The 72,089-nt window shown below is 42.6% G+C and overlaps 1 protein-coding gene across 3 annotated transcripts; it reads left to right on the top strand.

Moving 5' to 3' along the window:
* The first annotated feature begins 42,537 nt into the window (after positions 1-42,537).
* On the top strand, positions 42,538-60,686 carry LOC308669580 (uncharacterized protein). Of its 3 annotated transcripts, none has more exons than XM_081330348.1 (6): positions 42,538-42,591; positions 42,719-42,860; positions 48,724-48,800; positions 49,436-49,484; positions 54,815-55,043; positions 60,047-60,686. In XM_081330348.1, the coding sequence occupies exons 3-6, from the start codon at positions 48,767-48,769 to the stop codon at positions 60,374-60,376; spliced, it is 642 nt and encodes a 213-aa protein (XP_081186474.1). In that variant the 5' UTR covers positions 42,538-42,591; positions 42,719-42,860; positions 48,724-48,766; the 3' UTR covers positions 60,377-60,686. The 3 variants fall into 3 exon arrangements, with proteins under 3 accessions (XP_081186474.1, XP_081186476.1, XP_081186475.1); XM_081330350.1 differs by lacking the exon at positions 60,047-60,686 and adding an exon at positions 59,157-59,446; XM_081330349.1 differs by lacking the exon at positions 60,047-60,686 and adding an exon at positions 58,511-59,446.
* Positions 60,687-72,089: the final 11,403 nt, after the last annotated feature.

Below are 72,089 nucleotides of genomic sequence, written 5' to 3'. Positions count from 1 at the left end.
GAAGCTGGAGATAAGGGTCCCAGGCTCTGTTGTCTGGAGATAAGGCAGATATTTTCAGTTCACATTCCTCTCGCCAAGAGGGAAGGCATCTTGCACAGAGTTGGACAAAGCAGATAATTGCCCTGCAAGCACCCTCCCCCATTAATATGGCAGGCCCCAAAAATACATAGGCAAAAGCAAGAAAGGGAAAGGGAAAAATTAAAGGCAAATATAATTGAGGGGCTCTGACCGTGTCCTTCAATCATATGATCTTCTATCCTTCTCCTTTGATGCGATGGCATTGATTGGATTCCTTGCTGAAAACTGATACTATGTTCCCATAATGAATTGAAGTCTCTTGAAAAAGAATGCTTCCCTTCAGAAGCATTTTTTACAACTGACTGTTAATCTTTATCCTTTAGATAAAAGCTGGATAAATTGCAGAACTGTTTTCTCAGATTGTAAGTAACAGTTCAGTTGGAACCTGTACTGTTTTTTCTGAAATATTTTGAACTATGTCTGTGCAGTGTTTGCTCTTAAAGCATACACAGAATGTCAGCACAGCAGGGGGCTGGACAGCTCCAGGCTATAACCGCTTTTGGCGGGAAAACCTGAATAGAGCAAGTCGTTGACAGCCCCAGGGCATGGTCAGCTCTGGCGGGAAGCCAGGGTTTAAATCCATTGGCCACCTGCACTGGCGGGAAGCCCAGGTTTGAATCTATTGGTCGTGATTCACCTGGGCAGGTATAAAGAGACGCCAGCTTCATTCCTGATCCAATAAAGAAGTACTACCCAGCTCAGGTGTCCGTCTCTCTGTGCGACCACGCGACATTGCAGTCTGCACTAACAGTTGATTATTTGAGTATGAAGTTAATTGTAAAAAAATCTTACATAAGAGTGGAGAATTTGAATTTGCATGGGCGGAATTATTGTTCAATAGTTCTACCTAATGAAGTATTGTAAAAATTTGTAGTAAATTCATTTTATGCCAGTGATGCATGTTTTATTTATTTATTTATTTATTTATTTATTTATTTATTTATTTATTTTAATTCCATTTATATCCCGCCCTTCTCCGAAGACTCAGGGCGGCTTACAAGCTTAGCAGTAGCCTTCATTCTATGTATATGCCTGCTTATTAGGGCTTTCACACACACCCCAAGCGGCATTATTACAAAGTCAGCTTAATTGCCCCCAACAATCTGGGTCCTCATTTTACCTACCTCGGAAGGATGGAAGGCTGAGTCAACCTTGAGCCTGGTGGGATTCGAACCTGCACTAATTGCAGGCAGCTGGTGTTACTTAAGGAGGCATTAGCCCACTGCTCCACCAAGGCTCTTTTATTCTGCTTTGTCTAATTTTTCAGTGAATTGTTTAAATAAATATCCATAAAATTGCAATTCTTCTTTGTAGCATCAACAATAATTTAGGGTATCTTTTATCAATTGTGTAAGAATAACTGTATTGGTAAACTATTAGAAACATACATGCGTATACAAAATTTCATTATAGGTTGAGTTTGTGACTTATCTTATGTAACCTCACAATTAATGGTAACTTTATTTCCAATGTCCAATGGAACTTTATTAGTTCCATTGGACATAGTGGATGTCACTTCTCAATAACTAGAGATTGAGTTGCAGATGCTCATAATTTTGAAGCTTGTTCTGAAGTGATTCAATCATATTTCTAAATTATTTAAGGTTTTGGAGTTTTTTTTAAAAAAATAAGATTGTTGATTTGGGTCAAATACTAGTTGCCATTAAATCAAGAAAATTTGATTGCATTTTATATTGATGGCCAAGCTTGTCTGGAAACAATAGAGTTTCCTAATCAGGTTTACTCAATTTGATTTGACTGGAAATATGCACCAAATTGATTTTGAAATATTATTTGAAATTCCAAACACTCTTAGTTGGGAAGCTATAAGCAGTATAGAATTACATTTTGAAAATTGGTTTGGTTGTTTTGTTTAAGCTGAAAAAAATACATATTATTTTATGGTACAATAAAATATGTAACTATGTAAAATAACATAGATCACATTCCACTTTAGCAAGCCAGTTGTCATGGTTCCGATAGATGAAACCAATTAAAAGAACTTCAAGGCAAGGATTTCTTCCTTAAAGAACATTTTATTCAGGAAACAAAGTATTGGCACTTACATAGTTGAACCCAAGACTAAAGATCCCTCCCCCTGATATAAAGTAACAAGTTGCAATTCCCACCCCAGATTAATCACCAATTAATCTAAAATCCTCCCCACTTTACTACCCACCAAAACTTTATCTAGAATTGACCTTGAAGCTCACCTAGCTGCAATTGTTCAGGCTAACTTAAAAAGCTCAAGCATTCCTCCCTCCCCCCTTCTACATCTGAGAACCACAAGCAACAGAAAAAGCACAAGTAAAGTAAAAGTAAAATGGCTGCAATTTCATAATTGTCACAGCGTTGACACCAAATTTGACTATGATGTTTACTTTCAAAGCTCCAAAAAGCTTAAGGCACAGAACATACATTATAGTGTCCATAGATTAAAACAATAGGAAGTCTCTTTATTTCTTCTATGGAAAATATAAATTTCTCAGAAATAAAATAAAATGTCTTTTAATATGATGGATTTCATTGAAAGTATGAAAAAAGGCTAGGATAGGTATCTTTCATTTGGACACTGAAAACATTCCCAATTCCGAAGTCTTCACTGGAGATTTATCTCCAGCAGAAAGGTTTCTGAACAATTCTAAACCATTGCTACTGTTTTAATAAATAACACATATAATAATAATAATAATAATAATAATAATAATAATAATAATAATAATAATAATAATAATAATAATAATAATAATAATAATAATAATAATAATTTTATTTGTATACCGCCCTTCTCCCGAAGGACTCAGGGCGGTGAACAGGGCAAACATATAAAAATGCAAAAGTACAAAAATTTAAAAAGGATTAAACAAGATGCCCAAATTTACAACAGTAGATTAAAATACATTAAAACGACAATAAAAACCCAAACCCATCACCCATCAGGCCAGGCCGGCTTGTTCGAACAAGTAAGTCTTCAGATCGCGTCGGAAGGAGCGAAGGTCGGGCGCCATCCGGAGCTCAACCGGCAAACGATTCCATAAATCTGGGGCGCCCACAGAGAAGGACCTCCCCCTGGGGGCCACCAGACGACATTCTCTGACCGGTGGCACCCTGAGGAGGCCCTCTCTGTGGGAGCGCACAGGGCAGAGGGAAGTTGACGCCGGCAGCAGGTGATCCCTAAGGTACTCCGGACCCATGCCATGTAGGGCTTTAAAGACCATTACCAGCACCTTGAATCTCACCCGGAAGACAACTGGGAGCCAATGCAGCTCACGGAGCAGAGGTGTAACATGGGAGTATCGGGAGACTCCCAACACAACTCTCGTGGCTGCATTCTGTACCAGTTGGAGCCTCCGAGTGGTCCTCAAGGGCAGTCCCATGTAGAGAGCATTGCAGTAGTCTAAACGAGAGGTCACGAGCACATGAGTGACCGTACGCAGGGCATCCCGGTCTAGATAGGGCCGCAACTGGCGCACCAGGTGAACCTGGGCGAAGGCCCCCCTAGTCACAGTTATTATGTGGTCTTCCAAAGAAAGCTGTGAATCTAGAAGGAATCCCAAGTTGCGAGCCCTATCGACGGGGGGTAATAACTCACCCCCCATAGAAAGAGATGGAATGTTCTGAATATCCCAAGATGCCGGTACGCACAGCCACTCAGTCTTGTCAGGGTTGAGTTGAAGCCTGTTCCTCCCCATCCAGACCCAAACCGTTTCCAGGCAACAGGACATCACGTCGAGGGCATCACTGGGGTGGTTTGGGGTCGAAATAAAAAGCTAACATATATGACTAACATTCAAATGTTTCTTGGATCCAGTCTTGAAATAAAAACTGCCAGAATTTCAAAGCAAAGTAATGCCTACTTAAATGCTACAGTGAAAAGGAATAAAGGGCTAGACAATCTAGTGTCTGGCACAAGCTTTACCTATATATCATCCTTGTAATTTATTTTATGATGACCTGAGCAGTGCCAGTACAATATTTCAGTGGCCCTCTCTAGGCGTTCTTTGATTACAAGTTGTCAGTCAGAACTAATTCAATTACAAGACAGTCCTGGGGTTACATCCACTTCATCTATGGCAAATATCTGCAATTGAACCACACATAAACCTATTAGAGCTGCTACTGTTGGGGGCAAAAAAAGGATTTTGCTGCCAAATATCCATGTCAATGGCTTAAGAAAACCAGTGCAAGCTGAGAACTACTTACCAGGCAATTAAACTGCCTAGCAACTGCAGAAAGCTTTTCTGACTGTTTCCCAATATCCACCAATTATTAGAGGAGTATTTGGTCATAATACAAAACCATTTTCTTAATACCAAGAGCTGTGCTTTTACACAGCTCTCTCTCACACACACGCATAAACAAACAAACACACGCAAAACACAAGCAAACGTGTTGGATTGTTGCCTTTTCCACTGATACCATTTCATATTTTAATACTGAATAAATTAAATTCAGCATCACTATAAAAAGAATTAAGTAACTTTATTTTTCTTGCCCATTTACTGAACACTAAAGGGTGAGATCTGAAGTTTAATTTCAGGAAGAAAAATTTGCTATTGCTAGTTATTTAGCATGCAACTAAACACCATCCACTTGTGCAATCCATAAGCCTCTTTTCTGTAGCTCTGAAATCCTACCTCATAATTGCTAAATGACAGCAACATTTCCTGTTATTTGGGGGAGAGTTGAGAAGTGAAGCATAAAATTTAAATAGATATACCGTATATACTTGAGTATAAGCCGACTCGAGTATAAGCCGAGACCCCCAATTTCACCCCCAAAAACTGGAAAAAGTTATTGACTCGAGTATAAGCCGATCCGCCGTTCTGCAAGCCTCTGCCGCCAGCAGAGGCTCGATCCGCCATTTTGCAAGCCTGAATACACAGGAATACCCTGTGTGGCCGCGGCTCGTCGGCAGGTCTCCGTTCCTCCTGCCGACCTTTGGGGAGGTTTGGGCGCCTCCCCAAACCTCCCCAAACCTCGGCAGGTCTCCGTTCCTCCTGCCGACCTTTGGGGAGGTTTGGGCGCCTCCCCAAACCTCCCCAAACCTCGGCAGGTCTCCGTTCCTCCTGCCGACCTTTGGGGAGGTTTGGGCGCCTCCCCAAACCTCGGCAGGTCTCCGTTCCTCCTGCCGACCTTTGGGGAGGTTTGGGCGCCTCCCCAAACCTCGGCAGGTCTCCGTTCCTCCTGCCGACCTTTGGGGAGGTTTGGGCGCCTCCCCAAACCTCCCCAAACCTCGGCAGGTCTCCGTTCCTCCTGCCGACCTTTGGGGAGGTTTGGGCGCCTCCCCAAACCTCCCCAAACCTCGGCAGGTCTCCGTTCCTCCGCGCAGACCTGCCGACCTTTGGGGAGGTTTGGGCGCCTCCCCAAACCTCGGCAGGTCTCCGTTCCTCCTGCCGACCTTTGGGGAGGTTTGGGCGCCTCCCCAAACCTCCCCAAACCTCGGCAGGTCTCCGTTCCTCCTGCCGACCTTTGGGGAGGTTTGGGCGCCTCCCCAAACCTCCCCAAACCTCTGCAGGTCTCCGTTCCTCCGCGCAGACCTGCCGACCTTTGGGGAGGTTTGGGCGCCTCCCCAAACCTCGGCAGGTCTCCGTTCCTCCGCGCAGACCTGCCGACCTTTGGGGAGGTTTGGGCGCCTCCCCAAACCTCCCCAAACCTCGGCAGGTCTCCGTTCCTGTTTGGGGAGGTTTGGGCGCCTCCCCAAACCTCCCCAAACCTCGGCAGGTCTCCGTTCCTCCGCGCAGACCTGCCAACGTTTGGGGAGGTTTGGGGAGGCGCCCAAACCTCCCCAAAGGTCGGCAGGAAGAACGGAGACCTGCCAAGGTTTGGGGAGGTTTGGGGAGGCGCCCAAACCTCCCCAAAGGTCGGCAGGAGGAACGGAGACCTGCCGAGGTTTGGGGACGTTTGGGGAGGCGCCCAAACCTCCCCAAAGGTCGGCAGGTCTGCGCGGAGGAACGGAGACCTGCCGAGGTTTGGGGAGGTTTGGGGAGGTGCCCAAACCTCCCCAAACAGGAACGGAGACCTGCCGAGGTTTGGGGACGTTTGGGGAGGCGCCCAAACCTCCCCAAAGGTCGGCAGGTCTGCGCGGAGGAACGGAGACCTGCCGAGGTTTGGGGAGGTTTGGGGAGGCGCCCAAACCTCCCCAAACAGGAACGGAGACCTGCCGAGGTTTGGGGACGTTTGGGGAGGCGCCCAAACCTCCCCAAAGGTCGGCAGGTCTGCGCGGAGGAACGGAGACCTGCCGAGGTTTGGGGAGGTTTGGGGAGGCGCCCAAACCTCCCCAAACAGGAACGGAGACCTGCCGAGGTTTGGGGACGTTTGGGGAGGCGCCCAAACCTCCCCAAAGGTCGGCAGGTCTGCGCGGAGGAACGGAGACCTGCCGAGGTTTGGGGAGGTTTGGGGAGGCGCCCAAACCTCCCCAAACAGGAACGGAGACCTGCCGAGGTTTGGGGACGTTTGGGGAGGCGCCCAAACCTCCCCAAAGGTCGGCAGGTCTGCGCGGAGGAACGGAGACCTGCCGAGGTTTGGGGAGGTTTGGGGAGGCGCCCAAACCTCCCCAAACAGGAACGGAGACCTGCCGAGGTTTGGGGAGGTTTGGGGAGGCGCCCAAACCTCCCCAAAGGTCGGCAGGTCTGCGCGGAGGAACGGAGACCTGCCGAGGTTTGGGGAGGTTTGGGGAGGCGCCCAAACCTCTCCAAACAGGAACGGAGACCTGCCGAGGTTTGGGGACGTTTGGGGAGGCGCCCAAACCTCCCCAAAGGTCGGCAGGTCTGCGCGGAGGAACGGAGACCTGCCGAGGTTTGGGGAGGCACCCAAACCTCCCCAAACAGGAACGGAGACCTGCCGAGGTTTGGGGAGGTTTGGGGAGGCGCCCAAACCTCCCCAAACGTCGGCAGGTCTGCACGGAGGAACGGAGACCTGCCGAGGTTTGGGGAGGTTTGGGGAGGCGCCCAAACCTCCCCAAACAGGAACGGAGACCTGCCGAGGTTTGGGGACGTTTGGGGAGGCGCCCAAACCTCCCCAAACGTCGGCAGGTCTGCGCGGAGGAACGGAGACCTGCCGAGGTTTGGGGAGGTTTGGGGAGGCGCCCAAACCTCCCCAAACAGGAACGGAGACCTGCCGAGGTTTGGGGACGTTTGGGGAGGCGCCCAAACCTCCCCAAAGGTCGGCAGGTCTGCGCGGAGGAACGGAGACCTGCCGAGGTTTGGGGAGGCGCCCAAACCTCCCCAAACAGGAACGGAGACCTGCCGAGGTTTGGGGAGGTTTGGGGAGGCGCCCAAACCTCCCCAAACGTCGGCAGGTCTGCGCGGAGGAACGGAGACCTGCCGAGGTTTGGGGAGGTTTGGGGAGGCGCCCAAACCTCCCCAAACAGGAACGGAGACCTGCCGAGGTTTGGGGACGTTTGGGGAGGCGCCCAAACCTCCCCAAAGGTCGGCAGGTCTGCGCGGAGGAACGGAGACCTGCCGAGGTTTGGGGAGGTTTGGGGAGGCGCCCAAACCTCCCCAAACAGGAACGGAGACCTGCCGAGGTTTGGGGAGGTTTGGGGAGGCGCCCAAACCTCCCCAAAGGTCGGCAGGAGGAACGGAGACCTGCCGAGGTTTGGGGAGGTTTGGGGAGGCGCCCAAACCTCCCCAAAGGTCGGCAGGAGGAACGGAGACCTGCCGAGGTTTGGGGAGGTTTGGGGAGGCGCCCAAACCTCCCCAAACGTCGGCAGGTCTGCGCGGAGGAACGGAGACCTGCCGAGGTTTGGGGAGGCGCCCAAACCTCCCCAAACGTCGGCAAGTCTCCGTTCCTCCGCGCCCTGCCTGCCTGCTTCTTTCCGCTGCGGAAAGAAGCAGGCAGGCAAGGCGCGGAGTTTGGGGAGGTGCGCGCGCACCTCCCCAAACCTCCCCAAACTTCGGCAGGTCTCGGACGGCGGTGGCTTGGGAGAGGTGCGGGCGATCCCGGAAGCACCAAAGCCTCGGCCGCGCACAAGTCCTCGGTAAGTTTTTTTGTTGACTGGAGTATAAGCCGAAGTGGAATTTTTCAGCCCAAAAAGTGGGCTGAAAAATTCGGCTTATACTCAAGTATATACGGTATTTCAATTAAAAAATAAAGAATCATATTCAAAGCATCCACTTAAAACTCATTTTCTTGTGAGTGATATGGTTCTTCTCACTTTGCTTCTCAGAGCAATGTTGAATGTGCTCTTTTTTATTACAAAATTGTCAGCTCTTGCCTTAACACAGAGATTTGCTCTGTAGAAGTTACCTTTAGCCAATATGCATATATCAGCCTATGATTTTTTCAGTCATATATGTGTGTGTGTGTATATATATATATGTATGTATGTATGAATGTATGTATGTATGTATGTATGTATGTATGTCTTGGCATATTCGGGTCTTTTCCTGTGTAAGATTGAGAGTGTCTTGGCAATGTTTCAACAAGATCCCACTCGTCATCTTCAGGCTGGTGTCTTCGGCTTTGCGCGCACAAGCACGAAGCCAAAGACACCAGCCTGAAGATGATGAGTGGGACCTCATCGAAACGTCGCCAAGACACTCTCAATTTTACACAGGAAAAGACCCGAATACGCCAAGACCTACATACCTGTACCCGTGAAAATCTACGAAAACAAATATATATATAAGTGTTTGTTAAGTCTTTGTTAGCAATCCAAAAAAATTACACACATATATATGTATGTATGTATAATTTTGCAGCATATTTCACTCAACAGAAAAGATTACTGAATAAAGCATATTAAGAGATCAAAATGGCATATCTTTGTTACAGCTGTAAATCCTAGATTCAAAGATATCATTTCAATTGCTTTCTCAAGAGGTAAGTGTAAGATTCTAATGGCTTAGATTGTCAACTACATGTCAGAGAGTATTAATGAAGAAAGGAAGATGAAAAGAAGCAACTTCACTCAGGTGAATCAACAAATAAGTACAGAAACAGAGAGGAAAACTGCAGGAAATATTGTAAGGATTAAGAACCACAAACCTACTAAATTTTAAGCAACTCTTCTCTACCACAAAATAAAAAGAGAGATGAAGTTAAAAATGAAGTACAAAGGGAAAACCTTGTTTAGTTTCACCTAGACTCAGTAGAAAAATTTGCTTATTAATATTTTTCATAAAACAACCAAATTACTACCAGAGTACTACCAATTTTAGTTTTAGTTTAGCAAATGACACATTGAGTGTGCAAAATTACTTCCAGAACACGTTTAAATTATGCACAATACTTGTTTTTATTAAAAATGGGTTGGTGTTTTTTAATTTCTTTATTAAAAGTGTAGCTTCTTATTTTAAAAATCTTGAAGGGGTTTTGCAGAAATATATGATAAAAATAAAATAAATACAATAACAAATAATATGTCTTCAGAATAATTGGGTGTGTAGTTTAATAACTAAAGAAGATTAAGATAAAAATACACATTTTTAAAAATATCCAAAAATGTGTTGATTTTGGAAGTTGGTATATTGCAACAAAATTTGGTATGTCCCTTTTTGTTTGTTGCATTTCTTTTTTGCACAACCAATAAGACTGAGGTAATGAATAAGTTTGCATTATACTAATGTCATGGAAATATATAGGCCTTTAGTACAGGAGTGCTCAGACCAACCTGTAAACTGTATATAACAGTTTTATAGCAGTGAAAAGAGAACAGATTCTATGAATACTGGCCCACAAAGCTTTTGCCAAAATCATTTTGTTAATCTTTAACTTTCATAAGAGAGCTAATTTTGCTAAACAGTAATGATAGGGTATCTAAATGGAATAAAATGTATATATTTTACAAGTGATAAAGGAATATAATATTTGCTTGCTTCTGTTGTATTAAGTCTTTCAGGACTAACACTGGTTAAAATGTGTGCAATTAATGTGCATTTCTCAAACACTCTTTGCCTCAAAATTCTTCAAACACAGTTGTCCTACTTTTACTTTAGTAATTCAGCCAATTTAGTCAATGAAGCTATGAGTATATTTTCCTGATTGGTAGCATCATGGACCTTTGGTACAGCATCTTTCTGAAAGAATTATTTGAAAAACAAATAATCCGGCTGGCTGCTTAGTATAGAATGACTGACAAATAGAGAATTGGGCTAACAGGATCATGAGAATGCACACTCTTGAAAGATGGATTTAAAAGTAAATGATTTGTGGACTCTAGAGCGAGCAAGATCCTTTCATATTTTAATACTTGTGATTTGACATACTTGTGATTTGGAGCTATGAATATAAATGGAGTTGTCAATTCCCTTTTTCTATAGAACATGTTTTGGACATCAAGGATAAGAGAACTTAACTCAACTTGTTATCTGTAATATAGTAATTAGATCTCTTTCTTTTGAACATGTCTCATAGTGAGAAATAGACAAGGCTCTTTGTCTCACTTTTAAGTAAGATTTTTTGTCACTGTCTTATTTTAATTTTATAATGCCATGTATCAGGAATGATACATATCTCAATATGTATCTGTTGATATTTATGATGAGGAAGGATATTATTGCTATTTAAATAATATAGTTTTAATTTATTAATTTTAAAGAAAGCTTTTTATGTTGTAGAAGTATACAAAACTAGTAATCTTCATTTATTTGTTTATTATAATTTAGTGTTTACTGTGGAATAGTGTTTAATTCGAAACAACTTCAAGTAATGTACAGGGGGAAAAAGATCTTCCTTCTCATAATATACACAAAACTATTCAGGACATTTTATTATTAAACATTTGGTTATTTGTCCAATTTACATAACTGCCCATTAGAAAGATAAACCCTGTTCTGTTTCAACAGATTCCTGGCCTGAGTGCTTTTTCATTCAAACCATTTTTGTTCAGTTGATGGGGAGATTGTAGTAAAAAACGAATTTGACTTTGCATAATTGTAATTTTGTCCTTACACTGATTTAAACAGGCCAGATGGGAAGTAAACCACTTATCTTTGCTTAGTGACAACCTGCTTTCCATAGCTTCTGTTCTGAACTGTTACAATTTCAACAATTTCAATAATTTTGTAACTTTAAGAAACATGAAATTTCACTTGTTTTGTCCCTCCCTCCCTTCTTTTCCCTGCCTCAGAAAATGGAACATAGACTGTTTTAAATAATTTGTAATTTGTTTCTAGCTAAAGAGCAAACAACAAATGCTGCACCTAGGTGCATTTGGATGACAACACTTCATAATCAGGGCTTTTTCTCTTATGAAGGTTGCCAGTTGTCTTCCGGGTGAGATTCAAGGTACTGGTAACAGTGTTTAAAGCCCTTCATGGCATGGGGCCGGAGTACCTTAGGGAACATCTGCTGCCGGCATCAAGCTCCCTGCGCCCTGTGCGTTCCCACAGAGAGGGCCTCCTCAGGGTGCCACCGATCAGAGAATGTCGATTGGTGGCCCCCAGGGGGAGATCCTTCTCTGTGGGCGCTCCGGAGCTGTGGAACCAGCTACCGGTAGAGCTCCGGATGGCGCCCGATCTTCGCTCCTTTCGTCGCGATCTCAAGACGTTTCTGTTTGTTCAAGCCGGCCTAGCCTGATGGGGATTGGTGGTTTTTTTTTTTTTTTTGTGCTTTAATTTTGAACTTGGTGTTTTAGAATTTTATTCCAACTGTTTTAATATGGGCAATTATTTAATCTTGTTTTAACGTTTGTATTTAGTATTTTATTCTGCCCTGTGAACTGCCCTGAGTCCTCAGGGAGAAGGGCGGTATATAAATATTATTAAATTAAATTAAATTAAATAAAGCTCTAAAGAAGATCTTTGTATCTTTTTTATTACTTATATTATTTTTTCTTTCACTCACCAACTTTTAGCCTTCTCTTTGATTTCTTTCTTTACTTTTTCTTACATTATATTAGTTTTTCCCTTCCTTTTAAAAATGTTTTCTAAAAATATTTATTTAAAATTTTATTTTTGTTCCTATTGGTTCCTTCTAAAATTAGAACCAAATAGAAATAGTTGATAGTACTTGAATGTGTCTTTGGCCAACTGAGCAGAAGTATTTGCAACACCATACCTAAGAAAAGCCATCTTATTACAGACATACCTTAAAACATTTTGGTTTGTATTTCTCAAAACGGCCTTAGGAGAAAGTTCATTTATTTAAAAACAAATTACTTCCATAGATGAAGTAATATGAAGAATCATCTATGCTTAAATTTCATTGATTTCCCTTGAACTAAACATCTGTGAATGTGAAGAGAATTGAAGCTAACAGCTTTAATATTTTAATATGACAAGAATGTGTATATGCTGGCAAAAATGTTATGTTGTGAGATGCTTCAGAAATTGAACAGATTATATGAGTTGTTGATTTTCATGTACAATGTCTGTAAGTACACAAAAATCTGGAGTCTGGCAGAACTTTTACTGACAATATTTATTTAAATTAGCTTTGGGGAGCTGCAATTCATTTCATCAGATACATCTGATGAGTACATGAAATGTATTTTAATAAAATGTGTTATTTTAATAAATATAAATAAAAATGTTATAGACTTCTTCATTAGCTAAAAAATCAGTTCTCAATGTGGAGAAGCCTGGAGAACATAATTGGCTACAGCAGATCTCACTCTCTTACTGAAGAAAATCATCAACTGGCAGATGACCTGAATGTATTCTACAGCAGGTTTGAGAGATCATCATCACTTACCATTACCTATCCCACCTCAGATACACCAACATTAGGTAATTCTCCTACACCTATCTCAATTCCTCCAGTCCTCCACCTTTGAAAGTCTGTGCTGAACAACTGGCCCCATCTTCACTCAGATTTTTAATAAGTCACTGGAGATATGCTATGCCCCTTCTTGCTTTAAATGCTCTACCATTATCCCAGTTCCTAAGAAAGCTTCCATCCTTAGTTATGAAGAACTTTGAGAGGTTTATTTATTTATTTAATGCTGGCCTACCTGAAAGTCATCACAGATCCACTGACAGACCTTTGCATTTTGCCTACTGAGTAAGTAGGTCAGCAGACTGTCAATATGTCATTACACTACATTTTGCAACATCATCCAATGAATGGGTCTTTTTGTGGACTTCAGCTCAGCATTCAATATTATCATTCCAGAAGTTCTCTTCTTTAAATTGATCCAGTTTACTGTACCTGTTCATACTTATAGGTGGATAATCAGTTTTTTAACAGATAGGAAGCAACAGGCTATGTGCTCTATCTCTGTTGCTGTTTTCTATATACAGTATATACACCTCTGACTGCACCTCAAGGTTTGTAGATGATAAAACTGAAGTTTGCAGATGATACAACTGTCATTAGCCTCATTTGAGATGGTGATGACTCTGCATACAGGCAGGAAGTTGAACAATTGGCCCTATGGTGTAGCCTTAACAATCTTGAGTTGAATATGCTTAAAACTGTAGGGATGACAGTGGGGTTTAGAAGGACCCCTTCTATTTTACTACTGCTTACTATATTCAGTATAAACTGTAGAGTCCTTCAAATTTTGGGCCTCTATAATCTTGAAATGGACACTTAACATTAGAACCAGTGGTAGGATTCAGCTGGTTTGGACTGGTTCGGCAGAACCGATACCTACTTTTTTCTTGAGTTCAGCGAACTGATTGTTAAAATGGCATTTGGAAAAAATAGAGTCCATGTGCGCACCTGCCTTGCACTCACCCTGTGTCCACCATGCTTTCCATGGAATGCTGCAGCTGATCCAAGGCAGCCAGCCAGGCACTGAAGTGCCTGCGAAAACAGCAGAGACTGTGTGCATGCCTGCCTTGCTTGCATCAGCCATGCTTTCCATGGCACACTGCAGCTGAGCTGAGATGTGGAGAGCACAGCTGATAGGTGAGTGCGCAGCAGGCATGCACACAGACTACACTGTTTTGGGTGGCACTTTAGTGTCTGGATGGCTGCCTCAGATCAGCTGCAGCATGCCATGGAGAGCATGGCAGACACAGGGTGAGCGCGAGGCAGGTGTGCACATGGACTCTGTTTTTTTTCAGTGGTGCTTTGGTGCCTGGCCAGCTCAGCCAATTTCCCCTTTTCTACTCCTCGTTCCTCCTCCTCCTTTGACAGCGGTGGGGTTTGTGGGATGATCAATCCCCATTTGTGGCATGGCCATCAACCAATTTCCATGCCACCTCTCGGGAGGGCAACATCAGCTTCCATTTCATAAAACTCATTATACTTTTGATGAAATACAACATTTTAATTCCCTTGTGTTTGTTACTTCAGTAAACAAACATATAACATAAAGAGAAAAAGTGCCAAACAACCAGGGTGTAAAAGTAGAACTCTTGAAAATGGCATTGTTTCAAAAGGAATTTTATTGAGAGTTAATGACAGCAGGATCTGAGGATATCCCATGTGAAACATTACATTAAAAGTGCCCTTTCAAAATACCTCCTCACTGTCCAACTGGTTGGCTTGATTTAACCAATCCATAGGTCTTAAATTGTTGTGGGAAAAACAGTGATAAGGTGCCATTCTCAAGGCTGTCAGTTCCTCCAAGGCAGTTCCTCAGAGCAAAAACATCCAATGTTTGCAGCATTGACATGGAGGAGCTGTTGCACAGGCAAGGCTTTGGGGAGGCTCCCACCCAGTGCTTAGTCTTTTCTTGTTTGCTGCCATGGTCTCCACAGTAGGAGTTTTCCCTCCAGGTTGACCACTTTGCAGATACTGCCTAATGTAAGGACCTGCATCAATTACATCTCCCAAGAAAGCAAAACTCTTGAAACTGGCATTGTTTGAAAAGGAAATTTTATTGAGAGTTAATACAGCAGGAGTGTAAGGCAGGATCTAAGGGTTTCCCACTCAAAATGCTTAAGGTACAGGGGGATCTGGACAGATGTGAACACTGGGTGCTATCTAATGAAATTCAGTGGTGGAAAAAGTAAGGTTCTACATTTAGGCAGGAAAAATCAAATGCACAGGTATAGTATAGGTGGTTTCAGCTTTTCCCCTCAGGACGGGGCTATAGGGCATTGCATGCCAAACCAACTAGACATAGGGACAGTTTTTTCCTTCAGGCCATCACTCTGCTGAACATCTAATTGTCACAGTCCTGTTTAATGTCCATGTGTACAGCCAAATAGTATTGGCTGTTGCATAATTATTTATCCTTCTTATTATCTTTCTTACTCACACCTCTTATTGGTATTATTATTATTATTATTATTATTATTATTATTATTATTATTATTATTATTATTATTATTATTGTTGTTGTTGTTGTTGTTGTTCTATTATTGCTGTTTTATTATTATTATTATTATTATTATTATTATTATTATTATTATTATTGATTTAATCTTCAATTCAATTCAATTCACAGTCTGGGATAAGATAAGAAATTAACAGTTCTGTAATGTATTGACCTTTTGTATATGTTGTAAGTGTTTGCTCTTGTTGCACTGCTTGCTAATTGCTTTCATTCAGTTGCTAAGTGCTAGTTTACATGTATGTTGTAACGGTTGCTAGCTGGCCCAGACTGCTTGTCTCCAGCTGGCTAAGTAGGCCTTTGGGCGGGAAACCTATGCTTCAAACCTATTGGTCGCTGCCTATCAGCCAACCGTATAAATAGCTGCATAGCAGCTCCCTTGTTGCTTCTGTTCTATTTGACCTTCAGTAAAGTATGTTGCTGTTTTGAACCTTCTGTCTCGCTCAATGCCTGCAAGAACCAGCTACACAACACTGGTGATGAAGGTGGGATGTGCTGCTTCATTGTAAGAGCCTGAAGTCACTAGGGGGTGAGACCAGCACAGAGCCTGGTAGGGAACAGCATTCCCCCCCACCCCTCGGTCTGCCTAGCAAGCCATGCTGGACATCACCCCGCCCTGAGGATCAGCCCCAGGGCCTACGAAGAAGCCAGCAGCATGAGGCAATGCGAGACATGAGCCACAAAGACGTCTCACCATGGCGAAGGTCGGAAAGATCGAAGAATTTGACGTGACGCACCTGGAGAGATGGTCATCCTACATTTCCCACATAGAGAACTACTTGCATGCAAATCAAGTCAGCGAAGATGGGCTGAGTGACCCTCCTCTGCATGTGTGGCCCAGCCACCTTCAATATTGCAGAGAACTTAGTCACCCCGGCACCATTGGAAACTATCACCTATGCAGACCTAAAGAAGAGCTGCACGACCATTTCAAACCAAAGCTTTCAGTGATAGCATAGAGGCACACCTTCAAACAACGTGAACAACCTGGCGAGTTGGTGACAGAATTCATCACAGTGCTTTGCCAAGCATCACAACTCTGCAATTTCTCCAACCTAGAGGAGCGACTAAGAGACCGCTAAGTCTGTGGAGTCAGGAACAGGGAGCTCCAACAAAAACTCTTTGCGAAGTAGACTTTCTCACTTCAAGAAGCCTTAAAGGAAGTTATGGTGGACAAAGCCACCAGAGGGGCCGTGAAGGCATTGCGGCCCTCCAAAAGTGTGCCATCTACAGAAACCGTCCACCACAAGGACACCGAACGAGTGGAAGACACCGACTCTGACCACAAAGTCAACAAAATTCAGTGGCACCACGAAAGAGGAATGAGGCTGGCTGACAAGGCAGTTCTGTTCCCAAGGAGTTTGGGCTGCGGAGGCCACCATCAACGTGCGGATTGCCATTTCAGGACAGCCACGTGCCGGGCATTTGGAAAACCAGGCCACATCGCCGCCATCTGTTGAGGTTGCCAGAGGGACTGCCAGCCAGATGAGACATTCAGGAGAGGTCCTGGGGTCCCGGGGCAACACTGAGTAGGGTTCTGCTCCATCTGCTGGAGCACTTTTCGCACGGGTTCCCATCAACCTCTTAAACAGAAGTTGTGACTGCAGGTCAAACTTCAAGGCGTGCCATGTAAAATGGAACTGGACACAGGCTCCGCTGTGTCCATCATCTCCATTTATTTATTTATTTATTTAGATTTATATACCTTGGAACCTTTTGGCATGTTTGCAGCTGTAGTAACAGACTGGTCAAGCTATGACCAGCTAATATCCTACTTACTGACTTCCCGAATTCCAGAGTGGCAGTCAAGGGCGAGGCCACACTTGTGGTGAAGTACAAGGGGTTTTCAGGCCTGGTAGATGTTATTGTGGTAGATGGCCAATGAACGAGCCTCATAGGGCTTGATTGGTTCGATGCATTGGGCATTCAGGTCACCGGCATTCACCAGACTCAAACTACAGATTTGTCTTCTGTCTGCAAGGAATTCACAGATATTTTTGGCCCCAGTGTGGGAGAGTACAAGGGAACTCTGATATCTTTTAAACTTAATCACCAGGTCGCGCCAATTCAGGTTAAGCCCCGCCATGTGCCATTTGCGTTAAAGCATAAAATCGATGCAGAGCTGGATAAACATGTTAGTCAGGGGTTTTTAGAGCCTGTAGACAGTGGGGAGTGGGAAACCTTCATTGTAACACCACTCAAGGCTAACGGAAAGGTTCAAATATGTGCTGACTACAAGTGTACAATTAACCAGGCACTACAGCAGCACGCGTACCCCGTCTCAGTCATCAGCCATATTCTGGTGTCATTGCAAGGAGGTCGCCTGTTTGCTAAAGTAGATTTAGCACAGGCCTACCAACAGCTGCCAGTGGACGAGGCCATGGCAGCCACACAAACAATTGTTACGCACAGGGGGGCCTTCAAGGTAAAGTGCCTTCAATTCAGGGTAAGTGTAGTCCCAGGGATTTTTCAGGGGATCATGGAGTGCACGCTCAAGGGTATTTCAGGGGTCTGCCCCTACTTCAATGATGTACCCATTGCTGGGGAGCCCACAGAAGTTCTGGCTGAGCGGCTTAGAGCCGTCCTTCAGCGGTTCCACGCCATGGGACTTAGATTAAGGAGAGACAAATGCAAGATTGGGGTTCAGTCTACAGAATTCCTGGGGTTTTGAATCGATGCCTAGGGCATCCACCCTACATAGTCGAAGCTGAAAGCAATTTAGCTGGCACCAAGCCCTAGGTCCAAGGGAGAGCTTCAAGCCTTCTTGGGCCTCCTAAACTTTTATCATTCATTCCTCCATAACAAGGCCACAGTGGCACAGCTGCTACACTGGCTCTTAGACAAAAATACTCAGTGGCAGTGGACCAAGCTCCACAAAAGGAGTTTCCAGGCAGTCAAGGCGTTGTTGTCCTCAAACTCGGTGCTCATGCACTTTAATGAAAAGCTGCCAGTTTGCATCGCGTGTGATGCATCCCCATACAAGGTTGGAGCTGTGCTGAGTCACTTGTTGGTGGATGGGAGACAGTCACCAACAAGGGGGGCAGTCCAACAACCTCTGTTCAGGCCAGTGCTGACGCGGATCGCGGGGGGGAGGAGCGGGGGTCGGTTGCTTCTGGGGCTCCAGGGCCAGTCGTGGGATTACCTATTCCCACGACGTTAGGGAATGGCAGCAGGTGTAGGAACAGAGGGCCGTATCGATCTCTGGGAAGGTCTCTCCGCTGCTTACAAGCGGTGAGGCACTCCGACCCTCTGGCTCCGCCCCGAGGTCCTGGGAGTGAGGATGTGCAGCCTCCTGAGCTCCGGCTGGTGTACTTGAATGCCAGATCTGTCGTTAATAAAGCTCCTCTCGTCCGTGACTTGGTCGAGGGTGAGCAGGCGGACCTGGCTTGCATTACGGAAACTTGGTTGGGCCCAGAGGGCGGTATTCCTCTGGTTGATCTTTGCCCACCAGGTTTCCGGGTGCTACACCGGCCTCGGGCTCAGGGTAGGGGTAGGGGAGTGGCTGTTGTTATGAGGGAGACCTTGTGTCCATGGGAGGCTACCGTTCCCCAGATAGTCGGGTGTGAGTCTCTCTTCTTGAGATGCGGCCCTGGTGCGCAGTTGGGCTTGCTGCTGGTGTACCTTTCACCTAGTCATGCAGCAGCAGCCCTGCCTGAGCTTCTCGATGTCCTCTCTGGGCTGGTGATTGAGTTCCCGAAACTTATAGTTTTGGGGGACTTCAATCTACCATCTCTGGGAGGATCATCTGAGTTGGCTCGGGAGTTCATGGCTTCCATGACGGCCATGGACCTGACGCAAGTAATTTCGGGACCGAATCATGAGGGAGGCCACACCCTTGACCTAGTTTTCTTATCTGGACGGTGGTTAGATGATCTTGGTGGGGGCTCCCCAATTGTTATGCCCCTGTCATGGACCGATCATCATCTCCTGCGGCTGGTCTTCCGTTTTGCCACCCCCCGCCGTGGGTGTGTGGAACCTATCAAATGGTACCGCCCCAGACGCTTAATGGATCCCCAGAGGTTCCAGGCGGCGCTGGGGTCCCCACCTGCCTCCCTTGCTCACAGCTCGGCAGACGCCTTAGTGGAAGCCTGGGAAAGGGCGGCCACTGAGGCTCTTGACCGAGTTGTACCCCTGCGGCCCCTGACCCGGTGCAGATCCCGTCGAGCCCCATGGTTCTCCGTGGAGCTCCGGGAGATGAAGCGTCGGAGACGGGGCCTAGAGAGCGGTTGGAGATCCAGCCGATCCGAATCCGATCGATTGCGACTAAGAACCTACACTAGGTCTTATCTCGCTGCGATAAGGGAGGCGAGGTCTAACCACTTCGCCACCCTTATCGCGTCCGCAGATAATCGCCCGGCCGCCCTGTTTAGGGTGACTCGCTCCCTCCTGAATCAGGAGGTGAGGGAGGATCCCTTGCAGGGTCGTGCCGAGGAGTTTAACCAGCATCTGTCGGACAAAATCGCTCGGATTCGGACCGGTCTGGACTCTGACTGGGCAGAGTCTGTCGAGCAGGACACGGGTGGTCTTGTCGATATCACCTGGGAGGAGTTTGATTCTGTGACTCCGGAGGAAGTGGACAGGATCATGGGGAGGCTGAGCACCACCACATGTTTATTGGACCCGTGCCCTTCCTGGCTGGTCTATGCAGCCCAGGAGAGGACACGCAGCTGGTTCCAGGCAGTTATATCGGCTTCTTTGAGTGAGGGTAGCTTCCCCGCCGTCTTGAAAGAGGCGGTGGTGAGGCCTCTCCTCAAGAAGCCTGCCTTGGACCCAGCTGTATTGAACAACTTTCGTCCTGTCTCCAACCTTCGCTTTCTTGCGAAGGTTGTTGAGAGTGTGGTGGCACATCAGCTCCCTCTGGTCCTGGATGAAGCGGATTATCTAGACCCGTACTAATCGGGTTTCAGGCCCGGGTACAGCACGGAGACAGCATTGGTCGCGCTGGTGAATGATCTCTGGAGGGCCCGGGACAGGGGGCATTCCTCTGTTCTGGTCCTATTAGACCTCTCAGCGGCTTTCAATACCATCGACCATGGTATCTTGCTGCGGCGTCTTGGGGGATTGGGAGTGGGAGGCACGGTTTTACAGTGGTTCTCCTCCTATCTCCAGGGACGCTCGCAGTCGGTGTTGGCAGGAGGGCAGAGGTCGACCGCGAGGTCTCTCATTTGTGGAGTTCCTCAGGGGTCGGTCCTCTCGCCTCTCCTGTTCAACATCTATATGAAACCGCTGGGTGAGATCATTCGTGGTTTTGGAGTTGGGTATCATCAGTATGCTGATGATACCCAGCTTTTCTTTTCGACCCCAAACCACCCCAGTGATGCCCTCACCGTGATGTCCCGTTGCCTGGAGGCGGTTCGGGTCTGGATGGGGAGGAACAGACTTCAACTCAACCCCGACAAGACCGAGTGGCTTTGCATACCTTCATCCCGGGTTTATTCGGACATTCCACCTCTTACTATGGGGGGCGAATTATTACCCCCCGTAGATAGGGCTCGCAACTTGGGAGTCCTCCTAGATTCACGGCTCACCCTGGAAGACCACATAGGAGCTGTGACTAGGGGGGCTTTTGCCCAGGTTCGCCTTGTGCGCCAGTTGCGGCCCTATCTAAGCCGGGATGATCTATGCACAGTCTCTCACGCGCTCGTGACCTCTCGACTAGACTACTGCAACGCGCTCTACATGTGGCTGCCCTTGAGGACCACCCGGAGGCTCCAACTGGCACAGAATGCAGCCGCGAGAGTTGTGTTGGGAGTTTCCCGATACTCCCATGTCACACCTCTGCTCCGTGAGCTGCATTGGTTGCCAGTTGTCTTCCGGGTGAGATTCAAGGTACTAGTCATGGTGTTTAAAGCCCTACATGGCAGGGGTCCGGAGTACCTCAGGGAACACCTGCTGCCGGCGTCAACTTCCCTCCGCCCTGTGCGTTCCCACAGAGAGGGCCTCCTCAGGGTGCCACCGGTCAGAGAATGTAGATTGGTGGCCCCCAGGGGGAGGTCTTTCTCTGTGGGCGCCCCGGAGCTATGGAACCAGTTACCGGTTGAGCTCCGGACGGCGCCCGATCTTCGCTCCTTTCGCCGCGATCTGAAAACATACCTGTTCGAACAAGCCGGCCTGGCCTGAGGGGGGATTGGTGGGGTTTTTACTATCATTTTATTGGGGTTTTATTAATGTATTTATTGTTTTTTATGGGCATGTATTTAATTACTTTTTAATTTTTGTAGCTTTGTGTTTTATTCTTGCCCTGTACACCGCCCTGAGTCCTTCGGGAGAAGGGCGGTATAGAAATATTAATAAATTAAATTAAATTAAATTAAATCACATATTACTCAAGGACCTTGACCTCAGCAGAGTGCAATTATGCACAAATTGACAAAGAGGCCTTGGCCATTGTGGCCAGGGTTAAGAAGTTCTATGACTATTTAAATCGGAGGCAGTTCACAGTCTTTACTGACCACAAGCCCTTGCTAGGCTTGTTCACAACAGACAAGCAGACACCTCAAATTCTGTCACCATGAATGTTGAGATGGTCTATCTTCCTTTAGGCCTACGACTACAGGCTGGTTCACAAACCCGGCAAAGAGATGGGCCATGCAGATGGCTTTAGCAGATTGCCATTGCCACATGTGGAGCCCGATCTGGCTCCAGCTGCATGCATTTTAGCAATTCAAGACATGTGGGAGATGTCACTGCAGAAATGGTAGCCGACAAAATCCTAAGTTGCATGTTGGCTTGGATTCACACAGGGTGGCTGGAAAATAGTGGGGGGGGGCAAGTTCCAGAGTTTTTTCAGTCAAAAAAATGAGCTTTCAGCTCACAAGGGGTGCATCCTTTGGGGCAGCAGGATCATAGTCCCCAGTTCACTCAGGTCCAGAGTTCTTCAGTCTCTGCACGAAAGCCATCTGGGCATCGTCCGGATGAAGGCACTGGCAAGGAGCTACCTCTGGTGGCCAGGGGTAGATAAAGCTATCAAGGCTCAAGTACAGGGGTGTTACACATGTCAACAGTCCAGACCAGAGATGCCGCAGGCCCCTGTCCACCAATGGGAGGAAACGCACACACCGTGGTCAAGGATCCACGTAGATTTTGCTGGGCCCTTTCAGGGACCATTGTTTTTAATAGTGGTCGATAACCACTCTAATTGGTTGGAGGTGGTTCCAATTCCCAATATGACTACTGCAAGGACCATCCAGGTGTTGCGGTCACTGTTGCAATGCATGGGTTCCGGACATCTTAGTCTCCAGCAACAGAGCCCAGTTCACCGCGTCAGAATTCCAGGCCTTCCTCAGGGCCAATCTCATTAGGCACGCCACATCAGCTCCCTTTCACCTGTCGTCAAATGGGCAAGCAGAACGGATGGTTCACAGAACCAAAGAGTCCCTCAAATGCATTACTGCAGGGACTGGCACCACAGGCTGGTCAACTTCTTGTTATGCCAGCATATAAAACCTTGTACGGCTACTGGCAAGAGCCCCGCAGAGCTGGACTGGGGCCAGAGACTAACAAAACTGGACAGACTGCACCCAGATAGAGTAGCCTCCGACACGGCACACTCAAAGGCACCTAGGCATTTACAGGTGGGGGACCAGGTTTGGACTCAGAACTATGGGCAAGGGCAGTTGTGAGTACCAGCAAAAGTTGTTAAAGTGTCAGGACCACTCTCCTATGAGGTGGTCCTGGAAGATGGGTGAGTCATTCACCAGCATATCGATCAGAGCAGTTTGGATGCTCTGAGACATTTTGCGTGACAGAGAACGAGGACGGGGCCGTAAAAGCACTTCCCCTGACTGGACCGCAGGGGCTGGGCAGTCACCCAAAACCCAGCAGCAGCCATGCTGATTTAGCGGCACCGTTAGACTTTGGACTAGGCTGACCAGGACTCGAGTTGTTTTGACTCCACTGAACCACACAGCCCGGGTCTACCAAGCATGGCAGATGAACTGGTAGACCAGGAGATTCCCGCAATCCCTCAACACTCTGAATGAGCCTGAAGACCCCCCAAATATCTTCAAGATTTTGTAACCAAATAATTGTGTGTTCCATCTAGGGGGAAGGGGTGTAATGTACTGACCTTTTGTATATGTTGTAAGTGTTTGCTCTTGTTGCACTGCTTGCTAATTGCTTTTTTTATGTAGTCATTTAAGACAAATTTATTTATTTATTTATTTATTTATTTATTTATTTATTTATTTATTTATTTATTTATTTATTTAGATTTATATACCACCCTTTCCTGAAGGACTCAGGGCAGTTTACAGGGTATTTAAAAGAAAATCAATACAAAAGTTAAAACAAATTTAAAAAGATTAAATGAAACCCTGAGAAAAAATAAAAACCCAGTTAAAATTAAAAATTAAAAAATTCTCAGCCTGGGCCAGAGAGCTCGAAGAGCCATGTCTTCAGTTTTTCCTCTTCCACAGTTTGTTTCACCTGTAAGAGTCCTCTGCCACCCTAGGATCTAGGCTAGTACAATTGATCAATATCACTTTTTGGGTGCAGAGCATGGTGCATTGTCTTTAGTTTTCTTGTCTTTCTATCCAAGTTATCAAGTTCTAGCTCAGTCCCATCAAGTATTCCAGCTGAGTATCATATTACAGGCACTGCCCAGGTGTTAATTGCCTTTATGATATTTCCTTCACTTAGATATTACTACTACTATCACTACTACTGCTACTAATAATACGTCTGTTGCTTTGCATGCACACTGAGAGCTTCTGCACTTGAGACAAATTCCTTGTCTGTCTAATTACACCTACCAAATAAACAATTCAATTCAATTCAATTTTTGACTGCCATAACCTAAGATAGCTACACTCCGACAATATCTATAATCTGTGCAACTCTGCGTGTATGTGATAGGTTGGGGTTAAATGATAAGGCTGTTCATAATTCATAATCATCAAGGAGATTCAGCTTGATCCTGACATAAGCACAACAATTTTATTTATTTCTTTATTCATTGAAATTCACCATGGCCCTGATGGAAAAAAACCCTGATGTTTTAAGGCAGACATGTCAAACTTGTGACGTCACGTAACATTGCACAATGTATCAGGATGGTTTTGCCATTGCCGGCAATGGGGTGGGTGCGGCTTCTGGATGACGTGTCCGGCCTGCAGGATGGCAGTTCAAATCAACTTAATGTGATCCTTTAAAGAAACATTGCGGATTCTGATACTTTAGATCAGGGGTGTCAAACTGATGGCACGCAGACCCTAGGCAAAAAAGGTCACAATATATCACAATATATCACAATATGTCACATGACGTGATTGAGTTTGACACTTGTGCTTTAGACCATTGTTTTTCAAATTGGCAAGTTTAAGATACATGGACTTCAACTCTTCAGTGCTGGCTAGGGAATTCAATCATGTCATGTGACATATTGTGGGAGTTGAAGTCCACACATTTTAAAGTTGCCTAATTGAGAAACACTATTTTAAACTCTCAGATCTAAATCCTGGCTATGCAGTCAGAATTGAACTCTTAAGAGAAAAAGATTAAATTAGAATGCCTAAAGGAAAGGAATAAATTAGAAAGGCAAATTTAAAGTTAAAATTTAAACATGGAAAATGCAAATTTCAACTTAGCATCAATTTTTTTCATCTAAACTTGAGTCTGATGAAATCCCAAATTATGTCTGTTTGCATTTACAGTGCAAATGCAAACATGCATTTACATTAATCAAAGGCAATGATTACAGAATGAATTCCTGCCAAGCATTGCACTCATTACAGTATATATTATGTACAATATTTGTTTTTCTAAAAGTATGACAGTACAGATAGAAAACTAAGCCACAAAATATCCATGAAAGCACGGGTGGTGGTGGTGTTCGACCTATTTCTATTTTGGGATGCAGAGATCCTGAAAATGGCTACAGATTAATAATAATAATAATAATAATAATAATAATAATAATAATAATAATAATAATAATAATAATAATAATAATAATAATAATAATAATAATAATAATAAGAATAATAAGAATAATAATAAGAATAATAAGAATAATAAGAATAATAATAATAAGAAGAAGAAGAAGAAGGAGAAGAAGAAGAAGAAGAAGAAGAAGAAGAAGAAGAAGAAGAAGAAGAAGAAGAAGAAGAAGAAGAAGAAGAAGAAGAAGAAGTAGTAGTTGGAAGGGACCTTGGAGGTCATCTAGTCCAACCCCCTGCTCAGGCAGGAAACCCTATACCATTTCAGACAAATGGCTGGCCAGTCTCTTCTTAAAAACTTCCAGTGTTGGAGCATTCACCACTTCTGGAGGCAGGTTGTTCCACTGGTTAGTTGTTCTAACTGTCAGGAAGTTTCTCCTTAGTTCTAGGTTGCTTCTCTCCTTGACTAGTTTCCATCCGTTGCTTCTTGTCCTGCCTTCAAGCGCTTTGGAGAATAGCTTGACTCCCTCTTCTTAGTGGCAGCCCCTGAGATATTGGAACACTGCTATCATGTCACCCCTCACCCTTCTCTTCATTAAACTACACATACCCAATTCCAGCAACCGTTCCCTATATGTTTTAGCCTCCAGTACCCCAATCATCTTTGCTGCTCTTCTCTGTACTCTTTCTAGAGTCTAAAAATCTTTTTTACATCGTGGTGACCAAAACTGGATGCAGTATTCCAGGTGTGGCCTTACCAAGGCATTGTAAAGTGGTATTAGTACTTCACGCGATCTTGATTCTATCCCTCTGTTAATGCAGCCTAGTACTGTGTTGGCTTTTTGGCAGCTGCAGCACACTGCTGGCTCATATTTAAGTGATTGTCCACTAGGACTCCGAGATCTCTCTCACAGTTGCTACTATTGAGCAAGGTACCACCTATACTATACCTGTGCATTTGATTTTTCCTGCCTAAATGTAGAACCTTACTTTTTTCACCATTGAATTTCATTTTGTTAGATAGTGCCCAGTGTTCGGTCTGTCTAGAATCTCCTGTATCTTAAGCCTATCTTCTGGAGTATTGGCTATTCCTGCCAGCTTGGTGTTGTCTGCAAATTTGATGAGTTCCCCATCTATCCCCTCATCCAAATCATTGATGAAGATGTTGAAGAGCACTGGGCCCAGAACAGAGCCCTGGGGCACCCCACTACACACTTCCTTCCATGTAGATGCAGTTCCATTGAGGACCACAGGCTGAGTACGGCCTGTCAGCCAGCTACGAATCCATTTGGTGGTGATGCTATCTAACCCACATTTTTCTATCTTATCAAGTAGTAGGTTGTGATCTACTTTATCAAATGCCTTACTGAAGTCCAAGTAAATTATATCTACAGCATTCCTCTGGTCCACTAGTTTTGTCACTTGGTCAAAGAATGCAATAAGATTTGTCTGGCATGATCTGTTTTTGACAACCCCATGTTGGCTTTTAGTGATAACTTTGTTCGCATCAAGGTGTTTGCTGATTTGTTGTTTGATTATCTTTTCCAGAATCTTCCCAGGTATTGAGGTCAGTCTGATAGGTCTGTGGTTTCCTGGATCTATTTTTTCCCCTTTTTTGAATATTTGAAGTACACCAGCTCTCTCACTGGCAACCAGTGATCAGGGAGGGTCTTGCTGGCAGCTGTGAAAAACATCCAATATGAGTTCAGACATTGCCCAGATCAAATTAAAGCAGCAGAGGAACCATATGGCCTGTACAAGTTAGAAGACATTTTTGAAATGGGGCAGGAAAGCATGGTTATAGCCATCCTCTAACCTAGGGTTGTCAAACTGCTGGCCTGTGGGCCAGATGCATCATAACAAAACCGTGCCCACTCCATTGCCGGCAATGGCAAAAAAAGTCACAATATGTCGTGACATGTCACGAGTTTGACACCCCTGCTCTAACCCCAGTAGTAAAGGATTACAGTGATATCAGCCTCTTAAGTCCTTTCAATGTCACAGCTGAAATGTTGCCATTTGTGGCTAGCATGCTGTAAGAAAATAGTTTTCTGAAGAAAAAATAAATTAGTTTTAATTCTGGTGCAGAAAGTCCTGATAAAGATAGATTTCATCATGAAGGTAAAATATACTGTAGTTTTTTTCTTTATATTTCTCCTATGTTGTGTTAGGATTAAAATATAAACATGCAATTTTTTAACATTTACCCGGGAGCTTAATTATACAAAATTACCTTTAAATTAGAAATATTAACAAATGTGGGAGTAGCATACTTAGAGCGTTTGCATTAAAGCTAGCAAAAACAAAAAGACTTTTTCTTTATTTCTTGTTATAGTTTCAAGCCATTTAGGGGAGATAACAAATAAAATATGTCTTAAAAAAGAAAGTATGGCCAGGTTGTACTTAAAGGCCACCATACTAAATGGGCTAATACTATTAAGAGTTATTTTCTTATATTGACTGACTTGCTTCAGATCCAGTGCAGATAAGCTCATATTTAATTACAGACCTGAGTAACTGCAGTTGCCATTCTCTGGTCCTTTGCAATCAGTCCACATAAAGGGAGCTTCTTCAGGCAATTGTTCATTATGGAATGGATTTATATGTTTCCCTTCTTAAGCAAATTTGTATTGGTATTGTATTGCAGCAGTCTCCAACCTTTTGAGCGTCAGGGACCAGTTCTGCAGACTGGAGGGTACATGATTTCACATGCTGCCTGCATCCCACACACACATGAATGGGATTCGCTTGTTTGTGTGGCTCAGTTACTAGTACTTCATGGACCACTGCTGGTCTGCAGCCTGAGAATTGGGGACCTCTGTTTCTTTGCATTGCATTGATTTATTGATAATCTCAATAAATTTACATTCCATCTAATCTGCAAACTTGACTCTGGATGGCTGACAAAGTATAAAATCTGCCCACCCAATGATAAAGAAGAAAAACTAAAGGCAAGGACAACTGCATACAAGGACAATCAAGGAAATCAGCAATAACCCCATCTTCAAATAAATGCCCAACCCCCATGCCTGGGAAAAGTGGGGTTGCATATTACATTAAGCTGTGTATGTTTGTGTATGTGTATTGAAATTATCATAATATAAAATACAAATGAAAATAAGGATGATAGAAAAATGGGAGAGGGTAAAGAAGGGAAAAGAGAAGTGTGAAGAAAGGAAAGCATTAATTTCCTTTTTTTAATTTTTCAGTGCAGTAGAATAAATATAAATTTAAGCCATAATTTTTATCTGTAGTTTGCTGAATAAACCACAATGACTGGGTATACTTTTTACTCAGTCATAAACAGTGGTTTGATTCCTATGAGTTGTATATAATCTGAGACCTATGGGCTTTATGTAGTCCTGAAGCCCTGTATGTAGACCCCAATGACCTCCATTGATGACCACCAAATGGTAACTTTTTAAAGTGATACAAAGAAGTCATCATTAAACACAGGGGCATAACCCTATTAACTATATTTGATTAATTTAATTTTGGCCTAAATTAAATCAAATGTATTATTTGTCCTGATCACAGCTCTTGGTATAGCATTCAAAAGTCTAGTATTGCTTTCAGATCATAACACATTCTGCATTACTGCTTTAAACCCCCAAACCCCAAATCTAATTTTAGGTTAATCCAATGTGGTAACTCATCCAATGTAGACTATTGAATCAGGGATAACAGATGAATGAATACGAGTGCTTGCTGGCAGCACTGCACTGATGATTCTATCACAGAGAAATAGGAATACAAAAGTAGAGATAGAGGTTCATTGTTAGCTAGTCACGTGTGAAATTCTGTGCCAGATCAAAAATTGGCAATAAAAATAATTGTGGCTATTTATGCAGTCACAGCCTTTTCTGATGACAAGGCCATCAATAAAGTGCTTATGTTGGTCCTGGTTTAATGGGGGCAATAGCCCTGGCATTTGTTGAAATATTAACACTATACAAAAAGCAAAAGACAGAGACTTATGACAACAGACTTAAATTTATGAATGAGCATTTCACTCTTGCCCAGTGATTTATCTGTATTAGAGTAGTCAAATATATTCTATATACTATATTATTTCACTACTCATTCAAAACCAGCTACAACTGTAAATATCTCCCTATCTTAAAAAAATAAAACAAAAAGCCAAACATAGATAAACCCAGGATATTCCACCTTAAATAAAGACAACACAACTGCCTACTGGTTGAATTGGAGAAATTTTTTGTTATATGAAAAATATTAGTAATTCTCTAGATTTTTCAGCATTTCAAGGATCAACTGCAGCCCTATTCTGATGTTAGAAATTCTGCTCATGGAATGGAGGTGAATATGAATTTTATCATCTTTATCATCACTAACTTACAAAACATAAAATCTGTAGCAAAACTAATAGAATTTAGCTGAATGGAGTTACTAGGCTTTGTGCCATCACACTCCTTGTTCAATAGGATTCCATGGACATAATTTTTGAACTGAAATAGATACATTTAGCAGTTTTCATGCAAAATATGAGAATAGCAGTAGTGTTGGCAGATGTTAAAGAGAAAAAAGGCACCCCTACCATAATATAAAAAATGACATCTGTTCTAACATCAAAGATCTTGGAAGAAGAAAGAGTAAGAAGATGAAGGGAATGGAGAGTAGATGATTAGATAGATTTGCAATAGTGGTGAATATCTATAACTCGGATGTAGGATGAGGGTGAAGATTCATTCTCTGAGCTTGTGAGTTGATTTCTGAACGTTTCATTACCAGGCTAGGTAACATCTCCAGTGGAGTTTAGGGGATGTCAGTGTTCTTCTGTTTAGGTGTGGGTATGTCGAGTGAAGGTCTTGTGATTGGTCTTGTGGTGGGTCAGGTGTGAGTCATCAGTGAGTCTTGTGATGGGGATGTTACATCAGGTCAGGGTCATTGGGTCATTGGGAGGTGAACTGCTGGTGGGGGGGCTTACATGGGTAAGTTGAGGGTCAGTGCTGTTTCTGGTTGGCTGTGTGGTTGATTTAGATTCTGAGGGCTTCATGGCTGTGGATCGATGTGTCTCTTGATGGAATTGCTTATGGAGTATCAGGCTTCGGCAAACTCATAATATGGTGGGTGGTAACATGGCTGATGGTTTTTGTGTTGCTCCAATTGAACTTGTGCTGTTTGGTGTCAATGTGGGATTTGAGATTGTGATATTTGACTGCCAGCCAGTGTTTGTGGATCCTGGTTTTGAATTGATGTGATGTTTGTCCCATGTAGAATTGGTTGCAATGGTTACAGTTGATTTTGTAGATTACATTGTTTCTTTCATCTTTCTGTATCTTGTCTTTGGTTCTGGATAATTCCTGGCAGAGTGTGGCTGTGGGTTTGTGGGCTAGTGCTATTCCTAAGGATTGGAGAATTCTGGCTGTCATTTCTGACACTCCTTTTGTGTATGGTAGGATTAGTTTTTGCATGGCTGTATGGTGTGATGTGGCTCAGGTGCTGCATGTTGGAATACCAAGTTTTTTGGATAGCTGTTATGGAGAAAGATGTCAAGCAGCCATTTCTCTTCTGCTTTTCTTAGTGTTTTGATGCTGCAGTGTGTCCTGGCCCTTCTGAAGAGGGTGTGGACACAGCTTCATTTGTATGTGGAGGGGTGGTTGCTTGTGAAGCTGAAGGTTTGATCTCTGTGTGTGCATTTGTGGTAGATGCGGGTTTCCAGTTCTCCAGTTGTCTAGTCTCCTTATGTCGATATCAAGTAATGGAAATGTGTTGTCTGTTTCCTCTTTGTGTGTGAATTTGATCCCAGGGAATATGTTATTGGGTAGGTAGTGTGTTTCTTCAGTTTGGGAGCATTTGATGATGACAAAGGAGTCATCGACGTAGTGTGTCCAGAATTTTGGTTGGATGGTGGATAGAGTTATGGATTCGAGTTGTTCATGACTGCTTCTGCTATTAGGCCTGATATGGGTCATCCCATCAGGGTACCTTGTACTTGCTTGTAGATTTGTGATGAGGCATAGATCCAGGAGTTTCATGATGGTTCTGCAGACATGGAGTGTTCTGTAGTGGCATCTTCTTTGTGGGTATGGTGGTTAGCGAGTAGGTGGTGTATGGTTTGTTTAGCCAGGTCAATGTCAGTCAAGGTGAAGAGAGCGGTGACATCGAAGGAGACCATAATTTCTTCCTTGTTGATCTTGGTGTGTTTGATGCATTGGAGAAATTGTTCTGGGCAGTTTATTGAATGGGTTGAGTCATTGACCAGATGTTTGAGTTTCCTCTGCAGGGTTTTTGCTAGTTTGTAAATCAGTGTTCCAGGTAGAGACACAATTAGGCATAAGAGGATCCCATTTTTGTGTATTTTGGGGAGTCCGTAGAACCTGGGTGTGGAGGAGTCTTGTGGTTGCATATGCTTTCTCTCTACTGGTGTTAGTTCCTTTTCTTTTTTCCATTTTTCTTATTTTGTTTTTCTTATTTTATTCTCTAGCATTTTTGTTGGATCATTGTGGATTATTTGGTAGGTGTTGGTGTCATTGAGATGGTTTTTGGCTTTGCTGATGTAGTCAGTTTTGTCCATTACTACTGTCAGTCTGCCTTTGTCTGCCAGTAGGATGACAATGTTTTTGTCTTGTTTCAGTTTCTTTAATGTTCCTTTTGGCTGAGTGTTTTGTTTTGTCTGTTGCATTGCACATTGGGGATGATTTTTTGTTTTCTTGTGTTTCTTGGTCCAGGTGGTGCATTTTTAGAATGGATTCAAGATTAGCAAGAAATTCAATGGTGTCAGCATATTTGTAGTTGAAATTAGATTATATATCTAATTTCACACCTCCACCCACAGAACACACCCCCTCTGGCAGTTTAAAAAAGAGGAACAAACAGCCACTACCACATGCTTCTCCCAGAAGAAGGAAGCTGAAGCCTCCAGCCTGATGATGACGGATGGGATTCCGTCGAAACGTTGCACCTACACCTTTAGTTCTACGCGGGAAGAAACCCGAATGACCGAAGATCCATATATATATATATATATATATATATATATATATATATATATATATATATATATATATATATAGAGAGAGAGAGAGAGAGAGAGAGAGAGAGAGAGAGAGAGAGAGAGAGAGAGAGAGAGAGAGAGAGATATGATAGATAGATAGATAGATAGATAGATAGATAGATAGATAGATAGATAGATAGATAGATAAGAAAGCATGGGTCACAGGAAATAAGATACCAAACAGCTGTGTTAATTAAGCTGTATTTCATTATGAAAATATAGCTTGAAATAAATTTTTATTTTATTTTATTTTATTTTATTTCTTTTATTAAACAATACATCCTTTTAATATTGTGCAGAAATTCAATTTTCATGGTTCAGATAAATTCCCTGTTACCTTATAAATAAAAGATGATGTGGGGAAAATGATAGTAATAAAAAACAGAAAAAATATTGTGTTCTTTTAAATTATTCTTTAAATTTCATCCTACAGATGAAAACAAAAAGTGTACAAACTTTCTAAAAGAGATAGGAAAATTGAACACTGCCTTATGAAGACAATTTATTCTTTTAATAAAAGAAACTGTAGGAATCTGATGTCTATTAAGAAGACAATTGGTAGGTGAAATTTGAATCTGTGACCTGGATGCCTCTTTTCTTAATCTATTTATAATCATAAAAACAGCACTGCATATTGCAGAGGCACTTTGTTTTGCTATTTCAATAACTTTTTCTCAACAAATGAAAGCTCCCCTCCCCTGTGGTGCTAATACAATCAACACTTAAATATACAAATGGTTTCAGTTTGGACTATTGGTTAAGACACTGGAATAGGAACAGAAATCTGAGCTCCGTTCTACCCTTAGATTGAAAGCCAGCTGGGTCAATTTGGGGCTAGACAAGAGTCATAGGAATAAAGCAATGGCAAATTGCTTTATTCTCAGCCATAGGAATAAAGCAATGGCAAATCATTTCTGGAAATGCTGATACTCATTTCAAGTAGTTGCAGGCGTCAAGTCTGATTCAAAGACAAATAAAGTTCATGATAATCGCATCACATTTTGAGAGGAGAATTTTGGTTCAGCATTAACCTTTGGCCTTGCATATACTGTAACATTCCATTAAAAATATGAATTCCTCTTTCCTTTTATGTTACTCTCTGGCACAAATCTTCTAAAATGATAATGTTGTTTCTAGGGGGTCTTTGATCCTTATTTTTTTATATTTTTGAAGCAAGACTAGCATTAGATTTGTTTCCACTGAGAAAATATAGTGCTGATGATCATCCACATTTTGTGCAAATCATTTTCTTTTAACTAGCTACGAGTTTTCAGGGATAATATAAACACTTATTTTTTTAATTGCTTTTATTTGTTGATTTTTATTCTGGCGGATTAATGTTTTAATGTTTTAAATTATAGCATATAAATTATATATATATAAATTTGTTTGTTCCTCTTTTTTAAACTGCCAGAGGGGGTGTGTTCTGTGGGTGGAGGTGTGCTCTGATTGGGTGGGGGATTAGGTGTGTTCTGATTGGGTGGGAGTGTGTTTTGAATGGTGGGTGTGTTCTGATTGGGTGGGGGTGTGTTTTGAGTGGATGGGTTGGTCTCAGCTGCCAGCCTTAGACCTGAGCTGGTGAGTTGTGCTGCTTTTGTTCGGCTTCATGTTTGTGGTGGTGCCATGTTTTTATAGTGGGTGTCAGTTTGCTTATTGTGTGGTTTGGAGGGGTTTAAAGTGGCTGATGTTGCATCTGTAGTTAGGTTTCTGTTTTGTGGTTGTGCGTCGTTATCATTGTGGGTTCGGATTTGCTTTTTGAATGGTTGTGTGGTGGTGATGTCATGTGATGTTATCATGAGTTTGGGTCTGGTATCATTCTTGGTGGTTGGGACTCGTCTGTCAATCAAGGCGGGTTTCCAAATGGCTGGTAGGCGAGAGGTATCATCTCGTTTGTTCATGCTGTGGGGGCGTTTTTCTATCTCAATGGCTTCTCTGATTATTCTGTTGTTAAAATGTTCAATTTTGGCGATAGTTTTGTTTTTTTTAAATCAATTTCATGTCCCGTGGCTTCAAAGTGTTGGACCAGGGATGAAGTTTGTTCTCCCTTTCCGAGTGAGTTTTTGTGCTCTTCAATGCGTGCACTTATTCTTCTGTTGGTCTGTCCGATGTATGTGGTGGGGCAGGTGGTGCATGGGATTTCGTATACTCCTTGGTTTTCTAACCCAATTATGTCTTTGGGGTTTCTTAGGATGGTGGATATTTTTCTGTCTGTGTAGAATGCTGTTTTGATGTTGTGTTTTTGGAGGATCTTGCTGATTCTGTCTGTGGTCCCTTTTAAGTATGGGAGGAGGGCTTTGCCATTTTCTTGTTCTCTGTCTTGGGTTTTTGTGGGTGTCTCTCTTCGGATTAAGTTGGTAATCGTGTTTCTTTGGAATCCATTGGCTGTTAGTACATTAGTGAGAGTGTGTAGTTCGGTTTTTAGGTGTTGTTTGTCAGCTAGGTGTTTTGTTCTGGAGATGAGTGTCTTGGCTACGGAGTTGATCTGTGCTGGGTGGTGGTGTGAGAGTGCATTCAGATAGCGGTTTGTGTGTGTTTTTTTATGGTAGATAGTGTGTCCTAGGGAGCCGTTGGATTTCTTGTAGACTAAGACATCAAGGAAGGGAAGTTGATTGTTAGCTTCTGTTTCCATGGTGAATTGTATTTTGGGGTGTAGGCTATTGAGGTGTGTGAGGAAGTCATCCAGTTTTTCTTTGCCGTGTGGCCAGATTACAAAGGTGTCATCTACGTATCTGAGCCAGAGTTTGGGTTTGTGGTTGGATTTTTCAAGAGCGAGGGTTTCAAAGTGTTCCATGTAGAGGTTTGCGATGACAGGTGAAAGGGGTGATCCCATGGGTGCTCCTTCCATTTGTTTGTATCTTTGTCCATTGTAGATGAAGTATGTGTTAGATAGGCAGTGGTTGGTCAGATCTAGGATGTGTTTTGGGGGGTTGTATTTATTTAGGATAGCTGTCAAGGCTTTTTTGATTGGCACTTGGGTGAAGAGGGATACGACATCGAATCTCACAAGTAGGTCACAGGGCTGTAAGTTTAGTTTACTTATGATCTCTATGAATTGGAATGAGTTTTGTACGTGTGAGGTGATGGAATTTGCGTAAGGCTGTAGTTGTTTGGCAAGAAATTTGGCTAGATTTTGTAGAGGTGAGCCTATGGAGCTGACTATGGGTCTGAGTGGGGTTCCTTCTTTGTGTATCTTGGGCAGACCATAGAGCTTAGGACATCTGGATGATTTTTCTCTGGGAATGATTGTTTGCTGGATCTCTTCACTGATGGGGGTGGCTTTTATTTTGGATTTTGTGGTTTTTTCCAGGTAGGTGGTAGGATCTGTCTTGAGGAGTTTGTATGTGGAGTCTCGGAGTAGGTTGGATAATTTGGTATGGTAGTCAGATGAGTTCATTACCACCGTGGCGTTGCCTTTGTCTGCTGGCAGAATGATTATGCTGGTGTCTTTTTTTTTAACTTAAGTAGTGCTGTCTGTTCCTCTTTGGGTAAGTTGCTTTTGGGTGGTTTGCTGGTGCAGAGGATGTTGGTAAAGGTAAAGGTTCCCCCGCACATGCGTGCTAGTCGTTTCCGACTCTAGGGGCCAGTGCTCATCTCCGTTTCAAAGCTGAAGAGCCAGCGCTTGTCTGAGGACGTCTCCATGGTCATGTGGCCGGCATGACTAGATGCCAAAGGCGCACGGAACGCTGTTACCTTCCCACCGTAGTGGTCCCTATTTTTCTACTTGCATTTTTACGTGCTTTCGAACTGCTAGATTGGCAGAAGCTGGGACGAGTAACAGGCACTCACTCTGTTATGCGGCCCTCGGGATTCGACCCGCTAAACTGCCAACCTTCTCATCGACAAGCTCAGCATCCTAACCCACTGAGCCACCACGTCCCATATATATATATATATATATATATATATATATATATATATATGTGTGTGTGTGTGTGTGTGTGTGTGTGTGTGTGTGTGTGTGTGTGTACTGTATATATATGTTAAATGTTTGTTAAGCATTCAGAATACACTTGCTTAGTCCCAGACACGGGACAAATCTTACTTCCTGTTTCAGCCTAGCCCAAGGCCATCTACAGGCAGTAGCCACAGCAGTGGCAGCTCATATTTGTGTAATTTTTTCTTTTTTTAGCAAGCCAAAAAAAAATCTCACACACACACACACACACACACACACACACACATTCTTTCTTTTAGCCTTTTACAATAGAAAAACAGTATGAAAGGATAAGAATTGCCTTTAAAAAAGATACAGTATGTAGGACCTGACTAAGAGACTCCAGAATTGATTTGGATGTGACGGGGTGAGTGTAGGAACTGAAATTTGTAGAAATGAGGTGGAGAAATTTCTTTGCCTAAGCAGGAACCTTACTGTATATTATTATTCAACCCTCACAGTAGCATATATACAAAGCATTCTAGGTGAGAAAAATTTCTAGCAGATTTTCTAAGTGGGGGGCATGAGTGATCTTTTTTCTGAATCAGCATTATCTAATATGAACTGCAGAGCATGAAAGTTTGGACACCAAAACGCTAGTTTCAGAACTGATGATGCCTTTCTTCTGAAAAGAAAAAGGAAAAAAAATGACATGAAAAAAATCCTTCTATTCCATAAATTTCTACGTACTTAGTTGTGAACATTTGTTCATTGTTAGAAAATTCTGGAGAAAGTTTGAGGAAAGCAATATGATGTAAAAGTTGATTGCTAACAAAAGCTAAACAAATGAACTGGATGTTAACGCTGTGACAATGGATGTGTCGCTCTGGCAACAGAGAATCAGCAGCCATTTTTACTTTTGCTTCTAATGTGCTTTTTCTATTCTTTTGGAGTTCAGATGTAGAGGGGGGAGGAATGGGATGAATGCTTGAGGGTTTAGCTAGCCATAACAATATAGAAGTGTGGGAACTCAAGGACATGGTCTGATAAGATTTTGGCAGGCTGAGAGGCCAGTGAGAAAAGTCCACATCTTGCATTAATTGGGGAATGTGATTTATGACAGCATTTGTGGGATGGGAATTGCAACTTGTTACTTTGTATCTGAGGGGAAGGAATCTCAGTTTTGGGGTCAACTATGTAAGTGTTGATATTTTGTTTCTGAATAAAATGTTCTTTAAGGAAGAATTCTTGCCTTTGAATTCATTTACTGGTTTCATCTATTGGAACCATGACACTGAAAACCTTCAAAAGATTTTTGAAGCCTCCTTTGCTTTCCAAAGTCCTGTGACTTGTAGTGATGTCATTGTCAGAGCCCCTCAATTGTATTTGCCTTTCATCCTCCCTTTTTTCCCTCTCTTGCTTTTGCCTATGTATTTTTGGGGCTTGCCATACTGTTAGGGGATGGTGCCTGCAGGGAGAATATTATCTGCTTCATTCTACTCTGTGCGAGATGCCTTCCCTCTGGTCAAGAGGAATGTGACCTGGAAACATCTGCCTGGGAGCCTGGGACCGTTGAGAAATGATACCAGGAGAGACCTTGAAAAGCCACTAAATCTCCAGCTTTTCATAACACTGTGGCACCTGTGGATTAGCTGGATTTCAATGGTGGGAGGAGTTGTGAATTGCCTTTTTGATGTAATCCTTTACATACCAAATCTCAGACCTTGCTTTGCTCTGTTGCCATCACTAACTCTCAATAAAAAGTTCCTTTTGAGACAATGCCTGTTTCAAGAGTTTTGCTTTCTTGGGAGATATACATAGTTGAGGCAGGTCCTTACATAAAGCAAGGTATGCAGTAGTGCCCAACCTGGAGAGGCATCTGCGCTACCAAAGGGGGTTCTGCACAGCATGTCCCTGCATGGCAGTGAAACGGGAGAAATTGGAACCGAAGACTGTAGTGAAGTAGCTATTTAGATTTATCCCAGAGAGGACACCTCCGCTTGGCTGGAGGAAGCTGCTGCCCTAGAAAAAGCCTTGAGACTGAAATGGTTGCTCAGGGTCAGGCAGAAAGAGGACTGGGAGGAAAGGTCCCAGAAAGTAACTCTCACCAGAGGAGTGGGGGGGGGGGAAAGAACTCACAAGAAAAAGATGGGACTGCCATCTGATGAGGAAGATTCGGACCTGCACTCAGACCCAATGGATGCGATCCTGAAGTGAGCCATGCATTACATGGTGGAAGCTTTCGAGGATCTAAAAGCCAAGTCCTTGAGCTGCCCAGAGAAGGAGGAAGAATTAACCGGGGACATCAGGAGCAGAGAAGGAGAGGCTGCAGTAACAGAGATGGCAGCAGGGAATGTGGATGCCACAGAGATGGTGGAGGCCACTCCAGAAGTGCGGCAGTGAGCAACCCCCCCCCCCCGTGAGCCCAGACCCCACAACTGCCCAGAGAAAGGACTCCACCTGAGGAGCCAAAGTTGGTTCTGTTGGGAGTCAAATTCCATGGGGATCCCCAGCAGCTCATGTCCTTGCCTACATGCAAGTGTATGGGAGGTCTCTGCCCAATGATGCTGCCAAAATCTGAGTCATCACCCTAGCTCTGGAAGGAACTGCAGCCAGGTGGATGGTGACCCTGTACAACTGCAATGCTCCCAAACTCCCAAACTTTAACCATTTCATGACCACACTGAATCACTGTTTCAAAAATTGCCTAGCAGACCAAAAAGCCAGGGATCATATCAAGACTGTAAAGCAGGGGTTGAGATAGTAAATGTTAAGGGAAAAAGAGAAGAAATATTTGATAATGTAACCTGAGATTTGTACTAAAGATTTTGTTATTGAATTATTGTTTAACCCTGCCACCATGTTGCTTTTTAAATATTTAAATGGAAAATGGAAAACCAATAAAATATTATATAAAAGACTAAAGCAGTGGTGTCATCTGGTAGCTGAGTACATGGATGAGTTTTGAGATTTGGCTTATCATGTGAACTGGCCCAAAGACATTCTGATAATCTGTTTCTGGGATGGGCTGAATGATGACCTGTATAATGCCTGTGTGGCTCACCTAGCACGCGCCTTCCTCTATGAATGATGTCTTCTGGCCAAAGAGGTGGAATTTCACCAGACTCGGAACATGTACCATCCAGTGAAGCCAGGGAGATGAAGCCAGCTCAAGACAAAAGGGAGAATCTGGCAAAGCCTCTGCAACCCAACCTCATTCTACTGCTTGTTTCAAGCGTGGTAAGGAAGGGCACCATGCCGCAGAGTGCTGTAGCAAGACTCCAGTTAGGAAATTGGATCCCACCTCTGGGGGAAAGCCAAGTAGCAAATCCGGCCAGTGCTCAAAAGATATGGCCCTGAAGTTCTCAGAGTTTGTGGAGCTCCCCCGATCCCCAAAGGCAGGAGTAGAGCTGCGATCCTACCAGATGACAAATTGGGGATGTCAGAGAGCAATTACAATGACGATTCATTGGTAAGTGGATCGATTGACCCCATAACCATGCCCATAGAACTGACAATCCTGGGCAAGGGCAGGAAAATCATCTTAACCACTCTGCTGGGCTCAGGTTGCACACAATGCCTGATAAATCCTAATCTACTTGGAAAATTGGGGCCACCCCTAAGAAAACTCAAGGACCCAATTGCTTTCTGCCAGCTTGATGGGTCCATAGCAGGGGGCATCCTGGCCAGTTTTGTAACTGAGCCCCTGGAACTGACCATGGGAAGCCACTCTGAGACTTTAGCATTCATTGTGGCCCCTGGCATGGAGTGGCCCCTGGTATTTGGGCTAACTTGGTTAAAGAAATGGAACCCCTTAATAGACTGGAGGGAGGGGCAGCTAAGGTTCCCAAGGAAGAGAACACCTCCCATGGGTCTGCCTGGAAGTAAGATGGTGGGTCCAAAGCAAGAATTAGCTTCTGTGCTAAGCAAGTAAGAGCTTCAGAGTATTCCAAAAAAGTACCAAGACCTAGCTGAGGTTTTCAACGAGAAGAGGTCAGATGACTCCCCCCTCACTGACCCATGGACTGTGCTATTGAGATTGTCCCTGGGGCTAAGTTGCCAAACCCGAAGCTGTATTTGATGACCCCTAGAGAATTAGATGAGCTTTGCAGGTTCATTGACAAGAACTTAGCCCTGGACTTTATCCAGACTGCTGGACCCTGGATGGCAGCCCCTTTCCTATTCAGGGAAAAGAAGGATGGGTCTCTTTGCCTCTGTGTGGATTATAGATGTTTGAATGTGGTATCAGTGGAAAATGTGTACCCCTTGCCCCTCATGAGGAACATGTTAGCCCACCTGGTGAAAGGGAAAAAAATTCTAAATTAGACCTGATATGACCACATCAGGATTAAAGAGGCAGACAAATGCTTTCAATTGCCGTTTAGGTTGCTTCCAGTTCAAGGTGCTACCTTTTGGGCTCCAGGGAGCCCCTGCTGTGTTCATGCAAATGATCAATGAGGTCTCCATGAGCATCTATATAAGGGGGTTCTGGTGTATTTGGAAGATATCCTGATTTACATCGAAACCAAGGCAGAATATATGAAATTGGTCAGAGCAGTTTTGAAAAAGCTCTGTGCTGCTAAACTGTAAGCCAAGCTCTCGAAATGTGAATTCCATAAAGATAGAATTGACTGTCATGGAATGGACTCCTCCCTGCACCAGAAAGCAGATGCAGAGTTTTTTGCCAACTTTTACAGGCAATTTATCTCAGCATTTGCGCAGATCTCACTCCCTATCACAAACTTATTGAAAACTAAGGGAGGGAGTAAACCGAAGCCTGGCCAACCACTGAAATGGACAGCTGAGCACCAAGCTGTATTTGAGAAACTTAAGAGACTTTTTCTCACAGAACTGGTATTGAAACACCCGGACCCGGAAAAGCCATTTGTGATTCAGGTGGACGCTAGTGGTGTAGCAGTGGGGGCAGTGCTACTGCAGGAAAACCAGCAGGGCCAGTTACAACCCTGTGCTTACATGTCCAAAAAAACTGTAAGAGACTGAACAATGATGGGTTGCTTGGGAAAAGGAAGCATATGCTGTGATATGCCCTTTTGACCTGGAGGCATTTCTTAGAACAGTGATGGCGAACCTTTTAGAGACCGAGTGCCCAAACTGCAACCCAAAACCCACTTATGTATTGTCGGGTGCTGGGAGGGCATGGCCCATTGGGAGACCATGGCCCATTGGGTGGGCATGGCCCATTGGGTGGGTGTGGCTGTGGTGGTATCAACAGATTGGGTGGGACTAAAAAGTTCAATCAATTCCAACTTTGCGAGATCTTTTTTTTCCCCATGAGAAGTTGAAATTTGATTGATTGATTGAACCTTTTTTTTTTGCACACCGCAGCGGAGGCCTAAAGTGAAAAGGTTTTATGAAACACAGATGAATGCCTAGGAATGGGGTGACAGCGCATGTGTGCACAGAGAGGGCTCTGTATGCCACCTGTGGCACGCGTGCCATAGGTTCGCCACCACAGTCTTAGAAGGAAGCAAAATCCTTTTCCAGGTATGGACTGTTCATAAGAACCTGAAATCTCTGAAAACCCCAGTAGGTTATCTCCTAAGCAAGTGCACTGGGCCCAGCACTTTCATTGTTTTAATTTCTCCATTCACTATCTGCCTGGGGGGAAGAATTTCTTAGCAGACATGCTGTCACAAAGCCACAATATAATAGTGTGAAGGCAGAAGTGGTTAAACCTCTACTTTCCCCACAGCAAAAGACTGCCCAACCATTACAAAAGCTCAGGCAAGGAAACCCCCACCCTTAGACAATGTGGTGGTCGAGGAGTTCAGAAAGGTACTGTAGGAAACAAAACATATAGCCTATTGATCTAATGGATTTAATAAGGCCTAGGTCACAGGTCTGCAACCCGCGGCTCCAGAGCCGCATGCGGCTCTTTCAGCCGTCTCCTGCGGCTCCCGGTCTTCTGCTACGTGTAGTCCAAAAAAAAAAGTGGGACTAAAAAAGTTCAACCAATTAATTCAAATATGCAGGGTAGGTGCATATCTCGCCTTGGCTCCGTTCTTCAGTCAAACCCTGTTCTGCGCATGTGCGCACACATATTTTGTGGCTCCTAGTTTTTCCTTTTGTGAGGGAACCGGTTCCGAGTGGCTCTTTCACTGTTTCAGGTTGCTGATCCCTGGCCTAGGTGGATTAAAACAAGCCCCAAAGAAAAGACATGAACCAAAGTCTTTAGCTAGGATGATTTCATAATATAAAAGAACTATTTGTAATTTGCTGAGCAGCTGCAATTTGTGCAATATGATTTTGCAAAATAGACAGTTTCATAAGTATATTTGGAACAAAAAGGATGAAACTGGGAAATAAGGAACTGAAAGTAACAGATGGATAAAGGTTTCAGATGTACATGGGTATATGTGGAAACTGATGGTCAGCAAGAAAGAACAAGGAAATGGTTTCTGAATTTTGCAAGATAGTGTCCATCTGTGTGTGGCCATTAGAAAAAGGGTATAAAAGATAGAGCTCAAGATCAGCTCATGGCCACTGGCCTATAGCTGTCCTTGCTGGGCCTGCTATGTCACTGACCTCATTGCAATGTAATGCTAATGTAAGTGATGTTATGATGTTCGATATATTTCAAATTATTAGTGAAATAAACCTCTGAATCTTAAAGTAAGAATTATTGTTTTGTGTTCCTGTTTCTTGTCTTTTTCATTGCTTTTTTTCCACAACAGTTTTGGCACATTGGCTGGGAAGAAACAGATGCTGGAAGGGACCTGCTGTCCAGCTAGGATTTCTGACTACTTCCTGGTTTTGGATCACATGATGTAACCAGCCTGCTCTCGATGAGCAATCACAATCTGCTTTGGATAGGAGGTAAGCAAAAGGTCCTTTTCCTTGGGACACAGGGTAGATAGATAGGGAAATTGTTGTGATTTAGTTAGTTAAGCCTGTCCTCCTAATTTGGCTGCAAGGGAAGGGTCACAACTGGACTTGCTTTAGGGACAGGCTAAGTGTGTGAAGTGTTGTGCCTCAGTGGCAAAACAGTCGGGGCTGGTCCCGTGGCTGGGACCTGGTGAGGTGACAGTCCTGGGGGATGATCACCTCCTTGTATTGAGTAAGGGTCGCTGCCTTGGTTGGGGCCATGCCCCTGTGTATTCTTATTGTATCTTGTTTTGGTTGGAGGTTTATGCCCCTCATCAGCGCCATGTGGTAAGGTAGGACATTTTTATTATTTGTTTTCTTTAAATGGTATGTGTATTTTTTGTGATTTTGTGTGTGTGTGTGTGTGTGTGCGTGTGTCTTTCACTGTTGTTGTTGCTACCATTGCTTTTATTGTTGGATTTTTCACAGACACTGTGTACATTTGTATGGGTCTTGTGAAGTGTTCCTTGAATCATTTTTGATGTCTCTGACGGGTGGACTTTAAGCACAGCCAGTGCATGGAGTTTCTACATTAATGTGTGCAGCCTGGGCTGAAGTCTACCTGGTGTACCTATTCTCCTTATTTCCCCACCTGAAGGTTTCTGGCTAGTGGAGGAAGCCTTTTGAATACCAAGGTCTTCCTACTGCCTTACTGTATGGGCAGGGCTTGCTCATTGTTCACCTTGCCTCTCACCTTTTGTCTCATCTCTGGTTATTATGTGTAGATTTTCTGATTGTGAATGTTAGTGTGAATGCTACTGTTGTTGTTGTTAGCTGCGAAGTCGTGTCCGACCCATCGTGACCCTATGGACAACATTCCTCCAGGCCTTCCTGTCCTTTACCATCTTCTGGAGTCCATTTAAGCTCACACCTACTGCTTCAGTGACTCCATCCAGCCACCTCATTCTCTGTCGTCCCCTTCTTCTATTGCCCTCAACCTTTCCCAGCATTAGGCTCTTCTCCAGTGAGTCCTTCCTTCTCATTAGGTGGCCAAAGTATTTGAGTTTTAGCTTCAGGATCTGGCCTTCAAAAGAGCAGTCAGGATTGATCTCCTCTAGGACTGACCGGTTTGATCGCCTTGCAGTTCAAGGGAGTCGCAGGAGTCTTCTCCAGCACCATAGTTCAAAGGTCTCAATTGTTTGGCACTCAGCCTTTCTTATGGTCCAACTTTCACTGCCATACATTGCAACTGGGAAGACCATAGCCTTTACTATACGCACTTTTGTTGACAGGGTGATATCTCTGCTTTTTAGTATGCTGTCTAGATTTGCCATGGCTTTCCTCCCCAGGAGCAAGAGTCTTTTAATTTCTTGGCTACAGTCCCCATCTGCAGTGATCTTGGAGCCCAGGGAAATAAAATCTGTCACTACCTCCATTTCTTCCCCATCTATTTGCCAGGAATTGAGAGGGCCAGATGCCATGATCTTGGTTTTCTTAATGTTAAGTTTCAACCCAAGTTTTGCACTCTCCTTCTTCACCCACAACAAGAGGCTCTTTAGTTCTTCTTCACTTTCTGCCATTAGAGTGGTATCATCTAGTATCTTAGGTTGTTGATATTTCTCCCGGCAATCTTAATTCCAACTTTTGATTCATCTAGCCCTGCCTTTCTCATGATGTGCTCTGCATATAAGTTAAATAGGCAGGGCGACAGTATACAGCCTTGCCGGACTCCTTTCCCAATTTTGAACCAATCAGTGGTTCCATGTCCAGTTCTCACTGTTGCTTCTTGACCCGCATATAGGTTTCTCAAGAGACAAATAAGATGGTCTGGTACTCCCATCTCTTTAAGAACTTGCCACAGTTTGTTATAATCCACACAATCAAAGGCTTAACATAGTCAATGAAGCAGAAGTAGATGTTTTTCTGGAACTCTCTAGCTTTCTCCATGATCCAGCGTATGCTAACAATTTGATCTCTAGTTCCTCTGCCTCTTCGAAATCCTGCCTGTACTTCTGGTAGTTCTTGATCCACATACTGCTGAAGTCTAGCTTGTAGGATTTTAAGCATGACTTTACTAGCATGAGAAATGAGTGCAATGGTGCGATAGTTTGAACATTCTTTGGCACTGCCTTTCTTTGGAATTGGAATGTAAACTGATCTTTTCCAATCCTGTGGCCACTGTTGAGTTTTCCAAATTTGCTGGCAAATTGAGTGTAGCACTTTTACTGTATCGTCTTTTAAGATTTTGAATAGCTCAGCTGGAATACTGTCACCTCCACTAGCTTTGTTGTTGCTCAGCTTTTCTAAGGCCCACTTCACTTCACATTCTAGGATGTCTGGCTCGAGGTCAGTGACCACCTCATTGTGATTATCTGGGACGTTAAGCTCATTCTTGTATAGTTCTTCTGTGTAATTTTGCCACCTCTTCTTAATCTCTTCTGCCTCTGTTAGGTCCCTGCCATTTTGGTCCTTTATCATGCCCATTTTTGCATGAAATGTTCCCTTCATCTCTCCAATTTTCTTGAAAAGATCTCTGGTCCTCCCAATTCTATTGTTTTCTTCTATTTCTTTGCACTGTTCATTTAAGAAGGCATTCTTATCTCTTCTAGCTATTCTCTGGAATTCTGCATTCAATTGGGCATATCTATGTTTTTCTCCCTTGCCTTTCACTTCCCTCCTTTCCTCAGCTATTTGCAAAGCTTCCTCAGACAGCTATTTTGCTTTCTTGCATTTCTTTTTCTTTGGGATGGTTTTGGTTGCTACCTGTTGTACAATGTCGCGAACCTCTGTCCATAGTTCTTCAGGCACTCTGTCTATCAGATCTAATTCCTTAAATCTATTTGTCACTTCTACTGTATATTCAACAGGGATATGATTTAATTCATACCTGAGTAGCCTAGTGCTTTCCCCTACTTTCTTCAGTTTAAGCCTAAACTTTGCAAGGAGAAGCTCATGGTCTGAGCCACAGTCAGCTCCTGGTCTTGTTTTTACTGACTGTATAGAGCTTCTCCATCTTTGGCTGCAGAGCACATAGTCAATCTGATTTCTGTGTTGACCGTCTGGTGATGTCCATGTGTAGAGCCGTCTCTTGGGTTGTTGGAAAAGAGTGTTTGCTATGACCATCGTATTCTCTTGACAAAATTCTATCAGCCTGTGCCCTGCTTCATTTTGTACTCCAAGGCCAAACTTGCCTGTTATTCCAGTTATCTTTTGGCTTCCTACTTTAGCATTCCAATCCCCCATGATGATAAGGACATCATTTTTTGGTGTTAGTTCTATAAGGTGCTGTAGGGCTTCATAGAACCGGTCAATTTCATCCTCTTCAGCACTGGTGGTTGGGGCATAGACTTGGACTACTGTGATATTGAATGGTTTGCTTGGATTCGAACTGAGATCATTCTGTCATTTTGAGGATTGTATCCCAGTATTGCTTTTCCTACTCTTTTATTGACTATGAAGGCTACTCCATTTCTTCTGAGGGATTTATTTTTTTTTATTTTTATTTTAATTCCATTTATATCCCGCCCTTCTCCGAAGACTCAGGGCGGCTTTACAAACTTAGCAGTAGCCTTCATTCTATGTATATGCCTGCTTATTAGGGCTTTCACACACCCCAAGCGGCATTATTACAAAGTCAGCTTATTGCCCCCAACAATCTGGGTCCTCATTTTACCTACCTCGGAAGGATGGAAGGCTGAGTCAACCTTGAGCCTGGTGGGATGCAAACCTGCACTAATTGCAGGCAGCTGTTGTTACTTAAGGAGGCATTAGCCCACTGCTCCACCAAGGTTCTTTCTTGCCCGCAGTAGTATACCTGATGGTCATCTGAATTAAATTCACCCATTCCTGTCCATTTTAGTTCGCTGATACCTAAGATGTCGATGTTCAGTCTTGTCATCTCTTGTTTGACCACATCCAGCTTTCCTTGATTCATGGATCTTACATTCCAGGTTCCTATGGAGAAAAAATCTTTACTGCATCGGAGTTTCCTTTCACCACCAGACACATCCACAGCTGAGCGTCCTTTCGGCTATGGCCCAATCGCTTCATTCTTTCTGGCGCTACTAGTGCTAGCCCTCTGCTCTTCCCCAGTAGCATATTGGACGCCTTCCGACCTGAGGGGCTCATCTTCCAGCATCACATCGTTTTGCCTTTTGGTACTGTCCATAGGGTTTTCATGGCAAAGATACTGGAGTGGGTTGCCATTTCCTTCTCCAGTGGATCACGTTTGTCAGAACTCTCTGCTATGACCTTTCTGTCTTGGGTGGCCCTGCACGGCATAGCTCATAGCTTCATTGAATTACACAAGCCCCTTCGCCACGACAAGGCAGTAATCCATGAAGGGGATGCTACTGTTACTATCACTGTATTAATTGTTGCTTTGACCATGCCAAGTTCCTGTGATGAAATTTTTGAGAATGTGCTCCTTGATTATTTTGCAACTGCTTCGACTTTTCCTCCTGATGAAGGTTATGCCTCAGTGTAACAAAAGCATGCCTCTTTCAGAGTTATTTTTCCTTGCTTTAATCGTTTATTGCCTTTCTATGGAATTTATACTTTTGTTATTTTTATTTTGGATGCTGCATTCACCACATGCACCTTTTGACCTCTTTTACGTTACCAAAATATTGATTCCTTTGTTTTGAATTGTTTACTTCTTTACACAATGCTCAATCTGTTATATTGGTTTATTTTTTTCCTTTCTTATTGTCATTTAGTCTTCTTTATGATACTGTATGACTTAATTGGAGGAAGGTTAGCCATGCTGCTAGGATTGAATTTTTCCCTTCCTAATGTTGTTTGAATTGCTATTTTCTGCCCATGTTTTTTCTTTCAGCACTATGTTTTTTTCTTTATTTGTATTGTCTGGCATTGTTTTTCCTTTCTGTCTTTAATTTACTGCTAAGTTTGTAAAGCCGCCCTGAGTCTTCGGAGAAGGGCGGGATATAAATGGAATTAAAATAAAAAATTAAAATTAAAATTGCTCTCAGATTATTGTTAGTGTCTTTTAGCCTGCCTTTACACCAGTGTTTATATCCTGACATCAAAATTGTAACTGCCATGTTGCCCCTTTTTCCCATAAGTAAGGGTCAGCTTGTTTGTTGGGAGGGGGTGTTTATTTTTACCACCTGTGCCTGCTACCTTTCCCATAGATAAGGGTTGGCTCTCTTGCTGAGGTGGCATGTCTTTTTTTCTTTTCTTTTTCTTTTTTTCTTCAGAAGGTGTGGACCTTTTCCATACATAAGAACTGTCTGTGTTGGCTGGGTTCATTTGCTTTCCATTGCCCCGAGATGCCTGGTTCCCTGGGCTGTCTTAGTGGAGGAAAACAAACAGAGATGCAAAAAAGAAAAAGAAAGGAAGGAAGGAAGGAAGGAAGGAAGGAAGGAAGGAAGGAAGGAAGAGAAAGAAAGAAAGAAAGAAAGAAAGAAAGAAAGAAAGAAAGAAAGAAAGAAAGAAAGAAAGAAAGAAAGAAAGAAAGAAAGAAGAAAACTAAGTAGGAAACCAAATATGAAGTAATTGCCCTCAGATTAGCAAGCGAATACTAACAGAAACACAGAAACACCATGAGATCCAGTCTTGTTTGCATGAATGTGTTGCCATTATGATGCAAGAGGAGTGCAATTGGTGCATGCATGAGACGGACCTAAAGGTCTGAAGTGAGGGTTGCAGCCCGGCTTTGCGTTTCCATTCTTCCATGAGGAAAACAGCCAGAGATGGGAGAAGCACTTGGAGAAAAAAAACAAAACCCTGAGAGATTGGTTGATTAATGGACTGGATTCATTTTACCACACATTTTATCTCACGTTTAGCTAGTACTTTTGTGTGTCTGCCTTTGACTTTACTTTTATGTTTGATACTTTTTCCTTTTATTTAGAATTGCCTGTCCACCTATACAATGGGAACTTCCTCCTTCAAATATGCGGAAGCTACTGAAAAAGTCACTCCTGCCTGGTATATTCACACCTATAAAGGGCCCAGATTTTGTCATGGGATGCCCTTACTGCACAGGATACCAAACGTCAATTTCCTTTGTCTGGTATCTTTGATTGTGACAAACTCAATTTCTTTCATTTTCAACTGGATGCAGCTGATCCTTCCTTAAAATCTGGCAATTAGTCGGCATTCTTTGTTTGGTATTTGGAAATGGAAAAAATGGCACCATGACTATCATCTTCAGTTCTTTAAGCATACTAGACAAATGCTGGAAAAATATGTTATGGACCTTAAAAATTCTATATCTGCAATTCATAAGGATGCTGCCGTAGATGCTGCAAAATGTTCTCAGATGCCAATTATTAAAGTTTGCCCTTTAGAACCCATCCCACCTAGTCTCCCTGACAACCATGAACAGGATTTTTTTAATAAAAGTTTTTATTAAATTTTATAGGGTTAGGAAGAGGATATGACCAGGGTAAGGATCAGGATTTGGGATGGGGTTAGGATCGGGATTAGGGTAGGAACGGGGTTGGGAACAACACTGGGGTTGCCCCCCAATAACATTTTCAAGCTTTAGCAAACAGGCTATTGTCTGGGTACATATGTTCAATTAAGACTAATTAATATAACCAGGGCTTTTTTTGTCATAGAACACTCAGAACGGAGTTCCGGCACCTTTTTTGGATGGAACTTTGTAAGGTAGGCAAGGCACGTTGTATGACATGTGAGAGTTCCGGCACCTTTTTCTTTTACAAAAAAAGCACTGAATATAGCAGTAAATAGCTATAATATATATGCTAAATGATAATCATATACAGTATCAATTATTCAATATATATCATTCTCTTTACTAATATATATTCAAAATAATATATCACATTCATTTCTCACTAGTTCGTTTTTCTAACCATTGGTAAAATTTATCCCATGTTTTAAAATAAATTGAATCCTCTTTCTCTTTAATCTCTAAAGTTAATCTGTCCATTTCTGCACATTCTAAAATTTTCTTGATTAAAATCTCCTCAGTTGGTAGGTTTTCATTTCTCCAGTATTGGGCAAATGCTATTCTCACTGCTGTCAATACATGCAATATTAGATACTCATTCTACTTCTCATACTTAGCTCCTAATATTCCTAACAAAAACAGTTCAAAAACAGTATCAATTATTCAATATATATCATTCTCTTTACTAATATATATTCAAAATAATATATCACATTCATTTCTCACTAGTTCGTTTTTCTAACCATTGGTAAAATTTATCCCATGTTTTAAAATAAATTGAATCCAACCTATATTTTAGTCATCTTTTCCAACCATGTATGTATCTTAAGCCAGAACTTTTTCGCTTTAGGGCATACCCACCAGATATGGTAGTAGATACCTGGCCTTTGTTTACATTTCCAGCAATTATTTGAGATATTTTTAAACGTTTTAGCTAATGTTACTGGTGTCATATGCCATCTATAAAACATTTTATAAAAATTTTCTTTATATGAAACTGCTTTAGTTAATTTAATATTTCTATCCCATAATTTTTGCTAGTCTTCCAAATCTATAGAATATCCAAAGTTTGTTGCCCATGTTATAATTGTATCTTTTACTTGTTCTTCTTCCATCTTCAAGTTTAGCAGAAATCTGTAAAGCTTCTTAATCAGGTTTTCATTTGTTTTTAATAATATTTGATCAAATTCTGTCTGTTCTTTATAAAATCCCATTATCTTTGCATCTTTTCTATATCTCGTTTGAATTTGTAAATATGGCCACCATGCTAAATCAATACCTTGTCGATGTAAGTCTTGTCTGTCTTTCAATTTTCCTTCCTTATCTAGAATATCTTTGTAGGTAACAACATTGTCATAGTTAATTAAATTTGGGTAAGCAAAAGCTTCCATTGTTGAAAGCCACTCAGGTAATTTAATATAGATTTTCTGCTTTATTTTTTCCCATTCTAAAAGAAGTACATTCCTTATAAAGTGATTTTGGAAGTATCTATGTGTTTTACTTTTCTCGTACCATAGAAAGGCATCCCAACCAATTTGTAGGTAATGCCCCTCTAGGTACAATAGTCTTTTTTTTCTCAACGTAATCCATTCTTTAAGCCATGGTAATATAGTTTGATAATATAGGCTTGATAATATAGTCTCCAGTCCGGGAGTCCAAATCTTCCACTAATTTTAGCTTCTTGTAACATTTTCACTTTAATTCATGCTTTCTTCCCTTGGCAGATAAATCCCAATATTGTTGCATTTAGGTCATCAAAGAAAACCTTCCCCAGTTTTACAGGGATTGTTTGAAATAGGAAGAGTACTTTTGGTAAAATATTCATTTTAACTGTAGCTATTCTTCCTAACAGTGACAGCTGAAGATTTTTCCACTTTTCCAAGTCCAGTTTTATTTGTTTCAACAATCTTTCATAGTTATCTTCTTTTAATGTTATACATCTTGCTGTTAGGTGAATTCCTAGATACTTAATTTTTTTAGTTGTTTGTAGGTTTGTCTTTTTTTTAAGTTGAGTTTTCTGTTTGTCTGTTAGGTTTTTTGTTAATACTTTAGTCTTATCTCTATTTATTTTCAAACCTGTCAGTTCTTCAAACATTTCTATTTTCTCCAACAGTTTAGTAGCTGTTTCAAGTGGCTCCTCCAAAATAAAAACCGAGTCATCTGCAAAGGCTTGTAATTTATATTTTTGTTCTTTTATCTCCAATCCTTTAATTTCTATGTCTTGTCTAATATTTCTGGTCAATACTTCCAATGTTAATATAAATAGCAGTGGGGATAATGGACACCCCTGCCTTGTACATTTTTTGATATCAAAGTTTTCTGTATAGCCTCCATTTAAGATTATTCTAGCCGTTTGTTTATGGTAAATTGCTTGAATTGCATTTATAAAGTTTTTGCCAAAATCCATTTCCATCAACTGCTAGAACATAAATTGCCAGTTTAACTTGTCAAAAGCTTTTTACGCATTGAGAAATATTAATGCCATCTGTTTCCCTGGATGATTTTCATAGTACTCTAAGACATCTAAAATCATTCTTAAGTTGTTTTTTATCTGTCTTTTAGGTAAAAAGCCATTTGATCTGTATGTATGAATTCAGTCAGGAATTTCTTAATTCATTATTAAAGCAAAAATTTTATAGTCCACATTTCATAACGATATTGATCTATAGTTTTTTTATATGTGTTAGAACAGTATCTTCTTTAGGTAGCAAAGTGATGTTAGCTTCAGTCCACGACTTTGGTATTTTAGTCTCCGAAACGATTTCATTGCACAGTTCTTTCAACCTCAGACCTAGTACTTCTTGTAATGCTACATAAAATTCTGCAGGAAGTCCATCTGGCCCCAGAGTCTTATCTTTCTTTTGTCTTTTTATGGCTTCAGTAGTCTCCATCATTGATATTTTCCCATTTAATATATTTCTGATATTTCCTGGGATTTTTGGCAAGTTTAAGTACGACTGTATTTTCACCTTGGGAACTTCCTCTGCCTTATACAGTGCCTCATAGTAGTCTTTAATGATTTTTCTCATTGCAACATTGTGGAACTGTAATTCTCCTTTTGAGTCTTGTAGCTTATTTATCAATCTTTTTTTTTTCTTTTTCTTTCTTCAGTCTACATGCTAACCATTTCCCCGGCTTATTGGCATTTTCAAAAAAGTTTTGTTTAGACTATTTAATCTGTTGTGCCATTATGTCCATCTCAGCCAGGTTTAATTTATGCTTTATTATCTCCATTTGTTTCTTGAGGATTTTCTTTTGTGGGTCTATTAGTAATTCTAATTCCAATTTTTTAAGTTCTTTTCTCAGCTTCAACTGTAATTCCCCCCCTTATTCTTTTTAGAGGTGTAAGTTATGGCCAACCCTCTAAAATATGTTTTAGCCATATCCCATACATTTTGGAGTGATGTTTCTTCTTCTTTATTTTTTTAAAAAAATTCCATTTCCTTTGTTGCTAGTTGTAAAATTTCTTTTCTTTCAATATAGATTTATTCAGAGACCATCTCAATTTTTTCTTAGTTCCTTTCCAAGTCATTTTTATTGGGTTGTGATCTACCCAAACATTAGTTTCTATCTCCACCTCTTGCATTATCATTTTCAAGTCAAAAGATGTCCATATCATATCAATTCTAGACCATGATTTATGCCTATTTGAATAGAATGTATATTGTAGTTTTTCTGGATTTCTCTCTCTCCATATTTATTTATTTTATTTATTTTATTTTAATTCCATTTATATCCCGCCCTTCTCCGAAGACTCAGGGCGGCTTACAAGCTTAGCAGTAAGTCTTGAATACACAATTCTTCTTTCATTTTTGAAAATGCTTTAGGTAGTATATTTCCTCCTTTTCTTCTTTGTTTATGGCTTTTGTAGTCCAGAGTCGCATCTGCTATTGCATTAAGATCTCCCATTATGCAAAGATTTGGGTAATTTAACTCCAATATTTTCTTGTGCAGTTGTTGGTAGAATCGCTCTTGCTTAACATTAGGCACATATAGCTGCCAACAATATCTGTTTTTGATCCATCATGATTTCCACCATTAATATTCTCCCCTCTTCATCTACATAAATTTGTTTGGGATTCATCTTTTCTTTAATATAAAGGGCTATTCCCCTTTTCTTTTGAGTTGCGAGTGTAAAGTAAAGTTTACCCATTTTTAGTTGTTCTAGGATTTTTAAAGTGTTGTCTCTTAATATGTGTCTCTTGGAGGCAAATTACATCCATTTTTAATTTCTGTAGTCTTGTAAAAAAATTTCTCCATTTTAAAGGAGAGTTCAGTCCATTTATATTTATTGATAAAATTCTAATCTCCTCCATAATTTTCAATTGTATCGGTCTCAGTCTTCTAGTCGATTTAATCTGTCTCTGGCCTCTTGGTCTTGCACCTTCTTCTAAGCATGTGTTTTTATCTTCTTTCTCCTCTGTTTGCTTGGCCCCTCCTTCAGTTACCATTTTCTCTTGTTTCTTGGGTTCAGAGTCACCTTTTTCGAAGAATGTTCTGTGAGTGTCAAAAAATTCCATTGCTTTAAGCGGGGAGTCCAGTCTCTATCTTTTCGTATCCCAATAGATTAGGATCTCTTCTGGGATCTACCATCTAAAATTGACTCCTTTTTCAACCAGTTTCCTGGTTAAGAACTGATAATCTCTTTGAGCCTCTCTTACCCTTCTAGGAATTTGTTTGAGTACAACTACTTCTTTATGTTTGTATTTTAACGGTTGGTCTCTTACTTTTCTCAAAATCTCGTCTCTTATGGATCTTTTAAGAAATCTAACATGGACTTCTCTAGGCACTTTATTTCTTCTAGCATAGTTTGAGTTAACTCTGTAGACCTGATCCAATTCTCCTTCCATTTGGGTCTTCCCCATTCCTAGAACATCTGCAAGTAACTCAGTTATCAGGTCTAGGACGTCCTCTTCCTTATCTTCTATTAAATTTTGAAATCTTAAAAAGTATGATGCCCACTCCATCTCTATCACCATGAGAGAATCTTCCAGTTCTCCATTTACTTGGACCAGTTTTTCATTTTCATCTTTTAAGGATTCTAATTTCTGATCAACTTCAACTGACTTATCTTCCATTTTTTGAATCCTTTGCTGATTATCTGTAATCATTTGTTTTAAATTTTCAATTTGAGAATCTATGTTAATAATTTTTTTATTCATTTTATGAAGATCATTTTTCAAATCTTCATAGTTTTTTGTTGAGGATGCCGTCTGGGCTGCAATTGCCTGCAAAATGGTCTGAGTGTCTTTTTGTTGGCCAGCAAACTGAATTGGCTGGAGGACATCCTGCTCAGCCATTTCAAAGATGGATTGAACTACAACCTCTACAATGCCTGCCTCCCTCGGGGAGATCCTCACCGGCTGCAAGACTGGTACATTCTAGCTGAGGAAGCCAAGATTGACCTGGCCAAGAGACAATGTAGAAGAGGGAGGTTGTGTGGGAAGTTGCCATCAGAGCTGACCTGTGAGCCAGAAAAGCAGTCATCATCCTCCAAAATAACTACCAGGTGTTTCAATTGCAGAAAAGAAGGGCACCATGCCACCGAATGCCGCTCTTGCACCCCAACTGGAAAGTCTGACCAGACCCCAGCAGGGAAGCCTGGAAAACCACCAGTGAAGCCTAAGGAGGTGGCCATGAAGGGCACAGAGGCTGTTGAGTTCACTAACTCAGCTCCACAAGGAAAGGGAACTCTGGCCCACACTGAAGGAACATCCCACTCCTCCGATGACAACTCTGAGGACGAACCCCTGGTAAGTGGACCCATTGGAACCCTCACCAGGACAGTGAAATTGTTAGCCCCTGACATGCCCAAAGCTGTAGAGGTCAGGGCATTAATTGACTCTGGTTGCGCCCGCTGCCTCATGAACCCAATGTTAGTGGGAAATTTAGGAATTCTGGTGAGGAGGCTGAAGAAACCAATATCATACAGTCAATTAGATGGGTCCATAGCAACGCTACCAGTTCAACTCACCCTGGAGGACCACATAGAGACTATAACATTTGTTGTAACCCCTGGCATGGAATGCCCCATAATCCTGGGCATGCCATGGCTAGCCAAGTGGAACCCAAGGGTGGACTGGAGGATGGCAGAGCTTAGATTCCCAAAAAGGGAATCGACCAAGGCACCAGCCCAGCTCCCACCAATGGAAGGCCTGGCTGAGACAGCTGCAGTAGCAGGAGAAAAGGAATTACCTGAAATACCAGAGGAGTACAGAGACTTGGCTGAAGGATTCAGTGAGGAAAGGTCTGATGAATTGCTGCTTCATCGGCCCACGGACTGTGCAATAGAAATCAGACCAGGCGTGAAACTTCCCAAGCCCAGATTGTACTCCATGAGCCTTCAAGAATTGGAGGAAATGCAGAAATTCATAGATAAAATATTAGAAAGGGGTTTCATTCAGCTGGCAAAGCTGAAAACTGCTGCCCCTGTACTGTTTCGAATGAAGAAGGATGGAACTCTTTGCCTCTGTGTTGATTATAGGGTTTTGAACTCAATAAGCAAAAGCAATCTATACCCTCTCCCCCTCATGAAGGACATGTTATCCCACCTTTCAAAGGGAAAGATTTTCACCAAACTGGACTTAAGGGAAGCTTACTACCCAATCAGAATAAAGGAAGGGGATGAGTGGAAGACAGCCTTCAATTGTCCTTTGGGGTGTTACCAATTCTGGGTTCTACCTTTTGGGCTGCAAGGGGCTCCCGCTGTATTCATGCAGATGATAAATGATGTGCTAAGGGAGCACCTGTACAAAGGGGTACTCATTTACCTGGATGACATCCTTATATTCACTGAGACCATGGATGAACATATCAAACTGGTCAGAGCAGTCCTAAACAAACTATGGGCAGCTCACCTCAATGCAAAACTTTCTAAATGTGAATTTCATAAGGATAAAATCGACTAACTGGGATACCGCATATTTCCAGAGGGCATAGAAATGGACCCCAAGAAAGTCTGAGCAGTGCTAGAATGGGTACCGTCCTGCACCAAAAAACAATTGCAGAACTTCCTGGGGTTCACTAGCTTTTACCGACAATTTATTCTCTCCTTTGCCCAAATAGCCTTATCAATCATGAATTTACTGAAAACCAGGGGGGAGGAAAACCCAAACCAAGCCAGCCATTAAAATGGACAGTAGAATGCCAAGCCGCATTCAAGAGACTGAAAAAGCTGTTTTCCATAGAGTCAGTACTAAGGCACCCCAACACCAACAAGCCCTTCGTAATTCAGGCAGATGCCAGTGATGTAGCAGTGGGGGCTATACTTTTGCAAGAGAACGACAAAGGGGCATTACGACCCTGTGCTTTTACGTTGAGAAAACTCACTGAAATGGAACAGAAATGGGCAGTTTGGGAAAAGGAGGTGTACACAGTGCGATGGGCTCTCTTCACTTGGCGGCACTTCTTGGAGAGGAACAAAATTCCTTTCCAAGTGTGGACCAACTACAAGAACCTGGAAGCACTGAAAACACCCAGGAAAGCCACCCCTAAGCAAGCACGGTGGTCACAACACTTCCACTATTTGAATTTCACACTGAAGCACCTGCCAGGGGGGGAAACGTCATGGCAGGCACACTATCGAGAATGCCACAATATAATAGCACTTGGGCTAGTATAACAAAGCCACTCATGCTGGAAAAATAACTGGCAGCACAAGTAACTACCTGAGCAAAGCCAAACTCCAAAAGCCTTTAGCAAGTCAGGTAGGAATTGAATTTAGAAAAGCACTAGAAACCGATAAATGGTTCCTAAGCCACAAAAACCTATGCACAATCACAGATGGACTCCCATGGGTTGGAGAGAAGTTATACATACCTAAAATCCAGAGACTTGCATTCATGCAGCTATGCCATGATTCAAAATCTGCAGGTCATTTTGGGTTTTTGAAAACACTACACCTAGTTAAAAGGCAATTTTGGTGGCCATCAATAAAAAAGAACATTGAAAGCTACATGGCTAACTGCCCAATTTGTGCTTCAGCAAAAAGATTGCAAGGAAAGTCACCTGGGTTGCTGCAGCCAGTAGCAACCCCCTTGGCACCTTGGAAAGAGATCTCCATGGACTTTATAGTGGAACTACCAGACAGCAATGGAAACATGGTCATTTGGGTCATAACAGATATTTTTCCAAACAAGTGCATTTTATCCCCTGCTCAAAGATTCCTACAGCAAAAACACTTGCAAAAATGTTTGTTTAACACATATATCGACTGCATAGAGCCCCACAGTGCATTATATCTGATATAGGAGTGCAATTCACATTGGAGTTCTGGAAAGAATTCCTAACTCTGTTAGGGACCACCCAGGGACTGTCATATAGTTATCATCTGCAAATGAATGGTGGGACTGAACGGTCAAACTCAGTGCTAGAACAATATTTAAGATGCTTTATTAATTACCAGTAGAACAACTGGACCAGTCTACTTCCATTCGCCAAAGTCACCTACAATAACACCATTCATTCCAGCACCGGCTACACTCCATTCCAAGTAGCCACAGGACAAAGTTTTAACCCAATGCCAGAACTTTCTTCTGCAGAACCTGACATCCCTTCATTAAAGGAGTGGATTCCACAATTAAAGAACACCTGGCCAGTCATCAGAAAAGCCTTAGATGAGGCTAGGCAAGCATATAAAATACAAGTGGATAAAAAGAGGATCAAGCCAAAACCTTTTACTGTAGGGGAAAAGGTTTACCTATCCACCAAATACCTAAAATCCCTACAACCATCGAAGAAACAGGGACCCAAATTTGTAGGACCATTCCCCATTGTTAGAATTATAAACCCGGTACAGACAAATCCACCCAATTTTCCACTGCAGCCTTTTAAAATGTGAGCAACAGTCACCATTAAAGCCAGGCATTGCTCCACCCCCTCCTCCCATTATGGTAGAAGGGAACAACACTTCAAAATTAAAGAAATCCTAGACTCCAGGAAATACCTTGGCTCCACTCAATATCTAGTGGTGTGGAAACACCTTCCATCCTTCCAAAACAAGTGGGTCCACAAACACATATTAAAGCCCCTAAACTGCTTAAGAAATTTCACACCGAATACCCGAACAAACCAGATCAACTTATATATGTATCTGTCTCTATTTCTGCACAGGTGAAATCTCTCTTTTTTTAAGGGAGGCAGGATGTCAGAACCCATATTTGTAAGGGGGCTTTTTCTAACTCTAATTCTAACTCTATTCTTTCTACTTGTTCTGTACCAGCCTACTACCGGCCCTGCAGATAAGGCAGGGACAACCCCTTTACAAGAAGGCAAGAGGCTGGAACTAAGCCTGCCAAATTTATGGACACAAAAGCAAACAGAGCAAAACAAGACACGAACCATGAAACAGGAGCTATTCAAACGGTTGCCTTCAGCAAACCAGCCCTCCCACGCATTCCTCTTTTAAACAGTTCAGGGTGTGGCTTCTCTCTGCCTCCTTCTGAGGTGCCCCATTGCCTTCCTCTGTTTACTCCTGATTGACTGCCTCCTGCGTCGGGCGTCCTTGAACAGGGCCAGCTGTGGGTCATCTTCATCCACGCTGTCAGGCTCACACAGCTGGGCCTGCGTCGTAACCAGATGGGAGGGGCCTGGCTGAGGTCTCTCATCAGCAAGCTCTCCAACACCCTCAGCAACCTCTCCAACACCCCCCTCCTCCTCCTCTGAATCGTCCGACCCAACTGCCGAACCCACAGGCTGACCCTGAATCACAACACTACTCTTCTGGGTTCTGCCATATTCCTGGAAGGAAGGGGGGAATGCTGTGGGCTGTTTCTTTGTTTTTCTTTGTTTTTCTCTATTGCTACACTGTAACACCTTTGCTGTCTCCCCATACATGCTCTTTGAACCATCTTTACCCTTGATGTCAGCTCAAAGGGGGGAGGAGAAAGGAACGCACCTCTGGCAACTGGTTTATCTCTGCTTTCAGAAGGGAAGGTGCAAAGATCCAACAAAACATTGCTGCAACGCTGAGACAGCCTGGCATTATCAGCTCTTTCCCACAATGGACTTAACACCTGGAGATTGGCCCATTTGAACTGACTGGATGAACTATTGGGGTGGGGTTTGCTTGGGACACTTTTAACCTATTGATCTGAGTGGGAAACCCTCATATCCTGTCTATTATGCCTGCTATCAACTTCTCCCAATAAAGGTTCCTTTTGGAAGAAACTGCTTCTATGAGTTCTGCTTTCTCAGGATGAGGTATTGAAGAAGGTCCTGATACTGGCTTTGTCTTCCTCAGGGCTATTGCGAATCACCCTCCATTTTTCCCCAAATTTTAAAACAAGATTTAGCAGACGTTTTATTCCCTATGGAATCTACCCTTAATATGTAGATGACCTTTTGCTAGCTTCTTCTACAATGGATGCTAGTTTAGCTGATTCTCTTGTTTTGCTTCAAAGCCTTGCTGCTAAAGGTTATAAAGCTTTCAGGTCTAAACTCCAGCTTTGCCTTTCTCACGTCCCTTATTTGGGTGTACTTCTTTCTCATGGTTCTTGCTCTATGCTCCCTCCTTGTGTTCTAACTATTCTATAGCACCCTAAACGCATTACCCAGAAGGCTATGTGCTCCTTTCTTGGAATGGCTGGCTTTTGTCAGCAGTGAATGCTCCCTTAGCATATCCCCTTTGTGATCTCACTGTTCATGATACCCCTGAACCCCTTCAATGGTCCCCTGCTGCTGAATTTTCATTTCAGAAACTAGTCATGTTAGACTATTGCTGCATCCTCATTGTACTCTAAAAGACTGTCATTCACAGGTCATCACTGCACTTCCCAAAGAACCTCTACACCCCTGTCATTCTTTGGCAATTGGCGATTGGGTGCTTATCAAGGTATTTCAATGGAAAAAATGCCTGACTCCTCATTGGAAGGGTCCGTTCCAGATCTTCCTGACCACCAATACTGCTGTGAAGTGTCAAGATCTGGTTTCCTGGGTGCATGCTTCGCACTGTAAGAAAGTACCAGCATCAGACAAGGAAGTCGTCCAGCCCCAATCATCTGGCTGCACCAAGACAAAGACTGAAGGTTTGCTCAACAAAGAAGAAAGTGCTAAAAACCTCTGCTTTCCCCCACCATGCAATCTTTGAGCAAGACAACATCAGCATCAAATCAACTCATCTCTATCTACAATCAATGAGTGATACAAGTACAGCATCATGGAAGCTCAGCAATGGCTGCAAGAAACAGACTGCATTAGGAGAGGTCTTATGCCTGCAGTTTGGACCATTGCTGCATTGCTATTCTTCAGTACTATGCTTCATTTATATAGGCTTGCACATTCCAATATTCAAGTGGTTCAGCCTACTACAGCAAGCATTCACAGAAGCTCCTTGCCATCATACAGTGCACTGTCAAAAGGAGTTTATGCTGCATAAACGCAGAGATGTTTACCCAACTCCAAGTATGGCATCTGATGATCTTTCCAGCAATACATATTTGGACCTAGTCAAAGCCTATTATGTTGCACATGTTTTGGCAAAACTGACTGATTGTTGGATATGCAATTACACTGGGGGTACTGACAAAATGGTTTCCATATTTTCTAAAGCCATACTTCATTCCTGGTATTTTCAGGAGGAAGCAAAAAGCCAGCTTATATTTCCACCAGTTAGTTTCAAGCCACCTTCATTTTCTAATGTCAGTAAAACCCAGTCCCCTTCGCAACTGCTTAGATCCTTTCCTGTGCTTGATTTTGAAACGGGGATTTTTGTATTGAATCTCATGGTATTAGTGTTAACTCCCAAAGCATTAGTAAGGTGGGATATAGCAGTTGCAACTTTACCATTGTACTCAGCGCCAGCTGGAGGAAATATTCTGGTTCCACTTTAATCAGGCGATGTAACTTCAGAACAAATCCTAAGCAAAAAATAATTATGTGTGCCCCTGAAGATGGCAACAATTGTAAATATGAACCCTGGCACAAATATCCATGCTATGATTATGAGCTATTCCATACAATAATGGATCAATCTAATATTCCCCAGGTGAAGCAATGAGCATCTCATTCCCCACAGGAACGCTTTCTCTATTATCCATATGTTCCTGTTTTAAGTGTTTGTTGTCACATATTAAACTCTTCCATGTGCTCATTCTTTAATTGTTCTCAGAAAATTAAGATGAAACAGGCCCCGGAAGGCTCTGCACCCCCATATCTTACATCTGTCAATATAGTGAAAAATGCCTCTGTTGAGGAAATATTTGTCTTTTCTCCCTCAAAATTGGTTTTTGGAGTAACTGCTCCCCCTGGTTTGCATTTTGTTTGTGGAGATCAAGCCTATCACATACCTCCCCCTGGTTGGATGGGCAGATATTATTTGGGCACAATTTTTCCAGGTCTCCTACCCCTGTTGAAACCAGAGGATCTTCATGTTCATACTCCTTCCTGTCAGAAATGAGAAATACTGCCTAGTGGGTGGAACTGATTTTCTGATACCATTGTTTCCCAATTAGGCATTAATATGTTGTGGGAACAATGCAAATGTTTTTCTATGTTGTTAGAAGCAGTAGCCAATACTAATGCTTCCAACTTGGAGGTTATAGGCTCTGAGCTTACTACCATGTGCACCACTGTTTTACAGAACCGATTGGCCCTCAATTATATTCTGGCAAAGGAAGATGCAGTTTGCAAACTGATAGGCTTAACATGTTGCATTTACATTCCTGATGGCAACCATAGCCTATTTCACAGCATTATCAAAATACAACAAGATGTACATAATTATAAGGATGGTCCTATTTCTTCCTTTGGGTCTTTTAAAGATGGAGGCTTTTGCGATGTATTTTCCAAAATATTTTCTGGTATAGGGGGAAACATTTTGCTGTTTTTATTATCAGTTCTATTCATTCTTCTCCTTCTTTATATAGTAATTGTGGTCATTAAAATGTTTTTGTCTTCTGTGGCCCCTAAAACCTCCTTGGTACCCCTCATGACAATTTATACCCATACCACTACATCTATGCCCACACTAGCCTCCCGCAGTTCTTCCTTGTCAATTAAGACAAGGACTTCTTTCTTAAGATTTGTTATAACACACACCCCTTCCATTAGATCCTTCATGTGTCCCACCATGCAATCAACAGTCAATCTGTCAACAGGTGATTTGGCATATTGTGGACCTTTCAGCCTGCCTAACACCTTTTATGCATTTGCCTTGCTGAAACACCTTTTTAATCAAGTGGTTGTCCTCCTTGATCTTAAATGAAGGATGGTTGGTTTAATTAAAATTTCTCCACATAATTTAGTATGAGGTTGCTTATGTGCAGAGATTGCTTTTGTGTGATTCATTTGTGTTGTCCTTATGGACAAGAAGTGAGGACTGTGGGAAATGAAAAATATAGCCTATTGATCTATTGGATTTATAAGTCTTAGATGGATTAAAACAAGCCCCAAAGAAAAGACATGAACCAAAGTCTTTAGCTAGGATGATTTCATCATATAAAAGAACTATTTGTAATTTGCTGAGCAGCTGCAATTTGTGTAATATGATTTTGCAAAGTAGACATTTTTCTAAGTATATGAAGGATGAAACTGTGGGAAATAAGGAACTGAAAGTAACAGATGGATAAAGGTTTCAGATGTACATAGGTCTATGTGGAAACTGATGGTCAGCAAGAAAGAACAAGGAATAGTTTCTGAATTTTGCAAGAAAGTGTCCATCTGTGTGTGGCCATTAGAAAAAGGGTATAAAAGATAGAGCTCAAGATCAGCTCATGGCCACTGGCCTATAGCTGTCCTTGCTGGGCCTGCTATGTCACTGACCTCATTGAAATGTAATGCTAATGTAAGTGATGTTATGATGTTTGATATATTTCAAATTATTAGTGAAATAAACCTCTGAATCTTAAAGTAAGAATTATTGTTTTGTGTTGCTGTCTCTTGTCTTTTTCATTGGATTTTTCCATAACAGTGCTGGAGAAAAATGAGTGGTTCAGCAGCCATAAAAATCTCTGTTCTGTGCAAGATGGGTTAGCTTGGGTTGGAGGAAAGCTGTATTTGCCTGCAAATCAAAGACTGAGAATTATGCAGGCCTGTCATAATTTAAAAAATGGCAGGACACTTTGGTTTGTAAAGACTCTTCACCTCCTCAAGAGGCAATTTTGGTGGCCTTCCTTGAATAAGGGCATTGAAAGTTATGTGGCTACCTGCCCTATTTGTGCCACTGCTAAATGCAGACAGGGAAAAATGCCTGGCCTCCTGGCCCTTCAGCACCCTGGAGAGAAATCTCTATGGATTTCATTGTTGAGTTGCCCAAAAGCACAGGAAACACTGTCATTTGGGTCATCACCAACTTGTTTTCTGAACAAGCCAATTTTATCCTGTGTCAGAAGATCCTGACCACAAAGACTTTGGCTCAGCTGTTTGTGCAACATATTTATTGCCTTCATGGTGCTCTAACATGAATAATATCTGATAGCAGTGTCCAATTCACCTCTAAGTTCTGGAAAGTCTTTCTGGACTTTCTGTTTTGGTTCAGGGCCTGTCAACTAGTCATCATCCTGAAACCAATGGGGGGATAGAACGTACGAACTCTGTTCTGGAACAATACCTCAGTTGTTTTATTAATTATCAGCAGGACAATTGGACTGATCTGCTGCCATTTGCTGAAGTGGCTTACAACAATGCAGTACACTCCAGCACTGTGTTCACTCCTTTCCAAGTGGCAAATGGCTAGAGTTTCCTTCCCATGCCTGAATTGCCTCCAATCGAACCCGACATTCTTTTTCTTAAGGAGTGGGTTCATCAATTGCAGAACATCTGGCTGGTAGTTAGAAAAGCCCTGGATGAGTCCAGGGAAGCTTATAAAGCACAGGCTGACAAGAAAAGAATGGAACCTAAAGCTTTCCATATTGAAGATAAAGTTTATCTCTCCACTAGATTCCTATAATCATTGCAGTCATCAAAGAAGCTGGGCCCAAAATTTATTGGCTTGTTTCCTATTAAAAGCATCATTAATCCTGTTACAGTGGAGCTGGAACTCCCTAAGAGTATTCCATTGTAACCTATTGAAACCTGAGGTCACCTCCAAATTACAACCTGTGACTGCCCCGGCTCCCCAACCTATTATGGTTGAGGGTAAGCAACATTTTGAAATTAAGGACATTTTAGATTCTGGAAAGACCTGCCTGCTTCAGAGAATGAGTGGGTTTATAAGAAACATGCTAGGAACCTTAGATTTCTCAAATGTTTTCATGCATGCTATATAGATACAGTAAACCTGATTAATGTGGTTTCATTTGTGTCTTTTTCCCCTTCCTGTTTTGTTTTGCACATGGATTTGTATTTCTATTAGGGGGGGTTGAATGTCAGAGCCCCTCAGTTGTATTTGTCTTTCATCCTTCCTTTTTTCCCTCTCTTGCTTTTGCCTATGTATTTTAGGGGGTTGCCATACTATTTGGGGAGGGTGCCTGCAGGGGGAATATAATCTGCTTCATTCTACTGTGGGTGAGATGCCCTCCCTCTGGGTGAGAGGAATGTGGCCTGAAAACATCTGTCTTATCTCCAGACAATGCAGCCTTGGACTGTTGAGAAATGAAACCAAGAGATACCTTGAAAAGTCTGCTAAATCTCCGGCTTCTCATAACACTGTCCAACTGGTTGGTTGGACTCTGGGGGGAGGAGTTGTGAATTGCCTTTTTGATGTAATCTTTTATGCGCCAAATCTCAGACCTTGCTTTGCTCTCTTGCCATCACTAACTCTCAATAAAAAGTTACTTTTGAGACAATGCCTGTTTCAAGAGTTCTGCTTTCTTGGGAGATCTAGTTGAGGCAGGTCCTTAAAGTCATATTTACAATTCTGGCTTAGGCACTTTTTCCTAATCAAGCCAGTGTATCAATAAAATTGTGACTAAGGTGGAAAGTGGAAAAGTCTCCACCCTAGGGAGCACAGGTAACCTCTAGAAGCAGTAATGGCCATTTCTGAAACAGCACTTTGTTTGCTTTACATACTGAAATTTCCCATTCAAGAATAAAATGGCATGGCACAAGGGTAGGTTGAAAACACAATCATCTAGTGAGGGCATCAAATAATTGGCACTGATATCACCAGTTCTGGGATTGCAGTATGACTGTCTCTTACTGTATTGGATTATTGCTGGCACAACTGGCAAAATCTAAACACAAAAACCAATTCAGATTTGTACCAGAAGCTGTCTGAACTGACAGTGCAATCCAATATGTATCTATTCCTAATAGGTCTCAAGTTAAGGTTGTAATACACAAGTTAAAGTTATTATATTTGCTAAGTATTTTCAATAAACTATTAGTCTGGGCAATGCTGCTAAAAATTAACCAAAGCAATAAGATTTATGTTAAAATTACAGTACATCTTCATCCATATAAATCTCATGTTTATATGAGACTGAGTGGCTTTACGTATCGGTATCTCGTGTAGTCCAAGATCTTCCATCTTTGGTTTTGGGGGGAGAGGTGTTGCCTCCCATTGATAGGGCGTGCAACTTAGGTGTCCTCCTGGATGCACGACTCAGTTTAGAAGATCATATTGGAGTCATGGCCAGGGGGGCATTTGCACAGGTTCGCCTGGTGCGCCAGTTGCGACCCTATCTGGACCGAGATGCTTTACGTACGGTCACTCATGCACTCGTCACCTCCCGGGTAGATTACTGCAATGCTCTCTACATGGGGCTGCCCTTGAAGACCACCCGGAGGCTTCAGCTGGTGCAGAATGCGGCCGCGTGGGTTGTGATGGGAGCATCCCGATACTCCCATATTACACCCCTCTTGCGTGAGCTGCATTGGCTACTGGTTGCCCTCTGGGTGAGATTCAAGGTGCTGGTTCTTACCTATAAAGCCCTACATGGCTTAGGCCCAGGATATTTGCAGGACTGTCTGCTGCCAGGAACGTTTTCCCATCGCCCTGTGCGCTCACACAGAGAGGGCCTCCTCAGGGTGTCGTTGGCCAGACAATGTCGGCTGGCGACCCCCAGGGGGAGGGCCTTCTCTGTTGGGGCACCTGCTTGGTGGAATCAACTCCCCCGGGAGCTCTGGATGGCCCCAGACCTTCGGTCCTTTCGCCATGACCTTAAGACATATCTTTTCCAACAGGGCAACCTGGACTGATGATAATGGGGTTTTTGATTATGATTTTAAATGTTTTTATTGGTTTTAGTGGGACTTTGACACAATTTTTTTTTAATATTTGTATTTATTTGTATTTTATTGTTGTTAGCCGCCCTGAGTCCTTCGGGAGATAGGGTGGCATACAAGTCTCATTATAAATAAATAAATAAATAAATAAATAAATAAATAAATAAATAAATAAATAAATAAATAAATAAATAAATGTTTTTAATATTGTATATATCCTATTGTATTTTGAACTGTATTCTAACTCTATACACCTGATTTAGGTATTTATTATTAATAGAATACATTAATTTTATTAAACACTACAATTGAAAATAAAAGATAATGCAAATCAAAAAAGAAAAGAAAAGAACAAATAGAAAATGCAGAAAGAAAAATAGAAAAGCCAATTAGCGGTTATCAGAAATAACAATACATACGTACATACATACATACATGCATACTTACATCTTTGATCAAATAATCCAACTTTACATTGCTTTCTTTTATTTTTCAAACACTTGATCATCACTCTGTTCCAATTGAACTTCTTTCAAACTTTAGCAAAAGAAAATACAAGTTTAAGAACTAAAAAAATGTCCTTTTTTGGGAATAAACAGAAAAAGGGTGATTAGAATGCTAATTTTGGAAAGCTACAAACAAGCCAACAGTCTAGATAGATTTGAAATAAGATTTTTAAATTAATTATGAGAATCCTGTGAGAAAATGCTGGTATTTTGAATTCTTAAAAAATGATAGGATGAGATTTTGAAGGTTGGACACCAGAAGAAACCAGAAGAAGTAAAGATTGCAATTAACTTAGAATAAAACTTAAATTTGACTTACTAATACTGAATGGAGCAAAATATTTCAACAATGGACATACTGAGGGATATCTTTGTACAATGAACCCAGAAGTTAATTTTAAGAGTGTCTGCTATTATAGATAGGCTGTTTTAAAAGATGTTATGGAAGAGGGACAAATTTATTGGACCAGTTGTGGGATTCGTTGTCTAGTTGAAATAAAATTCACAAGCCAAAATTTCCAAGAGAAAACAATGGTAATTTATTTGTACTCCTTTGCAAAGGGGGTGCTCCTTGTGCATACACACCCCAAATCTACAATATTTATTATTTATATTCTCCATTGCCATTACAAATTCACCTCCCACCTTTTCTTCATTGGCTTAGTAATCATACTGTAATCATGTCATCACAACCTATCCTAAGCTTCTAAAGTGAATACATTATCTTCGCCCCTGATTACATCTCCCACCCCACTAATTCTATTGTCCCCGGGCCTTATTTACAAATTACCTTTTATGGTTGTTAGTTCCTAGGGGTTGTCTCTAAAAGTTGCTATTGTATCAGTAAAACTGGTTAGGACCAGTTTTCAGCATAGCAGAGACCTTCCTAGATACAATTCTCAAGCTTCAAGCTAGGCTCATGAGATTAAAATATATACAGTGTATTTGTTTCACAGGCTAGCATGTCTTCTCACAGTTCTGTAAAAACAATAAACTCTTTTTCCTACAATAAGAGTGTCTGCTATTATAGATAGGCTGTTTTTAAAAGATGTTATGGAAGAGGGACAAGTTTATTGGACAGGTTGAGATAGATCTGAAAGTTGTATTTAAAATGACAGGTTACAAGAATGATATGGAAAAGGATCCTACATTGAATATAAAATGAAACTGGCTGATGTCTTAATAATTAAAAAATATATGAATGACAAATCAAAAGAATGACAGGGATAATTTTCTTATATTGGATTCACAAAATAGAATAACAACAACAACAACAACAACAACAACAACAACAACAACAATAATAATAATAATAATAATAATAACAACAACAACTTTATTGTCACTTTGAATGTACACCAATGGCGTACATCAAAATGAAATTTTGTTGCATACAGCTCTCAAAGGGTCATCACCTCTGATATACACTCCTTGTTTGTAGCCAGCTCAAGTTTCAGATCATCCATTTTAGTCTCTAGGGAGCGAATGATGGCAAACAGGACAGATGGAAATGGAGCTCTATGTGGATTAGCTCTCAAATTAGCTTGTATTCCTGCATGGCAACCTCGCCTTCTTTCCTTTTTCTGATCCTGACTCTTCCACCTTTTCATTAAAGAGGCCTTGCTTCTTTTTGCCCCTGGAGCACACTGCCACCACCACCAACTTCTCCAAAAAGCCTCTCTCTCTTCCTCTGGGCCTGTCGACAGCCTCATCCAGTTCCTTCGCTCCATAAGCCCTGAGTCCTCTCCTCCTCTGCCTCCTTTGGAAACAGCCCAAATTTGTAATAGAATCCATCACTGGGCCAGCAGTCAGATATTGCTGCTGGCAGAACAGTTTCAAACAGCGCCAATGACTTTCAACGGTCTCACCAACAGTTCCGAAAGAACTAGAAACTCGCCATGTCAGCAAAGATTGTCAGTCGTGGTGTAATGTATATGTACAAATGTTATTAACAAGTTAGAACCGTTTATTCCGCTTATTTCTATGAGGTAAACACCACTGACAGGGAAACACGCGGGAACTTTGACAGCTGTCAAAGTTCCGCGCCAGGGCGCAGGCGCAGCCATTTGACAGCTCGCGGCTGTCAAAACACTGAAGCCGGCTCACCATGCGGGAAGAAGAACTGTCAAGACGCGACGGCGGTGATTGGTCCGGCTAGACGCGGCACCAAAAGAAACGATCCTGATTGGACTACACTGACAGCTGCCGGCTATAAAAGCCGGACAAGTTATTCTGTTCTTTGCCTTGTTCTAAAATAAATCCTAGTTAAGTAACCTGTCGTCCCGAGTGGTCCTTCGGCTACTTCACTGGCGACGAGGATGGGATTGCTCCGGAGCTGAAGTCACGGCCGAGGAAGGGAATTCCCGGCCAAGAGCTGTCACTGGAAGTTTTAACTTCCGAACGGAGCGAGCCCAGGACCGGACGACATGGCCAACTTCGGGCGTGTGAGGGAATTCGATACCCGCCATCCGGAGAGATGGCAGTCACACCTGGGGCAGGTCGAGGGTTTCCTCCTCGTCAGTAAAATTACCGACGACAGAGCAAAGGCCGCCACCCTCCTGTACATCAGTGGGCCCCCGGTATACGACGACGCCATCGGGCTGTTCAGCCCGGTGCCCATCACGGAAGTCTCCTACGCGGACCTGGTCGACCAGCTCAACAAACATTACATGCCAGCTCGCTCAGAGCTGTACTGGCGAGTACAATTCGCCCAGAAGAAGCAGCGACCGGACGAGCCCGCAAACGTCTTTATCGCCGGGGTCAGGCATGCCGCTCGTAACTGCAGCTTTCCTGAGCTGGAAGACCGCATCCGGGACCAAGTGGTAATAGGCTTAAGGGATGAACGTCTCCAGAAAAAACTTACATCAAAGCCCGACATGAGCCTAGCCGAACTTACCCGAGAAATAATGGCCTATGAATACAACCACAAGAAAAAACCGACCACATCAACACCGGAAAGTCCAGCAACCGTATACCACGAAAACGCAACCCTCAGTGACAGCGACGAGTCAGTAGACTTCACAGACGGAGAGGCCCTACAACGCAGGATGGAGCGACGACAACAGCGAAGAAACGACACATCAGACCGCCAAAGAGCCAGAAACCCCCTGCCACCACGACACGATCAACGGGCTACCTGCGCCAGCTGCGGGGGCAACCATGCCAGGGGAAGCTGCCGGTTCCGAAACGCAAAATGCCACAATTGCAGTAAAACCGGCCACATCAAGCCAGTGTGCCGAAGCCGGCCCCGCGACAACGTGCATGATCTGGAGGCTAACCCCCCAGGTAGGCCAACCGCCCATGTCAACAGGGGAGGAACACCAGGGGACCTAGTGGAAACGATAGATAAGGTGCACAGCCTAAGCCCGAAAGTAAAGATCAGGGTAAAAATTCAAGGAGTCACCTGCAACATGGAGGTGGATTCCGGGTCAGCAGTCTCCTTAATATCGTTTAAAACGTATCAGGAGATCTGCCAACAGAGCAATAGGGAAATTCCCCTTAAAAAAACCCAGGTCCACCTAGCAGACTTCCAAAAAAACCCCATTCCACTAGAAGGGAAGGCTAAGGTCGCAGTAGAATACAAAAAATTCAAGGGACCCCTAGAAGTCTTAGTGACTCCAGGAAACCGCACCAATCTAATCGGGCTGAACTGGTTCAGCCCCCTGGACATTGCCATTACTGGGGTAAACACAGTGCAAGCCTCAAGCCTCGAAGCCGTCTGCAACAAGTATGCAGATGTCTTTGATGGCACACTGGGGAAATACACCGGCCCTCCCATCTCCTTAAAATTAAACCCAACCATCCAACCCATAAAAATAAGGGCTAGGAGGGTTCCATTCACTCTCAAAGAAAAAATAGAGAACGAATTAGAACGCCTCGTAAGACTAGGGGTACTGGAACCTACTGAAGGGGGAAGCTGGGAGACACCAATAGTCACCCCAATGAAACCTAATGGGGAAATTAGATTATGTGCAGACTATAAGGCGACCCTTAACCTAGCTCTAAGCCCCCATGCTTACCCAGTGCCAGCAGTGAGGGACGTCCTCGCTTCCATCCGCTCCGGCGCCATTTTCGCAAAACTTGATCTGACACAGGCGTACTTGCAACTGCCTGTCACAAATGACACCGCGGAAGCTCAAACAATTGTCACACACCGCGGAGCTTTTAAAGTGAAAAGACTTCAATTCGGCATATCGGCAGCCCTGGGTATCTTCCAAGGTATCATGGAGAAAACCTTAAAAGGAATACCCGGGGTCTGCCCCTATTTCGACGATGTTCTCATCGCCGGAGAAAACGAAGCAAACTTAGCTGACAGACTGTCAGCTGTGCTGAGCCGGCTCAGAGAAGCCGGTCTCAAACTAAAACGAGAAAAGTGCTCCATCGGAGTCACTTCCACAGAGTTCCTAGGGTACAAAATAGACGCCCAGGGCATCCACCCCACCACAGAAAAATTAAAGGCTATTCAAACAGCTCCCAGTCCGAAAAATAAACAAGAACTCCAAGCCTTTTTGGGATTATTAAACTTCTATCATGCCTTCCTTCCCCACAAAGCCACTATAGCCGAGCCTCTCCACAGGCTCCTGGACAAGGGCACTGCCTGGTCCTGGACCAAAACGCATGAAAATAGCTTCCAGTCATTAAAAAATATTATTTGTAACAGTTCAACTGTCACACTCTTTAGAGAAGACACACCAGTATGCATCGCTTGCGATGCATCTCCCTATGGAATTGGGGCGGTGTTAAGTCACCTATACAAGGATGGCACCCAAAGACCCATTGCCTTTTATTCCCGCACACTTTCAAAAGCTGAAAGAAACTACACGCAGATCGACAGAGAAGCACTAGCAATAGTCACAGGGGTAAAAAAGTTCCATGACTATCTCTATGGCAGACCCTTTACTATATTCACGGATCACAAACCCCTGCTAGGGATATTCACCTGGGATAAAACAACCCCACAGATTCTATCACCAAGAATACTGCGCTGGTCCACCTTCTTGTCAGCATATTCATACAAATTAATACACAAACCAGGAAAGGAATTAGGACATGCAGACTGCCTCAGCAGACTGCCTATTCAAAGCAAGGACACTGACCCAGCGCCTGCAGGGCTCATTCTGGCAATATCACAACTTCCAGACTGCCCCCTTTCCGCTAAAATCATAGCTAAAAATTCAGCTAAGGACAAAG

Source organism: Vipera berus, assembly GCF_964194415.1.
Source record: "Vipera berus genome assembly, chromosome: 6".
NCBI classification, from domain to species: Eukaryota; Metazoa; Chordata; class Lepidosauria; order Squamata; family Viperidae; genus Vipera; species Vipera berus.
The sequence above is the reverse complement of the archived record's forward strand: the minus strand, read 5'-3'. Positions and strand labels throughout refer to the sequence as shown.

Bases quoted from the DNA above. Each gene is read 5' to 3' on its own strand.
- LOC308669580 (XM_081330348.1), top strand. From the start codon at position 48,767: ATGCGGAAGCTACTGAAAAAGTCACTCCTGCCTG. The intron at 49,485-54,814 runs GTAGGCAAGGCA...TTTCAATTGCAG, and splicing joins TTTGGATGGAACTTTGTAAG to AAAAGAAGGGCACCATGCCA. The intron at 55,044-60,046 runs GTAAGTGGACCC...TGTCATTCACAG, and splicing joins ACTCTGAGGACGAACCCCTG to GTCATCACTGCACTTCCCAA.